The 71,130-nt window shown below is 49.7% G+C and overlaps 1 long non-coding RNA gene, 1 other non-coding gene and 2 pseudogenes across 3 annotated transcripts in view; 3 read left to right on the forward strand and 1 right to left on the reverse strand.

Annotated features, from left to right (window-relative positions):
• The first annotated feature begins 15,203 nt into the window (after nt 1-15,203).
• On the forward strand, nt 15,204-15,967 carry LOC116561979 (annotated as a pseudogene). Its single transcript, XR_004273693.1, has one exon. The product of XR_004273693.1 is annotated as a glutathione S-transferase Mu 2 pseudogene (transcript).
• Nucleotides 15,968-15,977: 10 nt separating this feature from the next.
• On the reverse strand, nt 15,978-16,082 carry LOC116562147. Its single transcript, XR_004273798.1, has one exon. It is a non-coding gene; the product is annotated as a U6 spliceosomal RNA (small nuclear RNA).
• Nucleotides 16,083-30,232: 14,150 nt separating this feature from the next.
• Nucleotides 30,233-33,852, forward strand: LOC116561898 (annotated as a pseudogene).
• Nucleotides 33,853-59,791: 25,939 nt separating this feature from the next.
• The window catches only part of LOC116561980, an 84,809-nt gene continuing 73,470 nt past the window's right edge, over nt 59,792-71,130 (forward strand). The window contains exon 1 of the long non-coding RNA XR_004273694.1: nt 59,792-60,868. This is a non-coding gene — a long non-coding RNA (uncharacterized LOC116561980). The remainder of the gene's footprint in view (nt 60,869-71,130) is intronic.

The raw sequence follows: 71,130 nt of genomic DNA on the forward strand, positions 1-71,130 counted from the left end.
GTCTGCCCAAGAAGGGTCTGGGGAGTGGGAGAGGATAGGCCCCTGCCTCCCGCTGTGTAACCCGACTCCCGCTGTGTCGGGCTCAGCCTGGGGGTGGGGCAGAGGATTAGGTGGCTCTTTCAGCCTTCCTCAGCTAGAGCCTGAGAATCCCAGTAAAACCCTTAATGAAAAACACCTGGGGCTCTGCCCCGAGCCAGGCCTAGAGACGGGGATGGGAAGGGGATTAGGGGATCGGAAGTGAGGGTGGAGAGGGACCTTGCTCCATCCATTCATTTGTTCATTCATGAACTCTTGTTTCAAAATGCAGCTCCCTGCGCCTGGCGCTGGGAGAAGGAGGAACTGAAGAAAGAGGGGCTAAGGAAGCACAGGGGCCACTAGGGATCACTGACCCCGCGCCTGCCTCATGGACTGATGCTTACTCTATGGAAGCTTCCAGGCCAGGTTACAGTGTCAGAGTCATGACTGGGCTAGGTCCCGGGTCTCCCCTTCCACTGCAGAATCCTGTGTGTGTGTGTGTGTGTGTGTGTGTGTGTGTGTGTGTGTGTGTGTGTAAGTACATGCTTGCAGTCAGGAGAGGGGAGGAGTTGATTGGTGAGAATGCAGGGAGGCTGAAGGCTGAAGCTCACCCTCTGGATTGGTGGAACTCAGCCTTTCTCCTTCCTGCCCGAGGCTATTGCAGACAGAGCATGTGAGATCCCAGAAACAGATGTGGCGGATCCACAGCCCACTGGGGTTTGGCCTTGTCCAAGCCTGGCCTCCAGGTCAGAAATGACCTGTGAGCCTTTGAAGCCTGGAGAGTGGGGTGTCTGTGGGAGGGGCTGGGTTCCAGGCCCTAGGCCCACCCTTCCCTGGAGGGAGGCACTGAAGAGACAGAACTTGCCTCGGGTGGGCGGGCACTTCCAGGCAGGCAGCATTGCTCTCTGGCTGCTCAAGATGGCTCAGGACTGGCCTGGAAGCAGCCATGGGCTCCCGGGCACTGTGCTGGCTGGCATCGGACTCAGGCTCCTGGGTGGAAGTGCTAGTGGTCACCAAACAATTGGGTTGGGATTTGGAAAAAGGACATTCTGTCCTGGGGCATGCTTATCTGTGAACTCAGCTCCACCTGTTGTGCACCTTCCGTGCCCTCCTTCCCACCCAAATTCTGCCCAGGCACAGTCTCAGGGCAGGCAGGGGCACAGGGAGCGTCTCTGTGCACATTAGAAACAGCGCTCCCTTGGGGAAGATCCCCTCTGGGCAGACACCTGGCTTGGTGAGTGGGCATGGGCTTTACTGAAATTAGAAAAGAGGACACTGCTTCAAGCAGACACAGCGCAGGTGCAGTGATCAATCTGCACAGACACACCTGGGACCCTCGAGCTCGTCCTCCAGTGGCCGGCGGGGAGGGCTCCATTTGTACAAACACAGCTATTGCTTCCACACCCTGTCTGCCCTTCCTCCACCCATGGGCCGCCCCATTCCCCATTCTTCAGGTAATGGACATCTCTCTCTCTCTCTCTTTTTTTTTTTTTTTGAGACAGAATTTCACTCTGTTGCCCAGGCTGGAGTGCAGTGGCACAATCTGGGCTCACTGCAACCTCTGCCTCCCGGGTTTAAGCGATTCTCCTGCCTCAGCCTCCTGAGTAGCTGGGATCACAGGGGCCCACCACCATGCTCGGCTAATTTTTGTATTTTTAGTAGAGATGGGGCTTCACCATATTGGCCAGGCTGGTCTCAAACTTCTGATCTTGTGATCTGCCCCCCTTGGCCTCTTAAAGTGCTAGGATTACAGGGGTGAGCCACCTCGCCCAGCCCAATGGACATATCTTAAAGGGATTCGAGGGGCTGGGGCCTGGGGTGGGCATACTATGAAAGCAGAAATGCTCCCACTTCAAGGGCTATGGGAGGCGTGCCCCCCTGCTGACAGCAGCTCTCAGCAGAGGAAGCCCCCGAGGGCCTTCTGGGCACCACGTGGGGAGGGAGGCTTGGTATCTGCAGATGAAAGGCACAGGACCAGCTACAACCCCAGCTGCCGCCCAGGAGGAGACCCAGCCAGTCCTCCCAGGGCTTCCCTCCAGGGCCAGGTGGTCCCAGCCTGTCTGCTCCTCTCACTGTGTCTGTGATGTATGCACATATGCTCTGGGGTATAAGAACTTGCCAGCCGGGCTGTGAGACACTACCACCTTCATTTCAGCCCTTGAAAGTGGAGCAGCCTTCCCAGCACCCTGGCTTCTCTTCTGACCAGTGGCCCTCTAGGGCAAGCCCTGGAGAAGCAGTGTAGAGCTGCAGGCCAGCAGGCCCAGGGCCCTGCCTGATATCTTGGGTGCTTTCCTTCCCTCCTGGCGCCTCAGATTTCCTCATCTGGAAATCAAGTTCAGAAAGGTGCAAATTGTACTGGTAAGAGGCAGAGCCAGGACTTGAACCCAGGACTGCCTGACTTCAACGCTTCATCGCCGCATCATGAGTTTCTCTAGGAGTCAGGGCAGACAGATGCTGACCAGTACTCATCTCTCATGGGATCCTTTAGGATGTGGCTGGCCCCGCAGCTGCTTCATGTGTATGAACTTCAAGAGGTCACAAAGCTGTGAGCATTCTTAGGGTTTCTAAGGGCCAACCCCTCAAAATTGAGGTTCAGAGAAGGGGAGTCAGTTGCCAGCCATGGGGAGCCCAGGCTCCCTTGCTCCCAGCCAGTGATCTTTCTGCTGTGCAGAGTGGCTTTCTCTAGCCCATCTAGTTTAGATGCCACAAATATATAGTGACTGGGGGCCTCCCCCACGGGAGGACATTGTCCTCTTGAGGAAGCAGAAGCAGGGACGCCTTCGGCTCCATGGCTGCAGCGAACACATGATATCGGCAGTGAGTCTGTCACCACTCCCTCTGCCCCCAGTTACTGACTCACAGAATAGTCCTTAGTTCCTCAAAAGGGAAGGCACAGCAGCCCATGACTGGCAGAGAGAAGTTACTGGGAGCTCCCCGGTGGGTCAGTCACTAAGACTGGGCCCCGGGTTCGTGCTGGGCTAGAAAGCGCAGCAACAGTGACCTACACAAAGGTGGTCTGTGAGGTCTGGGGCACTGCTGAGTCCTCAGGCAGGAATTCAGGGGCCTCTGGCCTGGTCAGCTCCCTGAGGCCGGTGAGGGGGTGATGGGGGGACAGGGAGTGGGAGCCAGGGAGGAGGAACAAGGGGCTGATCTGGGAAGCAGTCCTGCCTGGAGGCCCTGCTGAGCGCCAACATGGTGACAGCTCGGCTCCCCTCAGGGACCTTGCCCTTGGGGATCCCAGCATCCTGCTGGGAAGACACATATCAGACCTCAGGGACTTGGTGACCTGTGAGCCAGACTCAGATCCCCACCAAAGCCAGCAGGAAATGCTTGGTCAGGTGTCAGGGAGAGGCTTTCTGGCTGGCCTGGAAGGATGGGTGGGATTTCCCCATGGGAAAAGTCTGGAGAACAGAAAAAATAGGAAACTCAGGTCGGGCAGGGAGGTGAGTTGGTGGGAAGGTGGGCGCTGGGGTGGGAGGCTGCAGGCAATGCTGGTTTCCCGTTTCCTGTTCCCCTGCAGCACTGCACAGATGGCTAGAGCAGGCCACCCTTGATGGCCACAATGGGCTCCCACGCGTCAGGGCCAGGCCGAGGAGCACCCCCTGAGCCCCACTTTCCAGATGGCCTTCCCACCATTCCTACCCAGCTCGGGGCCACTTGCTGCAAGAGTTAGTCAGCTCTACTCACACGCCCGGACTGGGGGTGCTCAGTCAGCACAGTGAGACAGCTGTCCTGGGCCCCCTGGACGCTTCCTTCTTGCTGTTCAGGAGACAGCCTGCGGTCTCACCTGCCACCCTTCCCCACAGCTCTAAGTCTGTGGGGCAACCTCCTGGGAAAGGAAGTCCTCGGGCCATTCAGCCTCTCAGCCAGCCTCCTGGAGGAGCCCTGGAGATGAACTGTGGGCTTCTCCATCTCCTCCTCTTCCTCAACCCTGAAGCTCTGGCCTTTGCTTTTCCCAGGTACTTCCTCAGCAGCTGTGCTTTGACTTCAAGGCCATCCGCACTCATAAGAAGGGCTTCTGGGAAGAGGCAGGCCCTGAGCTGGTTCCTGGAGTGCCAGGAGGACCTCTCTAGGACTCTAGAAAATTCCAGGAGTCAGGGAACTTGACAGAGTTCAAGTTCAAGGACAGAGACACTCCTGAAGGCTGTGAATGGGGCAGTTCGGCCTCTCCTTCCCCACCCTCCATCCATTCTGACCCCCACATTGTCTTCAGGCACAGCTGGAAGGGGGGTGAGGATGACAGCAGGAGAAGAAGGCAGGACTAGGTGGAGGAATGCTGTCTGTGGGACAAAGGAGCTGATCTGCCTGGTGGGGTCTCCAGGTGCAGCGAACTGCCCATGAACATGCTGGGGGATTTAGAACCCAGTGGGGGCGGCAGGGCTGGCACAGAGAGGTCGGGCCGCTCTTTCCTCATTGCCTCCACCATCCTGAACACATGGAGTTCGTGAGTCTCACACCAGCCAGGTGCCCCCTCTCGGCTTTTCCCTGGAGCCCCTCGTGATTTTAGGATGTTTTCCCCCCATGCTGGGCTGCAGTGGGGGATGTTGGGGGAGGCAGTCCTGGGGGCCCAGTGCATACAGCTGGGGGTTTAGTCAAATGCACTGGACAGAGGGACACTGGAGACGGGGACTCATGACAATTACACTGCCTGGCCCAGGGTGGAGGCACCCTGCCAGTGAGACTGATGACTTCCTGAAAAGGGGTTACATGGAGGGTTTGCAACATGGAACATTTGATGTGACCTGAGAACTTCCTGTTCCATTGACCCCTGGGGCTCTTGACCTGCTCCCGAAAGTGCCATGTTCGTAGTCAGAATGCATCCGAGGAAGTGGGACTTCTCTGAGCAGAGCTGCTTGCAGGCTGGGCCCGCCCTGGGTACCGGGCACAGGCTCTCCTGCTCCAGAGGCCTCTTCTGAGTTGCTGCCGTGGAACCTGCCCAGTGGTCCGTGGCTCAAAACGTCAAAAGAGGGATGCCAATGGGAAGAAGATCTTCCCAGCAAGAGACCCTTCTGATGCCACCACCCTCCTCAAAGCACTAGGGAAATTGAGTCTTAAAAAGGGCCCTGGGACCCCAGTGCTGAGTCTTTGGGCCCTGAACCTCTCCTGTGTAAATCTCCCCTGGGCTCCTACTCAGGGTTTATTCGGGGCCTCAGAAAATTCTCTGCAAATGACCAAGCAAGGTCCTTCTCTAGTAAGGACCATGGCTGTCATTGACCTTACTTACCTTGAAGGACGGGCCGGGGGCTCAGCCCACTCTCTACCCCCTCCCTGTCCACACCAGGGGCTGTTGTGAAGCCAGGTTGGCCAATTCTCACCCCGAGCGCTCTTGTTCAACACCATCGTCTCTGGGCTGGGCGGTCCATGCCTGGCTTTAAGAAAGTCTCCGCCTGCTGGTATCTAGAGAGACTGCGCAGTCCTCCAACTCTGTAGCCTGGCCATTCTGATACCCGATGCGGGCCCCCGGCTCTCATCTGAGCTCTGAGGGTGCAGTCTGTGGTGCTTATGATGGCTCCCAGTATTTATGCAGAATTCTGTGGTGGGGAGTCCTGCTTCCTGTGTGGAATCTGAGCAGAAAACGCTTTGGAAGAAGCACAGATACCCTAATTTCTTGGGTAGCAACATTAAGTTCCACCTTCCATCCTGATTCCCACAACTGAAACCCTGGAATTATATTTTAATGTCTTCATGCCTAGTATGGTGTGCGTTCCATTGGTGATCCCCTGACTGACAGTCTTTTGGGAGGTCCTAGTCCTTGGCAGACTCCAGTGTGCCCAAGAAGAAAGATCCAGATTGCCACGCCCAACGGCTTCCACACTTGATGCTCTATGCGGAGAGCAGGAGCGATTGCGGGGGCACTAAGGACAGGCCCTGGGCGTGTGCCGGAACCTGGAGCTCCCTGGGAAAAAAGCCTTCCTGAGCTTTTCAAAGTCTCAGCATCACCTGGCAGGTTGGGGCAGGTCAGGGCACTGTTCCATGGGCCCTGACACCGTCTCAGCCCACCAAGGCTAACATCCACTCAGCTGCCCGTTAGCGGCATGACATCTCATGTGACCAACCAGCTGGTCAGACCTGGGCTGCCCACAGCATTAGCTGTCTGCTCGCTGGGCTGCCTACGAAGCATGTGCCTGGCTCAGGCCTTGACAGACACTAATGAATACCAGACTGGGGGTAGAGGTGGTGGGAATGGGGGGCTCAAGGTAGATTGGCCTTTCAGGAGTGAGAGAGAAACATGGTAAGTCATTGTGGGTAGATGGACAGACACGTGGTGCAAACTACCACCTGCTCAGAGGCAGTGAGTATAAGGTAAGCCTCTAAGGCCGCACCTGGCCCATCCCCTCTGGGGACTGACCACAGGGTATTCTGTGGGTGAGAAAGGGCAGAAATGCCTGTGAGGCCGCCCCAGGAGAGGCTCATGCATGACTGTGGTCAGAATGAGGAGGTGAAGTCTGAGAGCGTTTGCTTTCCCGGGAGAAGGCAAACTGAGCAGTGACTCAACTGAGAAATATGCCATCAAGCGTTTGTTTGAAAGGACAGTGTTATCAGAAGGGAGTCCAATTAGGAACAACCGCTGAGGCCTGAAGAGGTAAGCCCCCACCTTCTGCCACATGTGATCCTGCCTCAGCGCCAGGGCCCACCTCCAAGGAAAGCCTAGATCTGGCCAGGTGCGGTGGCTCATGCCTGTAATCCCAGCACTTTGGGAGGCTGAGGTGGACGGATCACGAGGTCAGGAATTTGAGGCCAGCCTGGCCAATATGGTAAAACCCCATCTCTACCAAAAATACAAAAATTAGCCGGGCGTGGTGGCGCACGCCTATAGTCCCAACTACTCGGGAGGCTGAGGAAGAAGAATCACTTGAACCCGGGAGGTGGAGGTTGCAGTGAGCCAAGATTGCGCCACTCTACTCCAGCCTGGGTGACAGAGCGAAAAAAAGAAAGCCCAGCCTAGATCTGACTTCCTGCCTCCTGAAAGCCCCAAGGAATGGGAAGCTAAAGGAAGATCTAAACCCAAAACCTCCCAAATGGAAGTACTTCATCCTGTTCAGCTTCGCTGGCTGATGGGCATAGGTGTTGTTTGGCTGGCAGCTCTGGCTTTGTTTCACCGCTGGCATCTCAGGGGATGGAGGCCTCCCAGACTTCTCCTGTGGGCCCAGCAGGAGATCCAGGAGCTCTGGGCTGAGTTCATGCATCTGAGAGCCTTCTTCCTGCATCTGATGGGGAAAGAAGAGGCCGGCAGCCATCTAGTCACTGACCCCTCTCCACGACTCCCAGGCCATCCCTGACATGGCTTGTCTGGGAGAACTGGACGGGTCTTGGCGAAAGTGGTAGAAAATCAGGGCTTCAGGAAGGCCAGGTACACCTGTGCATTTATCCACCTGCATATCTTGCAGGCACTGCCTCAGAGTTACCATTTCCCTCCCAAACACCAGCCTGTCCCCTGGGTGTCCTCTCTCAGCATCTCCATCCGCTCCGTTGCCTGAGCCAGAGATGCAGCTGCTCCTGGAGCTTCCTCCCTCCCTGGAATGCTCCTGGTTCCACCTGTTCAATGTCTACACATGTCTTGGTTCCAGCTCTTCCTTCACCCTCACCACCACTCTCCTGGCTTAGTGCTTCATTTTCCTTCAAGACGAGAGCAGTAGTCTCTTAACTGAGATCTTTCTTCAGTCTCATGCCCTCTACCAATCAGGCAGGTCAAACTCAGATTTGGGTAATTAGAGAAGAGTGTATAGAGATGCGGGCAAGGGGCAGGAAGGCCCCGCCAAGCACTGAGCTGAGCTGGGGAGAGTGCTGTGACTTTTCTGAAAAGATGCAGCCAGCTGACACACAGCCTGCAGGTGGGGGTCAGGGAGAACCCTGCTCTCCTCCCTCCCCCCGTCTCCTGGTGGGTCTCCCCAGTGGCTGAGTTCATCTGTCCGCAGGAGGGTGAGGGAGCCCATGGATGCCGTCTGCTCAGGTTGGTCTTCCTAGCACAGGGCAGCAGAGAGAAGGGCAGAGGATGGGTCTGGAAGGTGAAGGGAAGGTGTTCAGACAGCTGCAGACCCATTCACCACACAGCACCAGCGAGGTGACTCTAAAACACACACCTGGACATGAGCCTGCTTAACATCCTGAGAATAACCAAGACAACTGTGTGAATGAACAACACACACCTCCGCCACCCCTGTGGGTCTCCAGTGTGGGCTAGGCACCAGCCTCGGCCCCTTTCACAAGATCTAACCCTCTTGTTCCATGTGCATCATGACCTCCAAGCTCAATGCCATTTTACAGCTGAAGCAACTGAAGCTCAGAGGAGCAGCTGCCTGCATCTCACATCCAGGACCTGGTAACACCGGAGTCTGAGCGTGGGGCTGAGTCAGCTGTGACAACACCTCTTCCTGGGGCCTTCGAGGCCCTGTGGGTTTGTCCTCAGCCCTCTTCACTCTTGACCTAGCCCTGCCGCTCCTCGGTCCTGGGGCTCCTGGGCTGCAGCCAATCTGAGTGACTGTTTCTCTGGAGCCTCTCTGCTCTCTCGCCTATCTGAGCCTTCTGGGCAGGGGTGTCCGAGCGACGGCCCGTGGGCCACAGTACTGCCTCCGTGCCTGCTTTTGTATGGCCTGTGAGGGAAAAATGCTTTTTACATTTGCAGTGATTGAAAACTTCAAGAGAAGGATATTTTGTGACATGTGAAACCATGTGACATTTCAATTCCATAAATAAAGTTTTATTAGAATACAGCCCCACCCATTTGTGTGTCTCCTGTCTATGGCGGCTTGTGAGCTGCCATGGTGGAGTTGAGAAGTTGAAAATATTTTCCAGTAGTTACTATCTGGCCCTTTACAGGAAAGGTCTGCCAACTCGTGCTGAGTCGTATGGCTTTGTGACTTACAACTCAGTCTTCGTTGTATTTTTGTGTGTGTTTAAATTTCAGGTGTCATTAATGAATATATGCACATTATGGAAGATTCTAACAAGGCAAGGGTGTGGGGGAAAGAGCAGGAGTCCCCTCTCCCTACCTCCTTCCTGGGGCAGTTGCCATGAACACCTCCGAGCCTTGCAGATACTGCTTCTGCTCCCTCTGTCTGGGTTGCCCCTGAGCTGCTTCTGTTTCACAAAATCCCATCACACCTCAGGGCCAAGCGCTGCTGCCCTCTGGTCCTCACTCTGAAAGCTGCCCCTGGCCCTGCCTTCCTGGAGTGTGTTGCTCCAAAAGTAGCATCTTGCTGAGACTGAGGGCCCGGGTGTGGGACCGGCTGCCTGGGTCTGAACTGGCTGTACATCCTTGGGCAAGTTGCTTAATGTCTCTATGCCTCGGCCTTTCCCTCACCCTTAAAATGGTGGTCATGAAATGATCTATGTGCTTCACAGGCTTGTGAAGCCCATGCAATACATAATTAGACATATGCCGGCCAGGTGCAGTGGCTCACACCTGTAATCCCAGCACTTTGGGAGCCAGAAGCGAGTGGATCACCTGAGGTCGGGAGTTCGAGACCAGCTTGGCCAACATGGTGAAACCCTGTTGCTACAAAAATACAAAAAATTAGTCTGGCGTGGTGGCAGGCATCTGTAACCCTGGCTACTCAGGAGGCTGAGGCAGGAGAATCGCTTAAACCTGGGAGATGGAGGCTGCAGTGAGCCGAGATCCCGCCACTGCACTCTAGCCTGGGTGATAGAGTGAGACTCCATCTCAAAACAAACAAACAAACAAACAAACAAACACGTGTGACCTGCTCAGAACAAGGTGTGGTATACAGACGGTGCTGCTAGGGACCTCATCATTGTTGCTAGCACCCGCGCCGTCCATGTCCACACCTGGCTCCCCAACCGGGGTGCAGGCCCCCGAGGCAGCGAGCTCGTTCTCTCTACTCTCTTCATCCTCAGGGCTTAGCCCAGGGAGGCTGCAAAGAAGCTGCAAAAAGGCCGAGTAGCAGACATCGGGGCCGGGGCCTCATGCGTCCTGAATGAGGGTGCCATGGGAACCAGAACACTCAGCTCTTCTCTGTCCAGGATGCGAGGCTGTCCCAAGCACGTGACCTGGAACCTGGGGTCCCTGAGGCTAGGCAAGTGAATCTAGGACAAAAAAAGGCCCAACTTCTCAATAAGCAGGAGCTCACCCCTTTTTTGATTGTTAAGGGGTCTTTGGAGAGTCTGAGGATCACACTGTCTCTTGGCTGAGAGGAGGGGCCAGCGAGCTCCGGCAGGCCCAGGCCTGGGCACCCAGACTCCTGGGTTCTCTTGTGGGGGGCACCTAGCAAGGCCAACTGAGCCCTCAGATCATCTGGCAGCCCTCATCAGACCAGCAGGGTTCAGACTTTCTGGAACCCTGAGGAGGGGGTGTGGGAGTGGGGTAAAGGCCTACTGTCCACCCTGCGGCCCCTCCACCCCCCCACCCTCACAGAAAATTATCTTTTACCCTCCCCACCCCACCCCCACCCGTAGTGCCGCCCCCTCAAACCCCATACGCACGTCCCAACCTTCTTCAGTCTTCCTAGCTTCTCAGGCAGTGAAGCCGGGCCTGAAATGAACATACAGTTTATTTAGGACAAAGGACTTTAGTGCTCCACTCAACAAGCAAATAAGAGGCTGGAGCCTCGGGCAAGGCTGGGGTGGACAGGTGTGGCAACGTGGGCCAATCTGGAAGCAGATTGGGCTCTGGGTGAGCTGCAAGTTCTCCACCACCACACCACCACCACCGTGTAAGCTCTGGCGCTCAAGACCCCAGACAGTCCCAGGGAACGGGCTGGGGGCCGGTGTGGGCTTGGGCACATGCCTGTGCTTCCCTGAGCAGCCAGGGCCAGAGATCAGACTCCACAAGGCTCAGAGGGTTCATGGAGAAAGGGGAGGAGGAGCCCGAGGCGTGGCTCCCTGTCTGTCCTGGGCCTGGGGTGGGCAGATCCTCCTGCGTCCTCCAGTCCAGTCTGGAGTTGGATGCTCTGTGGCTGGAGCAGCGTGCCTCAGGTGACACCATTTTAGGAACATCTCCCTCGAGGGTGGTCTCAGCCCAGCAATGGATGCCTGGCAAGAGGGCCTAGAGTCAGCATGGGCTGGAGGTTGGGGGTGGCATCACATGTGATTGTAGTCACAGCTCCACATCTGGCAAGGCTGTCCCTTATTTCCCCCCAGCGTCATGCCCCTTGCTTCTGGGAGCCCGCCTGGTCCTGCCCCACTGGGCTGGCCTCTGAGCCGGGTGGTGGGTGCAGGAGGCGGGTGCGGCCACCATTGTGCAAGGGGTGAGCTCACCCGCCATGCCCAGCCCGGCCTGCACTGGCCTGCCCGCTGCTGGTTAATCATTGTTCAAACACCCTTGCAGGCAAGTGGGCTGTGGAGGGAGACGTGACAGGGCAGGGCCGCCTCCCAGGTCTCAGCAGAGCTCAGCCAGCAGGCCCGGGGCCGGAGCCGGAGCCATTCCCCAAGACCCCACAGGGAGCAGCCTGCAGTGAGGCTGAGACCCCTCTCCTAATTCCTTCGGAGGAACTCAGTAAATATTTTTGATGGACTCAAAGAACATCTCTTTGTAGGTTTCCTGTCTTGGGGCAAACTCCCAGTAGTTTAGTGGCATAGCTATGAAGGCAGGCCGCAGAAACCAAATGCCTTGGGTCAAACCACAGCCCCGTCACTTACGGGCCGTGTGAACTTGGTTGAATTTCATAATCTCTCTGTGCCTCAGTTTCCTGGGCTGTACAAAGGTGTTGATAAGGATGATGGTGTCGTCCTCATAGGATTAGGATATATATAAAGTGCTTACTAGGCTCACGACAAAGAAACCCCAGTGCCCGGGACTGAGACTGAAACACTCAGCACTGTGCCCAGCTCATCCCCAAAAGGAAGAGGAGTGGCCCGCAGGGGATGGGCCGGGCTTTTTGTACACCCACATGTTCTCTTGTGAATTAGGTACAACTTTCCCCACTTCTCAGATGAGAACACGTGGGCTCAGGAGAGGGGTGGGGAGGGCTGTCATGTGTGAAGCAGCTGCTGAAGGTCACAAGGTAGAAATGACACAGCCAGGTTTCAAGCCGGGGTCCATCTGCACCCAAATGCTGTGTTCTCCCCATTGCCCACCCCTGCCAGGCTTGCAGATGAAAGATGCAGATCTGAACTTGCCAGGCAATTAAATTCTGCCCATGCTCATTGACATCCTCTGAGCTTGGGGGGTAGGGGGGCGTCAAGGAGGCTCTGGGCTGAGTTTGCCGTGAGAAAGACAGAGATCAACAATGCCCAGCCCAGTCCCTGGGCCCAGAGAGCCCCTGTTGGATGAGGAGAAAGCATGAGCTGTGCACTGCCTAGCAAAAGCCCAGCACCACCATGCCTGAGACATAGGCGGCTCCAGGACCCGCAGAGAGGCAGGGTCTAGGAGGCAGCTGGTGGGAAAGGGGCCTTGAAGCAGCACTCTGGCTTTGATTTTTGTTATTTTTTTCAGTGTGTGTACATTTGGCATGGTTTGGGTAAGGGCAAGCTGCAGAGATCAGAGGCCTAGAATCCCCTCCTCCCTCCTACCCCAGACTTCCCCACGGTGCTGCTCCTAGCTGGGACTGAGTAGAGACGGCCATAGAGACAGGTGCCAGACTCCTGTTAAGGACCCTGGTGGAGGAGCACTCGTCTCCTGGAAAGAGCCTCTTGGGCCTACTTCAGAGCTGTGCCTTGAGGGAGAGTTCCTCGCATCAGGCAGCTTGCCCCGGGGCCTGTGGGGCACTTGTGGGGCCCCGTGGGAGCCTGCACACCATGGGACAGGCAGCTGGGAAAAAAATCCATGTCAGACGTGCAATCTGAGACCTTGTGAAAGAAAGGACCTTGAAGCCAAGGAATGCGGCTCAGGGACCTGTGTGTGTGTACGTGTGTGTATGCACGCATGTGTGTATGTTCGAGTGTGTGTGTTTCTCTGTATCTGTGTGTGCATGAATGTGTACTGGGGGCTGACTAGGGCAGCAATGTTCCTTCTCAGAACAGTGAAATTGGCAACGGCCATCTCACGGCAGCCCTGGGAACCTCTCCCTGCCTTAAGGGCATGCCAGCCTTCTTTCTGGGGGATTCCCACCCACACATGTCCTCGCTCTAATGCTCAGTGCCTCCTGCCTTCTCATGCAAACAGGCTCTCAGAATATCCTCTGAGAAGCTCACTTCTCAGAGCTGTTGGTGACTGAAAATGAGGCCCCCTGTGTGGCCCTCCCAGCCACTCCCACCTTCCAAGGACAGTCCTCCTGTCACTACCTGCATGGCCACAGCTGTGACCAAGGAGGACCCTGGCTTTCTAGGATGCAGAGGCAGTCTGCTCCTGCCTGGCTCCTGCTGGAGATGGAAGACATGCCTGGGTGTAGACAAAAGGCGCTGAAGCCAATCGTGGCCACCATGATGCATTCCAGCCCCTGAGGTCAGACGGAATCAGGGACTCTCCTACCTGCTTGCTGACACACCTGAGAAGCCTCGGGCCCAAGGAGACACTCCCTGGCCATGGTTGAAGCCACAGATATAGGTGTCGGGGGACATAGGTGAGACTCTGGTGGGGCAGGAAAAGTGTGTGCGATACATGGCATTGGTGCCAGACAGGTGTTTGGAAGATATGAGAAATGCTAAAGATGGCGAAAAAGTTGTCATCTCCTCTCCAATCTGTCCTCTACGCACACCTCCAGTATTATCTTCTCTATCTCAGCCAGTCTAGCTGCTCAATGACACATGGTGGTGGTGTTAGGGAGGTATGCGGTGTTCCTGGAAGATACACAGATTATGGAGGAAGTGAAAGTTCTAATATCTTCTTCAATTTGTACTCTACACACACGCAACCATTATCATCTTCCTGATCTCAGCCAACGTGGCCATTCAATGATGATCAGGTTCTTAGGGTAAACATTAGTGTCTCCTAATCCCGAAAGATAAGGTGGGAAAGGGTCTTTGGACCCATACCCTTGCCACAATGAGATATGTTACAATGAAAGCAAATTTCAGACCATATTCTGCCACAAAGACATACTTTTATCAGCAAATAGTCACAAAAATAGTCATTTGGCCTCCTCCACGAAACTTGGGGCATCCCCCTTCTCTATCCCTAGGCATGCTGATAAGCACTCACGTGGCAAGTCCAGGAGCTCAAAGATACAGCAAAGCTCTGTCAGTCGGACCAGCCGAGCTTCTGGTTGAGCCAGGAGACAGAGCCTTCTACCAGAGTTGTCGAGGCCAAGAGGGGACTCAGAATCAAATAGGAATAGACCTAGAGCTACCAGTCCCTGGGTGTCAGACACCCAGGTTTGCTAGATTCTTCTGTCTTATTTAAGCAAAGACATAGGTGCCTAAACCATCTTTCCAGCCAAATATAGTTCTTGAATATCACCCACCTCACCAACAACAAATTATCTGGACATTGTTTATGCTAGTTAATGAATTTTGGGGAGGAGATTTAAATAACTGTATTTGAAGCCCTTGCTAGCCACTTCTAGGGTGTCAGTTTACTTTAAGTGTTAACTCATCATCCCTAGAGAATACGTTACAATGAGCTCACACACAAACACACTATCTCTTCTGTTCATACAGTGGAGCTTTAAAGTCACAGACATTACACTAACCCAGGGCATAACCCTTGGTGCTATTGATATTTTGAGCCAGAGAATTTGTTGTGGGGGGCAGCCTGAGCATTGCAGCCTTTAGCAGTGAAAGCCAGTAAAGCCAATACTTGGCGTTTATATAGTAGATAATAGCAGCAAACCCCGACTCCGCCGCCAACTTGCGATGACCAAAAAGGCCACCATACCTTGCCAGCTGTCCCCTAGGGGCAAAATCTCTCTGGGTTGAGAACCATGGAACTAGAGTGACCATATTTATTGTCCACTCTGGGACACTTTCTTCTTTTCTGGGACACTTCACATACCCAAAAATGTTAACTAAATATAAAAATAGAGAGACTAGTTTCATCAACCCCCCACCGCCCCATGTGTCCACCACTAAACCTCCATAATTGTCAACTCGACCAATTTTATTTCATATCCACTCCTACTCATTTCCTGCCATCACTTCCCCTTGCTACATTGGTTTGATGCAAATTCTAGACAATATTCATCTATAAATATCTGTGTCTAGCTGTGTTTTTAGATTTCTTAGTTGGTACATAATAATTGTACATATTTATGGGGTACATAGTGATATTGATGGGTATACAATGCGTAGTGATCAAATCAGGGTAATTGGCATATTCATCTCTCAAACATTTATCATAAAATATGGAATGCTGCCCGTTGGCAGACTTCACAGCAACCAGCACCATGCCTATGATACTGGGGTCCTGGGACATCCGCGGGCTGGCCCACGCCATCCGCCTGCTCCTGGAATACATAGACTCAAGCTACGAGGAAAAGATGTACACGATGGGGGACGCTCCTGACTATGACAGAAGCCAGTTGCCGAATGAAAAATTCATGCTGGGCCTGGACTTCCCAATCTGCCCTGCTTGATTGATGGGGCTCACAAGATCACCCAGAGCAGCACCATCCCGTGCTACATTGCCCGCAAGCATGACCTGTGTGGGGAGACGGAAAAGGAAAAGATTTGGGAAGACATTTTGGAGAATCGGCTTATGGGCAACTGCATGCAGCTGGCCAGACTCTGCTACGGTCCAGATTTTGAGAGACTGAAGCCAGAATACCTGGAGGGACTTCCTGAAATACTGAAGCTCTACTCACAGTTTCTGGGGAAGCAGCCATGGTTTCTTGGGGGCAAGATCACCTTTGTGGATTTCATCGCTTATGATGTCCTTGAGGGAAACCAAGTATTTGAGCCCACCTGCTTGGACGCCTTCCCAAACCTGAAGGACGTCATCTCCCGATTTGAGGGCTTGGAGAAGATCTCTGCCTACATGAAGTCCAGCCACTTCTTCCCAAGACCTGTGTTCACGAAGATGGCTGTCTGGGGCAACAAGCAGTGCCTTGAAGGCCAGGCGGTGGGCCTACCTGATCCTTGCCTTAGGCCTACCTGATCCAAGTAAAGCCTCAACCACACACACACACAAAAAAAAAACTTGATGCTTCACAAATTTGCATGTGATCCTTTGTGCAGGGGCCATGCTAATCTCTGTATCATTCCAATTTTGGTATATGTGCTGCCAGAATGAGCACTAGGTCTATCTATCTATCTATCTATCTATCTATCTATCTATCTATCTATCTGTTATCTATCTATCTATCATCTATCTTTAAAAGATAAGAACTCTTTTTTTTTAGATGAGGTCTCACTATGTTGTCCAGGCTGGAGTGCAGTGACTCCACTGAATGAAGCAAAGCCTGAATCCCACGGCACTCCAGCCTGGGCAACACAGTCAGAGTAGCAGGATCCAGCCTGGGCAGCATACCCAGAGCAGGTGCAATCCCACTACTGAACAGGACGGGAGTTCCGACCTGCTCCGTTTCCAACCTGGGCCGGTTCACCCCTCCTTAGGCAACCTGGTGGTCCCCTGCTCCCTAGAGGTCACCATATTGATGCTGAACTTAGTGTGTACACCCAACTGGCATAATGCACTACAGCCCAGAATTCCTGGGGTCAACTGATCCTCCTGCCTCAGCCTCCAGAGTAGCTGAGACTACAGGCAAGCGCTATCATGCCCAGCAGAACTCTTTTGTTGTTGTTGTTTTTTTGAGACTGTCTTGCTCTGTTCCCCAGGCTGGAGTACAGTGGCGTGTATTAGGCTCAATGCAACCTCTGCCTCCCAGATTCCTGTCTCAGCCTCCCAGGTAGCTGGGATTACAGGCATGTGCCATCTTGCCTAGCTAATTTTTGTATTTTTTAGTAGAGACAGGGTTTTGCCATGTTGGCCAGGCTGGTCTTGAAGTCCTGGCCTCATGTGATCTGTCCACCTTGGCCTCCCAAAGTGCTGGGATTACAGGCATAAGCCTTCTTGCCCAGCCCAGAATTCTTTTTTTTTTTTTTTAAATGTAACTATAATATTATTATACTTGAAAAATTAAAAATAATTCTTTAATATCATAAAATATCCATTATGTAAAACCAGGATACTCTTGAGAGTATAACGGGCAATCAACTTGCTAGGAGAAGCAGCATAATTGGAACTGTCCAGGCAAACCAGGACTGGGCCAGGCATGGGGAACATTTGTTTTCCTAAATATAACCCTTTCTAATGCACGTGTCTGCAAATTCATTCCTCTGCTCAAAGCCTCCAAAGGCTCCCAGAACTTACATAGTCTCGACTCAGCCCAAGGCTCGAGGCCCTCTGTGGTGTGGCCCCCACTGGCCCCTGCCTTCTCCCCCGACATCCTCCTGCTGCTGATGCGGTTCCAGCTGGTGACTGCATCACCCAAGGAATCTGGTGACAGCAGTGGTAGTGGGCTGCTACCACTCCCTACTGTCAGAGATGCTGCTGCATGGGCATGGCACTGTGCATGCTGGAGACACTGGCAGGCAGCCTGGACATGGTATTTTGTTCATTTAGATTTTAGCTGTCCCTCTAAGGTACCTGAATTTGAATGTTAGCAGAAGTAGGATATTAGGGTTTGCTGTGAAGACAGTTCTGGGCTAGAGGTGCCTCAACCTGGCCTGATTTTTGTTGTGGGGAAGAGGTCGCTTCCTTCTCTCTTTTCTTTTTTCAAACATGTACCCGGAGTGTACTTTGCTCTTAAGAAACTAAAACTACTAACTCCTAAGTGCTGAGGGCTCCTATTCATTCTCAGCCATACCCAGGGCAGGGCATGGAGCTGGGGCTCCACCACGGTGTGCAGAGAGAGCTGTTGGGAGTGTGGGTGCCATCATCCCTGCACAACATACAGACAGACCACAGACACACACACACACAGAGCCCCACCTGTTAGATGAGTGTCAGTTCCGCCGCTTCCCCAGGGGTCTTCTCGGAGCCCAGGGCTCCTGCTCAAGACCAACTGCCTTCTGTGCCTGGAAGAGGCAGAATTTCTTTCCTCTTTACAAACTGAGCTCTAAGTCAGGTTTGCTGGGTGACTTCTGTCTCTGAGTCCCTACAAAGTTCCTGAAGGTTGAATTTGGGGACTTTTGGCAGAGTACAACTCTGAAGAATGAAAGAAAGCCATTCTGCCTGACATGAAGCTAACAAATAACTAGAAAAGTTTTCCTACAAGGATCTAATCCTCGGAGCTGTCTCAGACTGCATGCCCAAGGCCCACTGCAGACTGGCCCGTGTAGTTCCTGGTCATCATCCACCAGGATGCCTGCCAGTCAGACCTCATCCTGGTGCTGTCAGAACCCCTTTATCCCCACATTAGCCAGGCCACCATTCATCCACTCAACAGAGAGGTCTCGTTGGTCTGGGTCTCTACCCAGCCCACAGCAATGCCCAGTACCTGGTGCAGCCTTGTGGTGGCCTGCTGCCTGCCCTGTTCTCTGCTGGGTACTCTTTAGAGCCCTGCAGGTCCTTTCCAGCTGGCACACCTTCATTCATTTACTTACTGAGGTTCTACCACGTGTGCCGGACACAGGAGTAGGTGCTGGGACACGTTAAGACAAATCCCCCTACATCACAGGGCTTACATCCCGGCAGGTCAGGCACCCAGGACACCACAACGAATTTTCTTACTGGGGTTGGCTTCTTCTTTATCCTCAGAGTGCTGGGATCCTTTTGCAAATTATTCTTTTCTTCCTGAGGGACCTGATTTGCAGACCCAGGGGACTTCACAGTGGCTTGCCTACATCAGGCCACAAAAGGTTGCATTGCGACCTCACCCTGGGCAATGTCGCCAGTCCCTCCATCTCCAGAATAGATCTGCCAAGTGGCCATTCTCTGAAGAAAGGAGATGGGGTTCAAAGTGATTTGCTATTTCCAGTGGAGTGCCATGTATGTTATGTTTGTGTGTGTGTGTGCGTGTGTGTGTGTGTGTATGTGTGTGTCATGTGTATGGCAGTGGGGATTTAGGCTTCTATGTGCAATCTGGTGAATTCTATAAGAATTTTATGTGGCATCTAAAAGGATTCTATGAAGCTTCTATATGGAATCCATTAAGATAGCATAAGGATTTTGCGTTCATCCACAAGAAGTAGACATGGGTTCTATAAAGATTCGAAGAGGTCTTAGTGTGTGAGCAGCTGAGGCCCTGAAGTGTGGGTGGAGGAGCAAGGGCTTTGCTTTCAGTTGCACCCACACAGCCAGAAATGAGCTCCCACCCCCACTTCTCTTCCCTTTTAAACTGTGTAGCATTTCTTGTCTGCTGGGCTCTCCTTTTGCCCTGTACAGAACCAATTTAATGAGATGAATTAAAAAAAGGAATAAAAGGAAAAGAGCAAACAGCACATGTGGCCCTTGGCAGAGGACATCCTCCGGCATGAGACTCGAGGCGCATCAAAGATGCCGAGAGACAAACACACAGCGCCCGCCCCTGCCAGCGCCATCACTGTGACGAAGCCCAGTGGCTTCCAAAAGCCATCGAGCCACTTCCAGCTCCAGCGGCTCCCCGGAGCCCTCCTTTTCTGAACCTTAGGGATGCGGGCAAGTGGGCAGCAGCCCTGATGGCCCGGGGAGGTTCAACTGCTCCCACGTCTGCTGGCTCTGGGTAACTCTGCAGGTCCCCACAGGCCCCATTCTCTGCCCTGGGTGGTGGAGGACAGCCACACACACAGGCAGCCAGAAAGAAACCAGAGCGTCCTCAGGCCTGGGGCTGGGGCTGGAGGGGAGAAGAGGGAGGGCCTAGATCTGGGGCTGGGCAGGGCTCTTGTGAGTTAGAACCTCAAGGCCTTCCTCCTCCAAGAACCATTCCTAGGCAACTGGCACCATTCCAGCAGGCGGAATCGTTTTTCATTTTATCTGACTTTCCTCTAGGGCCAGCGCTGTCTGGCAGATTTTTCTGCATTGATGAAAATGTTCTGTATCTGTATCTGCCTTATCTGACACAATCACCTTTAACCAAAGGTGGCTATTGAGCGCTTGAAATGAGGCTATGGTGACGAAGAGACTGAATTTTCCATTGTACTTAATTTTAATGAATTTAACTATAAATCGTCAAATGCGGCTGGCAGCGACTGTGGGAGACAGTGTGACCGTGAGCAGGGCTCCTGTCTGATTCACTGACGCCCTCCTCTCTAAAACTACAGTCCCCCAAGAGGGGCTGGCCCAGGCCGGGCTGCAGCAGCCTTCGTCTTTCTGTCTGTGGGACTTCCTCCCAGCTCAGCTCACACCTGTCTGCAGGTGGCTCTTGTTGGTGGTCCCCACTGGGCACAGGTCACCAGGGCTGAGGGTATGCCTTGGTCTGGGGTGACTGAGGAGACCCGGGATCTAGTCTGAGCATAGCCCCATGCTCTGTATGTGACCCTGGGCAGGTCTGCCCCTCTGCAGTGACGGAGCAATGACTGACTGGGCCCGAGGTTCAACAACAGCCTCACACCGCCTCCCCCACCCCTCCACACCGCCCCCGCCACCCACCCCAGTGGGCTGGGGTCAGGGAACTAAAGCCCACGGGCATTCTGGGTCAGCTTCCTAGCTTCTCCTCTTCTCCCATCAGGCCCACCAGTGGAGATCATTATCCAAATGGTAATGGTTAAGAACTTGGCTTTGGGGCCAGACTAGCTTTAAATCTCAGCCCCACTACTTACTAGCTGTGGAGCTCCAGTACCTTTCACTGTTGAGTGGGAGTTACATCTGGTGTCAGAGGTCCTGGGTTTAAATCGGGGTGTGCTAGAGACAACTTGAAGACACCCATGAGAACAGCTTTGTCCTATTTTCAAGGGATTTTCTGAGCCAATTGATGAACACAACTGTTTAATATAAAAATTAAATTATTTAATTTATTAAATAATAAATTAATAAAATGATCAATAAAAATTAAATACACAAATAATTATTTAAATAATATTTAATTATATATAATTGTTAAACCCCTCTCTGTCGTCTACTATGTGGTTCTCGAGGGCAAGGATCGAGTGGGAATTATTTATGACAGTCACTCCAGGGACTTTTCCAAACCCTCTTCCTCCTGCAGTTCCGATGCGCGCGTTCCTCCTCCAGGTGTGAGCAGAAGGAAAACAGGGCACAGCCCACCACGCCACCCCTCGCTGTGTCAAACGCAGAGACTAAAGGGCCCTAGAAGGCCTCTTGTTCTGCTATGTGGCTGCCCTGGGGTCCTGCCCACCTGTCCCTGCGGCTGTGAGAAGGCTGGGGGCTCCTGTGCAGGGGTCTGGATTCTGGGTCTCTCCATCCAGGACCCTGGAATCTGCCCATGTCAGGAACAGGAAGGAAACATCTCTTTTTTCTGCACATGGTGTATATGGGGAGGAGATGCTGGCTGACACAGCACAGCATGGGATGTCCACAGCAAGCCCCCAGGGCACTGCCCACAGCAAGGCCTTCTCCGAACCCAAGGCTGAGCCTCGCCTCGCACCGGGGCAGGCTGAGCTCACAGTTGGTTAGCCCAGCCTTATATTTTTGGTTATACTGTTCTGCTCCCCGCTACACATATATACACAGATTTTAATCCATGTGCAATTTTTTTTTCCGGGAAAATTGTCTGTGGATTTTATCAGATGCTCTGAGGAATTCTGATGCCTTTATCATTGCGCTAAATGGTGAATAGAAGGCCTTGGCCTTGGAGCTGGGAGATGTGGCTTAGAATTCTCATCACTTCTAAGTTGCTGCATGAACTGGACAAGACACTTTATTTTCTCGACTGCTGTCTAAAATAGGGCAATGACCTTGTCTTGGGTGGTGATTTAAAAACAGGTTCACAGTCGTGTTCACGTATCCTTTGACACTCTTCCTGTGAAAAGATGGAATCTAATTGTCCTTCCTTGAATATGGGCCAGGTTTGATGAGACTCTTCTAATTAGCAGAGGCAGAAATGGTGCTGCGTGATTTCAGAGTCTTGGTTAGAAAAGCGGATGCGGCTTTGGCCTGGCTTGCTCTTGCTCAGGACGCATGCCCCTCAAGCCCTGAGCCCACATAAGTCCAGCCACCCTGAAGCCGCCGCTGGAAGGTCCAGGAAGTGTGGCTGCAAGGAGACAGAGAGAGGTGTGTGAGGCACCTCAGCTGTGCCTGCCCCTGCCGTCGGCTCTTCCCACCCCAGGCGCGGGCATGCAAGTGAATGAGCAGCTTTGGATGATTATAGCCTCCAGCCTCCAAGCTGCCCCAGCTGAAGCCAAGTGGAGCAGAAACAACTGCCCGCCCAGTCCTGCCCACTTTGCATATTCATGGACAAAATCAATATTGCTGTTTTTGTTTGCAACCCCTAAGTGTTGGGGTGGTTTGTTATGCAGTGTTGGGTAATATCCGGGCACCCTGCCTACCTTCAAGGGATGTGGTAAGCATCACTTGATATGTCACCTTTCACATGCTAGGTACTCGGCGACACTGCATGTATGGGACCTGCAAATTGGCCAGGTGAGGGGTAACTGGGACCTAATGGGACTTCTGCTTAGCCCTCTAAGTGACAAGGAGCTTTCTGGAGAAGAGGGTTATTTGCTCCAGCCCCATGGGTCCACAGGTTTCCTGGAGAGGGCAGGTGTCCCCAGATCAGAAGCAGTCCCTGAGGGGGAATAAGAGAAAGGGAGTAGTCTTTTTTTCCCCTGTTGGCTGATGGCCATGACCAGCATCCCAGGAAGAGGTGGGGAGCTTGAGGAGGATCTGGGAGCAGTGGGCTGAGGCTGGGCTGGGCCAGCAGCGGTCCCAGCAGGCTCCGCAGCCTGGCCTCCCTTCAGTCCGCAGCCTCACTCTGTGCTTCATTATCCTTGCGCAGTCACCCGACTATTGCCTGCTCCTGCTCCCGCACAGCCCAGGCACTCCTCCAGGGAAGGGACTGTACTGGCAGATTTTGAAGCCCCAGAACTGAACCTCGCAGTCTAGGGGAGTCAGGTGTCCAATACATGTTTGTTGAACGTCAAACTCGGTGTATCTCGTTGAGTCGCCGATGCTCAGGACCCAGGGCGGGGGTGGCCGGGAGGTGAAGTGGTCCCATCAAAAGTGGCTCTGTGGGCATCACATCAGAGGGGCCCGTGTAGGAGTCCTTCTCCCTGTGGGGAGCGGAGGCCTAGAGGGCAGTACTGTCGCCTCAGGCTGAGTTTGGGGGGGTCCCTCTTTTGGTTTGTGCCCCATATTCTATGGCCAGATCCCTGTGGCAATAACCTCCCCAGTGCTGTGGGTCCTGTGGGATGAGGGTCGCACTCCTAGGCCCTGCTCCTCGGCGCCAGATTCCTGCCCACCACCTGGGCCAGGCCCTATCTCTTGCCCATCACAGCTGACTGGTTGAGGCCCCCCGCCCCTCCCTGGCTGGCCAGACATCTCTGACTGCACATTCTACCCGCTCAGGACTTCTTGCACAAGGAAGTTTGCCTGGGCCCAGAACTCAGAGCCACATGAAGAGGCTGCAGAAGAAAAGGACGAGTTGCCTGAGGCTCTTTGACCCTCAGGAAGCAGCCTGGGCTGCCCTGCGCCCACACCCCAGCCTGGATTTCCTATCAGACACAGAGCTTTACAGCAGGAAGGCCTGCCCGCCAGAGCCTCGGGGCCCGGCCGCTCCATCCGCCTGCCCTTGGTCTGGATGTCTGCCCGAGCAGATGCAATTTAACTTGCTGCAGGAGCAATATCTATAAAAAGTTAACTATCATCATAAAAGCAGCCTGTCCACCCAGGGCGGGGCTGCTGGAGGGAGGCCCAGCAGCTGGGTCAGACCCCACTTTGGAGACCACAACTCTAATGTCCAAATGTCTCTCCCCTTGCCCCCCACTCATCTCAAAAAGATGTCTCGGCCCCTGATGTCAGCGCTCCCCTGAAGGGACACAGGTTGGCTTCATGCTGCATGCTACAGCCATCCCTCAGAACCGTCCACACCATGCAGGGGGGCCCTGCAGCCCTGGCCCTGGAGACAGGACCACATCATGGGAAGGCAGGTGTAGCCCAGCACCCTGCAGCAGAGGTGCAGGCTGAGCTGCCTGAATGCGGCTTCTCTCTGGGGCTTTTGAGTCAGATAAAGCATGAGAGCCAAGAGAGTGGTGTTCCACAGGTGTGTGGACCAGCAGACAGCTTTCCCAGGCCTTTGTTCAAGGGGATATTGGGGGAAACATCTCCCTAGGAGGAGGCCCCATTGGCTCGCCCAAGTCCAGCACTGCCTGGCCCCCCTGTTGCTAGAATTGCCACTAAGCTTTCAGGGAGGGGAGGCTCCAGGGGAGGCAGTCTTGGCTGGGAAGGGTTTATCTCTCAGCAAATGCTGGTCACAGCCATAGTAGAAAAGGTCAAGATGGCAAGGTGAGCTATGACTGGCTCGTGGAGCCTGCTGTGCCCATCTTCAGGCATTGGGAGGGCTTTTTTCTTTCTTCCCACACTGCCCACATCCCCTTTTCTGGGCCTGGCCAACCCCTCTATCCTTGGCACATGGCCACAGATGGGAATTGCACTCCAGGTGAAGAGACAGTCTCAGCCTCATTCCACACTGGCCTTGTGCTGACAGGGGCCGGCTTGGCGCTGTGACGGACAGATTCCTGGGATATCTTCTGTCTGCAAAATCTGAAGCCAGACTCCCTCGTTCTCTGGGCACAGTCAGACAGGGGGTGGATAGGACATAACAGCCAAGGGGCTGCCTGAAGAAGAGGAGCAGAAGGCCTGAGCAGCCCCACCTAGATGCAGAGGGAGGCCTGAGTGGGAGGCTTACTCCCTTGTCATCTCAAGAATGGGTCCCTGTGAGGACACCTGGGGACAGGGGGTGAGAGGATCGGAGTGGAGGAGCCACAGGGGTCCTCCTTCCACTGAGGCTTCCGATGGGCTGGGAGACGTGACCCGGGAATAAAAGACTGTCTGTGGTTGCTTCAGGCTGTCTGCATGTGCCTGAAGGACTGAGAGGAAAGTGTGCAGTGACAGTAACACACTGGCCAGGTGTGGTGGCGCACGCTTGCAGTCCCAGCTGCTTGGGAAGCTGAGGGGGGCATCACTGGAGCCCAGGAGTATGGGGCTGTAGTGAGTTATGATCACACCACTGCACTCCAGCCTGGGTGACAGAGAAAGGCCCTGTCTCAAAACAAAACAAAAAATTAACACCATTAACAGCAGATATGGGAGCTAGACTTCCTTGTACACACACACACACACACACACACACACACACACACACACACAGACATACATACACACGTTGGAATGCTCTGAAGCTCTGAGCAGGGCAGGCAGTAATTATTACGTACCTATTGTATCTCCATGAGGCCACTGAGGAAGGAGAGGCCTCTTTGCTGTAGAGGGATTTCATTCTATCCAGGAAGGACACACACACACACACACACACACACACACACACACACACACACCAGACACCCACACTATAAGGCAGCGCATGAGTAAGCATTAGACAGGGCTGTGTCACCCTGCTCTGTGGCTGTGAGTAACGGGGCTGATCAATACCATGAGGCAGGCAGGGCTCATGAATCTTTCTTCTCGGCGTGGTATGAACCACAGCTGCCCTTTTCCAGACATGAGCATCCACAGATTTTTAAGGCCTTTCTCCCTTGAGATTGTGACAGCCTCCTGCTGTCTAATTTAAATGAGAGTGCATCTCATTTAAACCCTGTTCACCCACGATGTCCCTGGCAGGCAGGGTCAGCCCCTGGAAGATGAGGAGATGTAAGCGTGTTCTAGCGGAGCGCACGGAGACACAGCGGCGTGGCAGGGAGGGAAGCCGAGCACACAGGCCTGCGCAGTTACCACCACGGCTTCCTGCTTGGCCTGTCGGCTCTGAGACTGGGAGCCCTGCTGGAAGTCTTGGGCTAAAGATCCCCAGCCCCTGAAAAGGGCTGAGTTAGCAAGTGGAAGGGATCAGTCACGCTTTGCTGCAGCTGACAATGTGTGTCTGTGTGTATATACATGTGGTGCGTATGTGTGATGCATGTGTGTATGTTGTATGTGCATGTGGTGTGTGTATATAGTGTGAGTATGTGGGTGTAGTATATGTGTGTATGTGTGTGGTATGGTGCATGTGTACGCTTGTGTGGTGTCAATGTAGCTACATGTGTATGTGCATGGTGTGTATGTTGAGTGTGTTGTGTGTAGTAAGTGTGGGTATGTGTAGTGTCTGTGTTGTAAGTATGTGGTTTGTTGTGAGTGGAGTGTGTGTTGTGAATTTGTGTTGTGAGGGAGGTATGTTGCAAGGGAGGTGTTGTGTGTTGTGATTGCGGTATGAATGTGGTGTGTGTGTTGAGTGTGGTGTGTGTGGCGTGAGTGTGGTATGAGTGTCTTGTGTTGTGTGTGAGTGTGGCATGAATGTGTGGTGTGTGTGGTGTGAGTGTGAGCTTGTGTGTGCTGAGTATGGTGACTGTGGTATATGTATGTGGCGTGTGGTATGAGTGTGTGTGGTGTATAGTGTGTATGGTGTATAGTGTGTGTGGTGTGAGTGTGTGTGCTGTATGGTGTGTGTGGTGTGAGTGTGGGTTGTGTGGTATGAGTGTGTGATGTGGGTGTGTTGTGTGTGGTCTGAGTGTGGTGTGTGTGGTGAGTGTGGTATGTATGTTGTCAGTGTGTGTTGTGAGTACAGTATGAATGTGTTGTGTGTTGTAAGTGTGGTGTGTGGTGTGTGTATTGTGAGGCTGATGTGTATATGATGCAAGTGTGTGGTGAGTATGGTGTATACACCGTGTCAGTGTGTGTCGTACGGTATGAGTGTATGAGTGTGTGTTGTGTTGGGAATGTGATGCATATGTGGTGCAAGAGTGGTATGTGTTTTGTGAGTGTGGTGTGTGTATGTGGTATGTGTGTAATGCGAGTGTGTTGTGAGTGTCGTGTGTGTGGTGAGCATGTTGTGTGTGTGGTGTGTATGTTGTGAGTGTGGCATGTGTGGCGCCAGTGTGTGGTGAATGCGGTGTGTTTGTGGTGTGTGTGCTGTGAGTGTGGTGTGTGTGAGTATGTGGGGACGGATCTTTGAGGAAGACCAGGACATCTGCCCACTGTGGCCTGGCAGAAGATTCCTGCTCAGCGTGGCCAGGATGGGTAATGAAAGAAAAAGTGACAAAGCCTGAGTCCCCTTTGCCAGCCAGGCTCCCGCCCTTCTATGGATTCAAGAAGTTTCCTTGGCTGGCTCAGTGCAGACGGAGAGGGAGGTGGAGAGGAGGGCCAGGCTCAGTCTGATATTCGTAAAACCTCTTCCACCAAGCATCTCTGGGCTCAGGTCTCTGTGGAAATTCTTCAACATCACGTAGAGGACTCCTGAGTGTTCCTAGCTCCTCTCTGTCTGTAACACTTCCCTCCTGGGCCACGGTGGTCCCCTCCCCGTCATAGCCAGGTGGAAGACAGGACACAGGAAACCCTGAGCCAGGGTTGTGGGAAGAGTAGGGGTCTAGTGTCCCAGCCGGAGACTGCTCTTGGCATGCTCTGGCCTCCTCAGGAACGTCCACATTCTCTGACCATCTTCTGCCCAAGTCTCTGACAGGGGACAGGCAGCCCTGGTGACATCCCAGGGTCTCTAAGCCATGTCCAGTTCTCCCACATTCCAGGGAAGGCATGACAAATAGGGTTGCCTGATAAGCACAGGTCACTCAGTTCCATTTAAATTGCAATTAAATAATAAATACTTTTTTTTTTAGGGTGAGTTTGTTCCCAATATTGCAAGGAACATACTTACACTTAAAAAATCCTATTGTTTATCTGAAATTCAAATTAAACTGGGAGTGCACTGATTTTATTTGATGAATCTGGCAAGCTTAACTTGAAGGGAATGACAGTTACTGTCATGCATCACTGAGAGGGCCTGTTCTTTGTTCCAGGTACTGGGCTGAGCCTTTGAGTGTCTTATTTCCATTGAAACCTCCCCAAGAGAAATGCCAGATATAGGTGATGGGGAGGAAGGCAGCAAACCACATTGCCATGTATGTACCTATGCAACAATCCTGCATGTTCTTCACATGTACCCCAGAACCTAAAATGCAATAAAAAAATATATATAATAAAAATAAACAAAAAAATTATCCTCCCCACACCACTACCGTGCACCCCAAACTTGGATCCTTTGTTTACCACATTTAAGATTTCTGCCTTGTCTTTTGCACACCACCTGTACAATTTCTTGTTTGATTCTTTTCTCTAAATCAATTACCTTTAGAAAAGTTTAAATCAGCTTCTTCTTATTATTTTTTAGATGGAGTCTCACTCTGTCACCCAGGCTGGAGTGCAGTGGTGCAATGCTGGCTCACCGCCACCTCCTGGGTTCAAGCAATTCTTGTGCCTCAGCCTCCTGAACTGGGATTACAGGCACGCACCACCACGCTTGGCTAATTTTTGTATTTTTAGTATAGATGGGGTTTCGCCATGTTGGTCAGGCTGGTCTCCAACTCCTGACCTCAAATGATCTGCCTGCCTTAGCCTTCCAAAGGGCTGGGATTACAGGCGTAAGTCACCAAGCCCAGCCCAAATCCATTTACCTTTAAAGGAAGTTTTATATTCATTATCATTTGTCATGAATAGCTGCAAAATTCAATACAATGTTATCACTGTATTGCCTTTCGGGTGCCCTTTTTGAGGCTGAGGCATTCTGAGGAGGAGACTTTCTGCTTATGTCATCAAATTTAGGGGGAAAGAAAAAAAGAGATGTATTTCTCACTATGTTATTTATCATTATTAATGGTGGCTCATACCTGTAATCCCAGCACTTTGTGAGGCTGCAGTGGGCAGATCACTGGAGGCCAGGAGTTTGAGACCAGCCTGGCCAACATAGCAAAACCCCGTCTCTACAAGAAATACAAAAAATTAGTTGGGCATGGTGGTGTGTGCCTATAATCCCAGCTACGTGGGAAGCAGAGGTACAAGAATCACTTAAACCCAGGAAGCAGAGGTTGCAGTGAGCTGAGATGGCGCCACTACACTCCAGCCTGGGTGACAGAGCAAGACTCTGTCTCAAAACAACAACCCTATTAAAAAGGTAAACTGAGGTACAACAAAATGTTAATGAGCTTATTTGAACAGACAGGGATTTATGAATTGGGTTCCAAACCAGAAGTAGTTGGGAAGCTTCACTGAGGGAATATAAGAGGGAGGCTTTTATAGGATAAACAGGGAAGTAAAGCAAAGATTTGATTGGTTGTAGTTATACACTTGCCTTATTTGGCTTATCCTGTTGGAAACTGTTCCTAGTTATATCAGTTTGTTGGCTGCTTCTGATTGGTTGAGCTTAAATTCTATTTTTCTTTAACCTAGGCATTTGGGGCCAGGCATACTGGCTGACAACTATAATCCCAGCACTTCAGGAGGCTGAGGGAGGATGATTGCTTGAATCCATGAGATTGAGGGTGCCACGATTGCACTACTGTACTCCAGCCTGGACAACAGAGCAAGACTCTGTCTCAAAAAAAAAAACAAAAAAGCATTTATAAGAAATAGCTTAAATTACACTTCACTCATGTTTACAAATCAAGCAAGGTTAAGGTCACTTATCCTAACTGCCTTTTTCTGTGTAGGGATTTTTCAGGTCTGGTCTCCATTTTAATTTACTTTAACAAAACATTATAAAGTTACAGAATTAAAAACAATATAGGAATAAATAGACAAACCAAAGGAATAGGATAGGGACTGCACAAATAGACCGTGGAATATGTAGAAATTTAGGGTATGATGCAGTTGGTATTTCAGATGAGCGACAAGCCATTCAATTAAAAATTTTAGGAGAAATAACTGCAAAAAATGAAAATCAAGCTTGATTTCTACTTCATACCAGTCATAATAACAAACTCCAGGTTACTTAAAAAACTAAACATATTTTTTTAAACTGCAAAAGAATAAAATGTAGAAGATTGTTTTTTGTGGTTTTGTGATAGATAAAGCATACGAAGTAAATAATATGTATATATTTTTGAAAAGGGAGAATTAAATGTGAATTAGTCTGCTCGATTCCAAGATGTTACAAAGCTATGATAATTAGAACTGTGTGATATTGGTTGCGGGACAGAAGCATAAATCAATAGGACCGGATGGAAAACCCAGAAATAGACCTACACAGATATGCCCAACAAAGTTTTGAAAAAGATGCAAACGCAATTCAATGGATGAAGGATCACCTTGTAAACACATGGTGCTGGAACCACTGAACATCCACAGGCAAAAAAGTGAACCTTGACCTAGACTCCAGGCCGTATGCAAAAATTAACTCAAAATGAATCACAAACATAAATGTGAAACCTAAAACTACAAAACTTTTAGGAAGAAAATACATGGTAGAAAATTTCTGTGTTTGGGGCTAGACAGAGAATTCTCAGCTTGACACCAAAAGTATTATCCATAAAAGGAAACACTGATAAATTGGGCTTCATCAAAACTGAAAACATTTGCTTTGTGAAAGACCCTGTACAGAGCATGAAAAGATAATCTAAAGATTGGGAGAAGATATTTGCAAAACACAAAGGACTAGTGCCTAGGACTACATAAATTTCCCTCAAAACTGAACAATAGAAAGTAAAGAATCAAATTCAAAAATGGGCAAAAGACATGAACAGACACTTTGCCGAAGAGAGTGTACTCCTGGTTATAAGCACAGGAAAAGATGGTCAACATCGTTAGTCATTAGGAAAGTGCCAAGAAAACCACATGATATATCACCACACATCTATGAAAATGGCTAAAATAAAAAACAGTAATGACATCAAATGCTGACCAGGGTATGAAGAAATTGGTTCATTTATACTTTGCAGATGGGAATGTAAAATGGCATAGCCATTGGAAAATCATTTGGAAGTTTCTTAAGAAATTAAGCATGCAACTATCATAAGTCTTAATAATTGTACTTTTCAATATTTATCCCAGAGTTATGAAAACTTATGTTCACACAAAAACTTGTACAAAAACATCTGCAAACTGGAAACAACCAGATATCCTTCAATGAATGAATGGTTAAGCAAATGGAGTGCAACCACACCACAGATTACTTTTTACCAATAAAAGGAAACAAGTGGGCGCTACACAAAACCACCTGAATGAATCTTCAGGGCATTAGGTTGGCTAGAAAAAGCCAGTCTCAAAAAGTCACATACAGTTGATTCTATTTATATAACATTCTTGAAATGACAAAATTATAGAAATGTTGCCAGAGTTAAAGAGGGGGTTGGCAGAGGGTGGGGGAGTGGGGGGAAGAGAAGGCAACACAAGGACTCTTGAGGTGGGGGAATCATTCTGTATCTTGCCTGTATCAATGCCAGCATTCTAGTTGTGATATTCCAAAATGTTACCATTGGGGGAAACTGAGTTAAGGGAACATGGATCTCTCTGCATTTTTTTTTTTTTTTTGAGACGGAGTTTCGCTCTTGTTACCCAGGCTGGAGTGCAATGGTGCGATCTTGGCTCACCGCAACCTCCGCCTCCTGGGTTCAGGCAATTCTCCTGCCTCAGCCTCCTGAGTAGCTGGGATTACAGGCACGCACCACCATGCCCAGCTAATTTTTTGTAGTTTTAGTAGAGACGGGGTTTCACCATGTTGACCAGGATGGTCTCGATCTCTTGACCTCGTGATCCACCGGCCTCGGCCTCCCAAAGTGCTGGGATTACAAGCGTGAGCCACCGCGCCCGGCCTCTATCTCTCTGCATTTTTACACCTGTATATGAATCTACAATTATCTCAAAATTAAATGTTTAATTTTAAAAACTACAAAAGAATTAGAAGAAAGTATAAGATATTATTTTTGTGAATTAGTAATAGGGAAAGCTTGTGCAATAAAGCATTTAATATAAAAGCATTAAGGAAGATATCAATATTCAACTACATCAAAGGATACCGCCAACATGACCCAGCGCAGTGGTTCACACCTGTAATCCAAGCACTTTAGAAGCTGAGTGGGAAGGACTGCTCGAGCCCAGGAGTTGGAGACCATCCTGGTCAATAGAGTGAGACATTGTCTCTACGAACAATAATAATTAAAAAAAAATAGCCAGGTGTGGTGGTGCACATGTGTGGTTCTTGAGAGCTACTTGAGAGGCTGAGGGAGTAGGATCACTTGAGCCCAGGAGTTTGAGGCTACAGTGAACTATGATTGCACCACTGCACTCCAGCCTGGGTGAGTGAGAGTGAGGCCCTGTCACTAAAAAAAAAAAAAGACACCATCCACAAAATTGAGAACTAGCAACCAACTAAAAAATATTTGTAATAATTACAATATACAAATAATGAATATTCAAAATATGTTAAAAATCTGCTATGTCAATATGAAAAAGTAAACAATGCTCAAGAAAATAGGAAAAAAATAGGAAAAACCACAAGAGGAGAAATTCAAATGGCTAAAAACCTATGAGAATCTGCGATATCCCTGATAATAAAGGAAATGTAAATTAAAACAATGAGAGACAATGTTTTATTATGTGCTAACATCAATTTTCCCTCACCCTGCCAATCTCCCAAACTTCCTCCTGTTTCTTTCAAAGGACAATCCCTTCATCTGCTATCACCTTGCTGAGGACTTTGCTCCTGCAATTATCCTCCCTCTCCTGCATCATTAAATTCCCCCTCCCTACTCCATCATTCTCATTAGTACACAAACATGCTCCAGTATTTCTCATATTCAAAAGCAAATCTCCTTTTACACATACCTTTCTTACCATGTCTTTGCTCAATGGGGCAGACAGACAACTGTCCACCAAAAATCCATGACCTCATTGGACAGTGTAGCAGTGCAGCTGGCAGTGGCTGCCCAGCCAGGGACCACACTTCCCAGCTCCTTTTGAATATTCTTGGAAACTGTGACTGAAGCCTGGATAACAGAATGTGGGCAGAAGCAGTGTAAGCCACTTCCAGGTGTGGCCCATACAATTCTTCTATGTGATCCTCCACATTCTCTTTCCTCTTCTGCCAGGTTGATGTTGACATCTAGGGCAACTAAAGGTGCCATATGTTGAAGAAGATGTCAAGTGCTTGGATCCCTGAATGACTGCATGGAGCAGAGCTCTATCCTCACTTCTACTCCTATCACTGATTGGAATTTAAAAAAGAAAGAAATAAACTTCTGTTTAATTAAACTACCTAGATTTTTGTGGTTTATTTGTTATAGCATCTGGTCTTATCTTAATGAATGCACTTTTTATTTGTAACAAGACTTCTCAAAAGAGTTGTCTCGATTCCCTTGAGCCAGACCAACCAGTTTTGTCTGGGTTCAAATTCCAGTTTTGTCATTTCCTAATGTGTGTGATCTGGGGCAAGTTAGTTAAAGATCTATTCCTTATCTGTAAAATAGGATAATAATTGTACCTACCTCAAAGGGCTGTTGCACAGATGAACATATGTAAAGCACTTAGATCAGTGGTAAGTTTTATAGAAATTCAGCTATTATTATCATTTTAAGCCATTCACACCATTCCAGCTCCCTTCTGTCTCCGCCACTCTACCGAAACTACTCTTGTCAAGGTGGCCTCTATGCTGCAAAATGCAAATGTACATTTTTCTTGCCTCACTTAATTTAACTCTCAGCAGCAACTGACACAGGTGTCTGCTGCCTCATTTAAAAAAGTATCATGGAAGATTGCAAACATACACAAATGTATTTTGGTTTTGAAATAAATTTCTTCCTTTTCTGTTGCAGCAATGTGCAGCGAGGAGCTCTAATTTTTGCCTGTAACCATTCTTTGGCTGCAAGAAAAGGGCCACAGACGTGGCACATTGCAAACGCAGTAATGGCCTCATCACAGTGAATAGGTGGCCCCTGGAGATGACCCAGGAGCAATACAAGCTGCTAGAACCAGTTCTGCTTCTGGGCAAAGAGCGATTTGCTGATGTGAACATCTGTGTCCATGTGAAGGCTGGTAGTCATGTGGCCCAGATTTGTGCTGTCCATTAGTCCATCTTCAAAGCCCTGGTGGCCTATTACCAGAAATATATGGACGAGGCTTCCAAGAAGGATATCAAAGATGTCCTCATCCAGAATGACGAGACTCTGCTGGCAGCTGACCCCCTTCACTGAGTCCAAAAGTTTGGAAGCTCTGGTTCCTGTGCTCACTGCTAGAAATCCTACCAATAGGCCGGGCATGGTGGCTCACGCCTGTAATCCCAGCACTTTGGGAGACCAAGGCGGGCAGATCACCTGAGGTCAGGAGTTTGAGACCAGCCTGGCCAACGTGGTGAAACCCTGTCTCTACAAAAGTACAAAAATTAGCCAGGCATGATGGCGGGTGCGTGTAATCCCAGCTCCTCAGGAGGCTGAGGCAGAAGAATCCCTTGAACCTGGGAGGCAGAGGTTGCAGTGAGCCGAGATTGTGCCATTGCACTCCAGCCTGGGCGAAAGAGGGAGACTCCGTCTCAAAAAAAAATAAAAATCCTACCAATAAGCTAATCACAAGAATCAGGAATTCACCTGTATAATAAACAATGCTTAAGTTTAAAAAAAGAAATTCTTCCTGGAGTTAGGATTCTTCACTCTCTTCATTCTCTTTCCCCCACCTCTCTGGCCATCCCTTCTCAAGGTCCTCTGCTGGCTCTTCCTCCTCTTCTCAACCTGTAAATGTTGGTGTGTCCTGGGCTGTATTGAATGTCCTTCTGCAGCTGTATTTCCTTCCTGGATGATCATGAAATATCTATAGCATGAGGACTCCTACCGTTCATATCACATCCCACCTCTCTCTAAGACTCCAAACTTGTGTATCTCAACTCTCTGATGTCACAAATGTAACAGGTCCAAGACAGAACCCTTGGTTTCAGAGCTGCCCTTTCCCACTCCTCCCTTCTTTGCTGTCTCTAAATTGGGCAATTGTACCACTCCACTCAGCTGCTCTGGTCAAAAACTCAAGAATTATTATTGGTCGCTTTATTTCCTTTTTCCTTTCATCACAACCATCACAAGACCCCAAAGTTCAATTTGAAGCCATTCACTTCTCCCCCTCTTCACTCTTGCTTCCCTAATTCAAGGTGCCACCACCCTACTTCGAATACCTTCAACATACTTCAAACTCATCTCTATGTGGAAATCCTAGGAATATTCTAAAAATACAAGCCATTCACATTCACTCTCTTGCTAAAAATCCTCTAATTTTTTTTTTTTTTTCGGAGATGGGGTCTCATTCTGTCACTCATGCTGGAGTGCAGTGGTGGGATCACGGCTCACTGCAGCCTCAACCTCCCAGGCTTCTTGCTCTGTTGCCCAGGCTGGAGTGTAGTGGTATGATCATAGCTTACTGCAACCTCAAACTTCTGGGCTCAAGTGATCCTTCTGCCTCAGTCTTCTGAGTAGCTGGGGTTACAGGTGTGTACCACCATGCCTGGCTAATTTTAAAATCTTTTTGTAGAGATGGGGTCTGGCTATGTCGCCCAGGCTGTTCACAAACTCCCAGCCTCTAGCAATCCACCCACTTTGGCCTCCCAAAGTGTTGGAATTATAAGCATGAGCCACCACATCTGGCTCTAACATCTTTTGATTGCTCTTAAAAGCCAAACACCTTCTGTATTCGTTCATTCTTGCACTGCTATAAAGAAATGCCTGAGACTGTGTAATTTACAAAGTAAAGAGGTTTAATTGTCTCCCAGGTCCACAGGGTGCACTGCAAGCATAGTGGCTTCTGCTTCTGGGGAGGCCACAGGAACCTTACAATCATGGCAGAAGGTGAAGGGGGAGCCAGCACTTCTCATGGCCAGAGCAGGAGGAAGAGAGACGGGGAAGGTGTCACACACTTTTAAACGGTCCAATCTCACGAGAACTCATTCACTATCTGTTCGTTGTTGTGACATAGTACCAAAGGGGGATCCGTCCCCATGATCCAGTCACTTTCCACCAGGCCCCACCTCCAACACTGGAGATTACAATTGAACATGAGATCTGGGTGGAGTACAGCTCCAAACCATATCACTTTCCCTGGTCTCCAGCACTCTGATCTCACTCTACTCTCCTCTTGTGACCACTGCCAGCCAGGCATTCTAGGATTCTTTTTGCCTTCAAACAGGACAAGTATGTTCCTACCCCACTGTTACCTCTGTCTGGACGCTCTTCCTCCAGGTCTTCAGCGGGATGGATGGCTTCGAATCTCAGCTCAAAAATGTCTCCTCCTCAGTATGGCCTTCTCTCCCTTCCCCCACAGATTATTCTATCGTATCATCCTGTTTATTTCCTTTGCAATGCTTTTCAAAATCTAGATTTTCTTATTTACCGTTGCATGCCTCCTCCCCTCCCCCAACTAGAATGTAAATTCCATCAGGGTAAGGACCTTGTCTGTGTTGCTACCTCTGTGTCCCCAGGGCCTATGGCAATGGCTGGCATAGAGTAGACATTCATTAAGTATTTGTTGAATGAATGAAATTTATGCAAATGTATGGGGAAAGATCTGGATGAATAAATACCAAACTGATAAGGCTTTATCTTATGGGATCATGCTGGGATTTGGGAATGGAGCTTAAAGTTGACTTTAGCTTAACTGTATTGCTTGAAAAAAAATTTAATTTAGCCGGGGCCTATATTCATATATTGCTTGTGACATTAAAAATAAAGCAAATACTTGTAAGTATTTTGTAAGCTGGGAAGTATTATATACAAGAGCAAGGAAATTGCATCAAAGGAGACTATCAGGGGAGTGAAAAAACAACCTACGGAATGAAAGAAGGCATTTGCAAATCATGTATCTGATAGAAATTAATATTCAGAACATACAAAGGACTCCTACAACTCAACAACAAAAACAAACACCTTGCTGGGCGTGGTGGCTTACACCTGGAATCCCAGCACTTTGGGAGGCTGAGGTGGGTGGATTGCTTGAGACCAGGAAATTTGAGATCAGCCTGGCCAACATGGCGAAACCCTATCTCTACTAAAAATACAAAAATTAGCCAGACATGGTGACACACATCTGCAATCTCAGCTACTTGGGAGGCTGAGGCACGAGAATCGCTTGAACCCAGGAGGCAGAGTTGCAGTGAGCCAAGATCATGCCACTGCATTCCAGCCTGGGCAACAGAGCGAGACTATCTCAAAAACAAAAACAAAAGCAAACACCTCAATTCAAAAATGCTGAAAGGACTTGGCTAGACATGTATCCAAAGAAGATATACAGATGGAATCAGCACATGAAAAGATGCTCAACATCCTAAGTCATTAGGGAAATGCAAATCAAAACCGCAATGAGCTGTCACTTCACTTCATTAGAATAACTATTATTTTAAAATAAAGGGAAATAACTAGCGTTGATGAGCATGTATAGAAATTAGAATCCTCGAGCATTCCTAGTGGAAATTTAAAATGGTGCTGCCACTGTGGAAAACAATTGGGGAATTCCTCAGTAATTGACACATGGGATTGCCATGTGATCCAGCAATTCAGCTCCCAGTTATACACCCCAAGGAAGTGAAAGCTGTGATTCAAACAGGTGCTTGTACATTAATGTTCATTGCAGCATTATTGATAATAGCTAAAAGGTAGAACAACCCAAATGTTACAGATGAATAGAAAAACAAAATGTGTGTGTGTGTGTGTCTGTGAGTATATATATATATATATATATATGCACACACAATAGAATACTATTCAGCCTTATTATTGAATAAAATAAAATTCTTTCTTAAGACACAAGCTACAACATGGATGAACTTTTAAAAAAGATGCTGAGTGAAATAAACTGAACATGAAAGGACAAAGATGGTATGATTTCACTTATATGAGGTCCCGAGAATAGTCAAATTCATAGAGATGGAAAAGTAGAATAAGGTTACCAGGGGCTGGAAGGAGTTATTGTTTAATGGGCATAGGGTTTCAGTTTGGTATGATGAAAACATTCTGGAAATGGACAGGCTGATGATTGCACAACTTGCCAGTGTACTTAATGACACTGAATTGTACATTTAAAAATAATTAAAATGATACATTTTATGTATTGCATATTTTAGCTCCTCCCCTGCCACCCCCCAACACACACACACACACACACACACACACACACACCTTGAGAGGATTTATTGTTACTCTTTCTCCCTGCTGTGCATCAGGACCCACCTAGCTTACTAGGGCAGATTACATTAAAAAAAAACAAAACTACCTTGTTTTCAAATACATCCCCTCCCCCAGTTAGCACCAAAATAGAGGTGAAAATGACATCTGGCTCTAGGAGTGCATGGGAGTTGGACCCCTGGCTGACTCAGTTCTCAGCAGGCATCAGCCACCAGCCCCCGTACTCTGCCTTCTGAATGCTCTGGGCTCCTGTGGGCTTTGCCCATTTTCAGGAATTCTGGAGCATTTGGAGCCTCAGAGGACTCAGGCTACCTCCTATGCCCATTGGCCTGCCCATGCCCAAGACAGTCCATGTGTAGGCACAGATGACAAAACTTTTGCCAGCAAATAGGAAGTGGCAGGGTGGTCTGTGGGGAATTCATTTGCCAGTTGGCAGCTTGTCCCAGCCCTGTCTCTGGCCTCCACATGTCCAGGTTTTAAACTTGCCCCATGCAGCTGAGGTTTGCCTTGGGATCTCCCAGGCAGTCCCTGCAAACCAAGCCATGAAAACGAAACAGCCTTTGGCTCCCAAGAAGATTTTACACATCCCTCCAGACTTTCGTAGCCCACATCTTCTGCCCGTCACCATATGCTTTAGGAAATGCATGAGCAGTAAATCAAATTAACCTCATGGAGTGTCCCCTCACTTAACAGAGCATGTGTGTTCCATCAAAAATGGCTACAAGGCAATGGACTTTTAAGTGAATCTCATTTCCCCACTGTTTCATTTTAAAATCAGGAATGTGTTCTTTTGGAGAAAAAGTAATTGGCCATCTAGACATGACTTTAAAAAATCATACTTGAGGATATAGAAGATCTTAACATGTTATACACGCAGAAAAGTTTAAATGTTGAATGAAATCTCAATACGATTTGCATATTAACAATGCTACACTATCAAATAGAAGATGAATCACGAGATACCATATTTAAGTAAGTCCCACTCATGTGACAAAAAGAATGGAAGTGAGACGCAGCACAGTGGTAGGAACCCAGGCCCAATACCACTGGTCCCTCTTTATCCCCACTGTAAACTCCAGTAGCCCTAAAGCACCGGGAATGTGGCTAAACTACCTACTAACTGTAAATGCCTTCCTAATCTGTGGATTCCTGACCTGTTTTTTTTTCTCATTTCCTCTAAGTACTTTATTATGAAAATAGCTCCAAATAAATTGACCTCTCTAAGACTTGCTTGGCCATTTCTTCATTCAACCCACATTAATTGCACACCATAATAAGGCCATTCCTGCGAGCATCAAGGTGAGCACAGGTATAGTCCTTGCCCTCATGGAGCTTATAGTCTTGGGTCTATAGACATCAGACAAATAATCACACATACATACATGTACATACATTTAAAATAAAGAAACAAGTAGATAAATAGAAGGAGCATTTCACAAGGAGGATGTGGCCCAGGGAAGGCTGAACTGAGGAAGCAAGGTATGAACTGAAGTCTGAAATAGTCATTCATTCATTCATTCATTCATCTTCTCGACAGATGTTTATTGAGTGTTAACTTTGTTCCAGGCGATGGGGATACTATGTTGGACCAGCCAGACAAAATCCCTGTCCCTATGGAGCCTCCTTCTAATGAAAGTTACTGAGTGGTGACGGGAAGAGATGCCATGGGAAGGACGATTAAAGGGAGAGCAGTAGCCAAGGGTCTGAGACAGGGAGGAACATGGTACCCCTGAGAGACAGTCAGGTGGTACTTGGCTAGAGCCCAGAGAGGAAGGGAAAGGCAACTACAAATTAAGCCGGGTAAACAGGGGCCCGGACCAGAGCCTTGTGACTTAGGATGCCAATAATGCAACCACTAGAATGTGTCTGTATTAACAGTTCTGTTCCCAAACATAATGCTTTGGTTTAATGCCCATTGGTGAATTGTGGCTTGCTGGGCTTCACAAAGCACTGATTACTCTCAGACATTATCTGATGGACTGCGTTTTGCTTTCTCATGCGGCTTGCCTGACAGATGGCAGCAGCCTGGGCAAGCCAGCCACCGCAAGATGGACTCATAGGACACCCGAATTCCTCAACATTTTTTTTTCTGTGATGTTCCTTTGAGGAGATCTTTTACTTGGTTTGCTACTTCCTAACCTTGTGACCATGTGCAAGTTACATAACCACTCTGAGCCTCAGATTCTTTGGTATAATATGGGGGACAATAATACCTCCATTTTGGGGTGGTTGTGATGACTCGTTGAATGAAATGCAAAAATCTATGTGAAATTGCCCAGCACACTACCCAGAACTGAGTAGACATGCCTCACAAACATTATTTCCTTTCACTGACCTCTTCTTTAATTTGAGGTTTTGTTAAGTGGATTTCTGTTAAGCAAGGGATCCCTGTTCTCAAATTACAGTAACTGCTACTTTCCAGGGCAAGAGGTTATATTAGCAAGACTTCCTCTTATAACAGGGAATGGACAGCCAGGGGAGATGGTGGAGAGGGTCCTTTGAGCTGTTGTTGGTCCAACATCCTTTGAGATGTTGGAGTGAGACTCCATCCTGAAACAAAGAAACAACAATGAGAAAACCCAGGCTTTTGTCTTCCTTCTTTTGTGGGGACCAAAGTCATGTGCGTGTATGTGTGTGTGAGAGCCCACCATGTGACCAAGCCAGCACTTTAAAGTCGGTGCCTCTGAACCCTGGCCTCAAAACAAAATAATTGCATACAGACATTCCTTTTGATCACATTCTAATACCGATTTACAACTCTGCTTCCTTGTAACCCCAAAGAAAGCCCTAATCATGGAGCACATACCAAAGCTTAGAATTTTGAGTGTGTAGGAGCGGGTGTCTGTAAGTATGTATTTGTTTCGGGGGGGCAGCAAGTAGTGGTTAACTAATGTCTAGTTCCCCTGCCCCAAATTAAGCTCTCGATGTGGCTAGTGGGATATTTTCATCTGAATGGCTCAGTTGAGCACTGGAGGCAGAAGACAATTTTTTGTGTGTGTGGTTTTCTCCAGGCCAGGCAGTTTTTCCATTCTGTTCTTTTATTATGATCAAGATTACTTCATTACCTACCCCTGATGGGGTTTCTTTGGGTTTCAGTCTGTTTTTAATAAGAAGCAGACTAAAAACAAAGTTTCAGTTGTGTTTGAAATCTTCAGCTTTTTTTCTAAAATAATAGGTTAAAGAATTTTATTTGTCTTCTGAGGTTCTGAGGTTGGCTCAGAAATTCTCTGACCCAAGCCTTTGGGAAACAGGGAAATGGCACTTAGAATACAACCATCAAATGCAGATTCCTGGGCTCTGCCCCAATCTGCTGTAGCTGAAGCTAAAAGGTGAAGTCCAGAAACCAATGTTTTTAGCAGTGATATCAGTTGATTCCTGTGAATAAGAATAAAAGTTTAAGGTTTGAGAACAGAGTATAGAAAGGTAAATCCATCAATCAATATTTCTTTTTAATTATAATATAATTCAAATACCATAGAATTCACCACTTAAGTGTACAATCAGTGGTTTTTAGTATAGTCACAAGGTTGTACAACCATCACTACTATCCAATTTCAGAACATCTCTATCCTCCCCGAGAGAAATCCTGTGTCTATTAACAGTCCTGGCAGGAAGCTGGAGTGTAATCCAGCACTTTGGGAGACTGAGGTGGGCGGATCACTTGAGATCAGGAGTTCGAGACCAGCCTGACCAACATGGTGAAACCCTGTCTTTACTAAAAATACAAAAAAATTAGTGAAGCATGGTGGCACACACCTGTAACCCCAGCTACTCGGCGGTGCTGAGGCAGGAGAATTGCTTGAACCTGGGAGGCAGAGGCTGCAGTGATGCGAGATCATGCCACTGCACTCCAGCTTGGGCAACAGAGCAAGACTCCGTCGCAAACAAAACAAAACAAAAAGCAGGTAGTCTTAATTTCCCCCTTCTAGCCCTTGGCAATCACTAATCTACTTTTTGTCTCTATGGATTTGCCTATTCTGTACGTTGCATATAAATGATAGCATACAATTCATGGCCTTTTGTTCCTGGCTTCTTTCACTTAGCATAATGTTTTTAGGTTTATCCATATTATAGCATGTACCAGTACTTCATTTCCTTTTCATGGCTGAATGATATTTCCTGTAGGGACATACCACTTTTGTTTATCCATCCATTAGTTGATTATAAATCAATACTGAGTATCATTTATATGCAAGACAGTCTGCAGAGCTGCCCAGGGTATAGGCATGAGTCAGACAAGGACAGTTCTTCAATAGTGCAGGAAATCAAGGAGAGGTGATGGAGAACAGGGCATCTGGCACAAAGCAGAATGAGTGAATGAATGAATGAATGAGTGAATGAATGAATGAAAGCCCACACACAGGAAAAGAAACTTAACTTGTAGAGGCAGCATGTGCTGATGCCCATTGTAGGGTGGATGGCTCTTTCCAAGTTCAGGACCAGTAGTAGCAGTCACTCAGGTGTGACAGGCTTTACTGTAAGTTGAGTCTGGGCCCTGCGGTCTCCAGAGATGAATCAGACACGACCCACCCCATGGAGCTCATAGACTATGAAGGAGGCAAAACATGGTGTGGATTATAGATGACATACAATAGTGAAGGGAGAGGGGAAGTGGTGGGTAGAAAGGAAGACCCCTTCTGGCTCAGAGGTCAGGAAAGATGGAGGAGGAGGCAGCATTGGAGCTGGGCTTAGCAGCTTGGGTAGGACTTAAAGAAGGAATGAGGCTGCGTGTGGTGGCTCACACCTGTAATCTCAGCATTTTGGGAGGCTGAGGTGGGCAGATCATGAGGTCAAGAGATCAAGACCATCCTGGCCAACCTGGTGAAATCCTGTCTCTAGTAAAACTATAAAAATTGGCTGGGCATGGTGGGTGGCACAAGCCTGTAATCCCAGTTACTCAGGCGGCTGAGACAGGAGAATTGCTTGAACCCGGGAGGTGGAGGTTGCAGTGAGCTGAGATCGTACCACTGCACTCCAGCCTGGGCGACAGCGAGACGCTGTCTCAAAAAAAAAAAAAAAAAAAAAAGAATGAATGAAAGACCACACACATAGGAAAAGAAAATGTTAAATGTCAGAGAGGCGAGTTACCAAAACCAGGGACAGAACTGCGTGAAATGGGCTCAGGGATAGAGTTCCAGGACACCTGTTTTACTGAGGTCAGTCGCTCTCCACCCTGGCTGTGCATCAGAGTCACCTGGGTGCTTTAAAAAATACCAAAGCCTGGGTCCTGGCCCTAGAGATTCTGTTTTATTTGACCTGCTTTGGGGGTGAGTATAAGTGGTGATATTGAGTAAAACCACCCCAGGTGATTCTAATGAGCAACCAGAGTTCAAAACCACTGACGCAGAGGATTCAAAGAGACAGCTGGCCATTAGCCTGGAGCGTGGGGTTGGGAGTGGACGGTACACAGGTTGACCACATCATTTATTCTCTAAACTAGGATACATTTTTGCATGAAACAGGGTGCTATGAATCATTATGCCAGGACAGCAGGCATAAACTAGATCATCCCAGACAATGTGGGTTGTATGTCCACCCTAACTATGGAAGCACGTGAATGCAGGCTATGGGATTTGGACTTCATATCATCACACGTGGGAGCTACGGAAGGTTTGGAGCAGACCACTGACACCTAATAAATGGGAGGCAGGAAGGCAGAGGAATGTAGCGAGGACTCAGCTGGGGAAATGACGAGACAGAAAAAGTGTGTTCATGAGAAGAACTCCCCCAAGACCACTCCAAAGAGACCTTCAATTTAAATAAATACCATGTGTTTGCTGGGCAGTGGCAGCTTCCAGACAAGTCATTGTCTCCTCCTTCTCCTATGTGAAAAGTGAAGCGGGGTGTTTGGGGCTTCCCCTAGCACCCCAGATACCTCCCTGGGAGATCCCCTGAGGGCTGTTCGCATGGACGATTTTCTCTGCTCATTTGTGAACTGGGAACACTCCAGGCAGCCTCCCTGGAGAAGCCCAAGGGAAGGACTCCTCCAGGTTCTCTGGGGCCCTTGCCCTGCGCCGTGGCCACCCCAGCTCTGCAATGTCCAGGCCACTCCCCGGTGTTTCTGCCTCTCGGAGAGGCCCCGTGTCCTCTTGCTCCTCCTCCAGCTTCCGGATCATTGGGATGGCTGCTGTCGTGGCTTTTTCCTTCCATTTGTCAGGCTCACAGAGCTTGTCAGGTGAGATATACATCTGTCCCACCCAACCTGAGGCCAGAAAACTGGGTGTGTTTGGCTGTAAGCCCAGTGAGAGTGGGCCCGTCTCTGAGCATGGTTGCTCCTCTTCCCAGAGCCTGGCACCTGCAGGCAGTGTTAGCCAGGCCTGCCTACAGTGTTGACTGGCATTTGGACTGGCACCCTCAATGTTCCCGACCCCCCAGTGCAGAAAGCACTGGCCTCCGGACTGGAGCAGGGGAAGGGAAGATGTAGGCCATCCGTCCTCTCGCTCCACACACTGGGCTGTGCTCCTAGCAGAATCCAGCAAAGCACAGAGGAGCGCCCTCATGCCAATCACAGGCCCACAGTTGGGGTGGGATGGCAGGAAAAGGGAGAAGCTGGAGAGGACAATGAACAGCTCCCATACTCAACAACCCCTTCCTTTTCCTTTTCTTTCCATCTGAGAAAATATATATTTAATTCTCTCAGATGATCTCACAACATCAACACTTAAGCATGGACCAAACTGCCCACCCCTTGCATTCCTGGTGTCAGTGGTCCAGGAGCGGACTGACTGCAGAGACTATTCCAGCCCAGCTCCTGCCATGCCCCTGAGTTGACAGGGACAGGTCTCCCTAACGGCAGCAGAAGACAAAATGTGGCAGTCTCTGGCCTGAACCCAGTAAGTATTGCTCAATCCAGCCACCCCTAGGCTGCATGGCCTCAGGGCTGGGGACTGGGGACAGGAAGTCTCAGTTCCTCTTAGCAAGAAAAGAATGCCTAGTTCAGGGAGGAAATACTTTGTGATAAAGCTTCAGTGCTAGAGGCTGGGCTCTTTCAAGAAGTGAGTAATCTCAAGATTGTCATCTGGTCAATGGGTGTATGACAAGTTTCCTGGTTCAGAACTTTTCTTTCTTTTTACTAAAAGTTGCCATCAGCTCCTTCTTTATGCAGCTGGTTAAGAACAGACCTTCTTTGTTCGGGGAGGTGTCCTTTGAGTGGACCCTCCTGGCTATTCACACATTAGGCTAGTCAGGGAAGGGGAAGCAGGTTCCTGAGTGGTCTGAGGAGTGCAGGATCCTCTAGTCCACGCATGGAAGAGCAGGGAGATAATTTGCTTGGGGCCAAGGAACATCTGGAAAGACAGGGACCTTTTCCATGTTACAGCTGGAATTTTCCTGATGAAGTCTGAGATGAAGTGCCCCAGGGATAGAATCCCCACAGTCCCCAAGGGAATGGCACCAGGAAGAAAGGGGGGTCAGAATTGGTGACCAGGCTCAACCCAGGGCCTCCAATGGGAAACATTTTTGCATTACATTTTGGAGTGTGGCGGAGGACAGAAACCCTCCTGTGCTCATCTCTGCCGGGGCTGTGAGCTGTTTGGGAGCCTGGCTAACCTTGGCAGTGTGAGCTTACCAGAGCAGTAGTCATGGAGCCTAAGGTTGGCCCACCTTTGTGGACGACATAAGGGTCAGGACCAGTGAGGCAGGATCTCATCAGATTTTGCAAGACCATTTTCCATAGAGACACACAGAGCTGTACAAGAAGCGATGGAAACCAGGACCTCCTCATTCTCCAGTTTCTCTCTGATTGCCACTTGCAATCAGAATTACTGGTAGGACCAAATTTGCCCCCAGTGTCCTTAGGGGAGTGGGTGAGGAATAAGGGGTAAGAAGGGGTAAAGAGGCATGACTTCCTGTTAATATGGGCCTATGGGAGCTCAAACAATTATTGAATAAATAAGAGGGATTCTATTTGCACCCCAAAATGGTGAACTGTGGTTGCTCAGGAAAACATCCAGAAAGTTATACAATGACAAGCTATTAGTCATTGCCTCCAGCTGGTGAGATGTCAAGGATGCCATTCTTCTTCCTTTCTGTATATCGGTATTTTCTATTTTTTCCCCACAGCGATCATGGAATGATTTGAGTTATTAAAAACACTTTACAGTGGCTCAAAAAACTATTATTATGTAGAGGCCCCAAGAAAGGGCACATTATATCTGCTTTAATTTATTCCAAGAGGTAGAGAAGAATATATTATGTTTTGGAAAGATTTTTCTTAATCCAAATGGTGAAGTGAGAAAAGTTTGGTGCCTATTGATGTGTGTTCAACTGTCTGGAAAGAAATCAATTACATGGTAGTTTAACCTGTAGTGATGGGATAGACCAATCCACACATGCACTAACTCAGGTTGCTGGAAGACAAGATTCGGGTGGGGCAAGTCGTGGGCAGGCTTTTCACGTCTCTGTGGGGTTGCCCTAGGGTAGAGGGAGCCCAGGGTCTATCACGTGACCAAAGCAAGCAGGCCATAAAAGGAAAGCATTTCCAGCAGCCTGGCAGGCACCTCCCTGAATGGAATGTCTTAGGAGATGCTGTAATGAAATGACCCCAAACTTCTATCAACAAAGATGTTTTGTCTGCTGGTTATTATGTCATTGTCAACATGATGGGAACATCTGTGAGGATGAGGAAGAAGGAGAGAAAAGTGGGGCAGCTGATCCAGCCAAGAGTCCCAAAGAGAGAAGATGAGGAGGGCACAGCCCATTTGAAAGGGTGGGTGCCCAGATGGCACAGACAGGAGGAGTTAGGGAGGTCTCACTGGTGTAGGAACGGGAAGGCAGGAAGAGGGTCAGCTTCGAAACAGGAGCTTTGGGAAAGGGAGCGTGACATTGAAGCACTAGCCCCTCTAATGCATACGTGCCTATTACTGCCACCTTGCACCTTGCATTAGCAGATGTGGGTGAGTGGAAAGCGAGCTGGATTTCACTCTTACAATTGTTTCCTTGGCCACCTGCCCTTGTTCAGTAGACAATCCACACATATGTACCTGGTGGCCCAGGGCAGTCACGGCACAGTAATAAATGTGTTGTCTGTCTGCAAATAACCTCAGCCAGCGGCTGGGGTACAGGAGCAGGATGAGACCTTGGTAAGCAGACCAGCACCATGCATGGCATGGTAACGGTGCCAGGGAAGCAGGCTGAGGTCCAGCGCAGAGTTCTAAGGCCTATGGGGTGGGTTGGAATGCAAAGCAGGGAAACTGAGGCAGAATTCCTTTTGTATGGCGGAGGCAAATGGAGGGGGTGGGTGACTTTGAGGCTTTCCATGTTCCCAGAGCACATCTCAGGCCACAAGACTCATTCCAGGCCCTTCTGGAATAAGCTACCTGCAGAAGTCCTGCCTGTTTTGGCCGGGAGGGGTCCATAACACCGGTAAGCAGAGCAGGCAGTGGAGCCTCGGTGAGCCCACAGCAGGCCAGGACCATCGGGGAGACCAGCTACAAGACCTGCTAACGGCTTTGGCTCTTCTTTGTGGCAGTGGTGTTCAAATTGGAGCGTGTATTAGAATCATCTGGAGGGCCTGAGGGACCCCAACACCAAGTGTGCGATTCAGTAGGTCTCAGGTGAGGCCTGAGGATCCGCATTTTGTATTTCTCCCAAGTTATCAGGTGCTGCTTTAGAAACCATGCTCCAGGGACACTCCTATTTCTGAAGCCCAAGGCTGCTGTGAGAACCTTGACCGCCTATTCCTCCTTGATTTTCTTGTCAGCCCCTGGGCCTTGGAGGGTTCCGGTTATCAATACCCCTCCGGGCTTTCTGAGGTTGCAGCTTGATCTCATTTTCCTGGCAGGAATTTACACGTGTTTCTTCCCTTCTACTCTGGACTTTAAAGCAATGGATCTCTTAGAGGAAGAATTAGCCATGCCCTGACTTGGGTAATGGGAGGGGCTGGGGCCACCCCAGACCTCCTGTTGCCCCCAGGGTCTCAGCACCCACAAGACAGCCCTGGACCCCGGGAAACTGGAGATTGATTTCCAGGACCCTGCTGGGCAGGTGGAAGGGTAAGAGCTTAGTTACTGGCAGAGCAGCATTGATTTACCCTAAGGTCCTAACTGAGCCCTAAATCCTTCCCTTAAAGTTCTAAATGAATCACAGCCTCTGAACTAGTACAAGCTCTGGCAGGGCACCTCTCAGGTCTCAGTTTCCCCAGCTATAAAGTGAGGCTGCTCCAGATGTTTCCTGAGACAGTTTTCAGCTCTAGAATTCTTGATTTCGAGGAGGACGATGGGTCAGAGGAAGGAGAGGGCTCGCTGGGAAAGGGCTGGAGGTGAAGGTGATGTCAGCTGTGGAGAGCAGGGCCTGGAAAAGCAGCATTGAGTCACTGGGCATGACGAGGGGCAGGATGGAGAGCCAGGGAAAGGCTTTAACAGGGAGTCATGTGGTCAAACCTTCGACTGGGAGGCTGAGGCTGGCAGCAGGCTGGGGTTTGGAGCCCGAGAGGTTCCCCCGTGTGCCATTTAGTCTCTGACTCACGGGACTGGGGCCAATGCATCCTTGCATGGCTCCGGCCTGGATCTGCTCAGGCTCTGGGCTCTGGAGAGCCGGAAGCCCTTGTTGGGAGGGGCTACGCTAGAGGGATGGCTGCCAGAGCCCTGACCTAGCCCTCTGGGGATGGGACTTAGGCCTCTGTGTAACCCACAAAGTGTAACACAGCCCTGCTGCAAAGTCCCTAACTGCAAACGCCTACCCAGCCTGACCCCCTCGGCCTGGCTTTGCTCATGTCCCTGTACCTTGGACTGACGTTGGTACTGCGGCTGCCTTGCTCATGTCCCTGTACCTCTGCTTGTCTCTCAGCCCCTGCACAGCCCAGCTCAGCACCGTGCTGGACTCCCTGTAGGGTTGGGGGGAACTATCCACCTCAATCCAAAACCTACTTTGGAAAGAGACAGGGGTGGAGCTGAGGTCTGACCAGTCTTTCCCACCCTCGTGCCTGCTTCTCTCTTCTCTGTCCTCTCTGGCTTTTGCCAAGACCCTTGGCACCTCGTGCTGGTGGTCACCATGCCAAGATGGGCGGCCCAAACTGAGGCTCATGATGCAGGGGAGACGCACCAATGCCAGCAGCCCTTTGCTGACCTCTCTTCCTGGAGGGCACCGGGCTCTGGGCTGACACACCTCGGTTATGGTCTGGCTCGGCCACAACCAGCTGTGTGTGCATGAAGTCCCTCTTCTCCAGAGCCGGCTTCCTCATCTGTAAATTAGGAGCAATTATTCCTGAGCTATCGGGTCACCTGACACAGAGAAGAGGCTCCACTCATGTTTCCACAATCGTTGTTATTAAAAATCACAGCAGCCATGGAGGTTGGCACCTGGATGCCTGCCATCCCTGGTGTCCTGAGAGCAGCCTCCGCTGGGTCCTGGGAAGATGCTGGTGGGGGGATGGGCATGCAGGCATCTTTGGGGTAACAGAGTGGGATATGGGGAGGGGGCCAGAGCCCAGGGGGACTCCCAGCCCAGCTTGGGCATGGTTGCAGGGAGGCAGTGCCCACTCTGCAGGGGCTCTGATCAGGTGGGGGTGGGCTTGGAGGTGATTTGAGGGCACAGGAAATATCTGGAATCTATGGGAATGGGAACGCAGGTCAGAGGTCACCTCAAATTAAAATTGAAAAAGCCCTCTGTGTGAAGGGAATCAAAGGAGGTGAAGACGTTTGCTCTTCCGGAGTCTCCTGAACCCAGATGTTAGCGGTTAAAATTCCTGTGGGGCTAAACGGTGGGCACGGGGAGCCGTCTTGGGGCCCGGCAGGGCAGGAGTGCAGGAAACAGTGAGCATTCTCCTGTACCCTCTAGGACATTGCTCCTGGGATTCTGAGCAGAGCCGGGCTGTCCCTGCTAAGCCGGGGGCTGTAGGGGGACGGGCACTCTGGGGTCTAGGGCCTCCCTTGTCTCTTCACTCTGGGCTGGCTGCCCCCTGAAATGAAACAGGATCTGGCATTCCTGCTCTAGTCTGAGCCAGGACAGCTCATTAGCTGGAGGGTCGCGCTCCTTCAGATTTATGGTCAGGAGCCCCTCATCTGAGGGCCCAGGTCTTTTGATCTGAGCCCAGGGTTAGGGGCAGGGGATTCCTGGGTCTTAATTGGCATCAGCCAGGCTGATGCTGACCAGGACTCTGTCCCAGGTCTCAGCCCAAAGCCGCAGCCCCCCAGGCTGATGCTTATTGGAGGTGGAGGGCTCTGCGAGGAAGACAGGCACATGTGGAGTTTGTTCCCACTCTGCAGGGCCTCATGGACAGAAATACCAGGAGGGAATCAACAGCTCAAAAGGATCTTCCCATCACCTGGGGTCAGGAGTTCGAAACCAGCCTGGCCAACATGGCGAAACCCTGCCTCTACTAAAAATACAAAAATTAGCCAGGTGTGGTGGTGGGCTCCTGTAATCCCAGCTGCTTGGGAGGCGGAGGCAGGAGAATCACTTGGACCCAGGAGGCGGAGGTTGCAGCGAGCCGAGATTACGCCGTTGCACTCCAGCCTGGGTGACACAGTGAGACTCCATCTCATAAAAGGATCCTCCCCTCAGCCCCTCCCCAGGCTTGACCCATCCCTGACCCTAATTCTTCCCCTCCCCACTCTGACCTCACTCCAATCAAGCGTCACATCCTATCTGGGGTGGGGCTGGGGGCTGTCATGTACCTGGGCCTGTGCCGGGCACCTTGAGGACACAAGGCAAGTCTAGCAGAAAAGTCAGCTATATACACTGGAAAGAACAGGTAAAATGATAGGCTGTGCTTTGGATGTCTTGGACTTCCTCAGTCAGGGATGTCCATTTGCATGAGGGATTTCTTATGCCTTGTTCTTTTGTTTTCAGGCTAAAGGAAGAGTGAGGAAGTGTACTCAGGGGATACTTAGAGATAGAAAGACATTAGGGAGAAGGGGAAGGGAGGAGAGGGAGGGAAGAAGACATTGAGACAGAGGAGAGACAGAGAGAGAAAGAGAGAGAGAGAGAGAGAGGCAGGAAAAGAGATTGTCAATCCTGAATCCAGCTGTGTCTCAACCTAGCTGACACGTCCTGGGCTTCTCAGGAACGTGGCCCAGTAAATTCCCTTTGGGGTCCACTATAAATTCCCTTTGAGCTGGGCCTCTCTCTTGAAGAGTGTGAGTGAGCCACAGAGTGAGTGGCTGCATTTGTGAATGTGCGCGTTTATCCTAAAACACCGGGAGAGGACCCCACACTGGGCTTCTAAGAGAGAGGGCAGAGGGAAGGGAAGAAAATGGGACAAGCCTTCTGCCCTCAGAAGCTGACCTGGAATTGAGTAGCCAGCACTCCAAAGCAAAAGCTGCTGGGAGATGCTGTCATTCTGGAGACGGAGGAGGGTCAGGGACAGAGAGGGCAGCAGCAGAGAGCAGAAGGCCCAGGCCCAGAGGAATGTGAGAAAGCTGTCTTGGTAGCCTGCAGAAGGCTCTGGAAGCAAGCAGAGGAGAGAAACTCCACTGCAGAAGAGCCTGGTGGCTCAAGAGGGGCTGGGCGCCTTCCGAATTCTGCGCCAGGAAAAAGAAAATGTCATCTCATTAAAGGATAGCCTTTTTACGATTTATGAAAGATGAGTGAGCTTCTTTTCAGGTAGAGCCAGGGACAAAGAGGATATCAGACAAGGGACCAAGGTCAGGTAGTTCAGGCAGCATACAAATACACCAAGACTTGAGTCCACTCTCTGGTCTATTTCAAGCCGGCTCTTCTATGATGCCCTGGTACCGTTTCTCTTCAAATGCTCCCTCATTTTCTCTGGTCACTCAATTTCTCATTTCTTTTAAGAACTGAGCATTTCTTAAAAGTTTCCCAGGGAGATAACTCTTCTCTTGTGTACATGGCCAGTCAATATCAGTCACTTTCCAGATCATAATTTCCAAATGGGAAGGTCTTTACCCTGCCAGCTTCATTACAGTGTAGTTTGTGTACTATCGAATTTGCTTATTTTAAGCATACAGCTTGATAAGCTCTGCCAAATGGAAATAGCTACCTACCTACCTACCAGCAAACGAGTCATTGATTTTTTTTATCCCCCCCATAAAACACCCTCATTCCCCGTTGCAATCAATCCCTGCTCCCACTTCCCACCGCAGGCAAGCCCTGACCTGCTTTCCAGCTACTGCGTGGCCCTCCCTGGAGTTCAGGCACATGGAGCGGCAGAGCCTGCAGCCTTTTGAGTTAGTCTGCTTTCATTTTGCTGCTGAACTTCAGCACAGTGCTTTGCGGGTCGTCTATGTCGTTCACTGTACTACTATTTTGTTCTTCTTATCGCTGAGGTCATTCCATCACACGGGTGCCCTGCAGTTTGTCCATCCACCAGTGTGATCAATGTTTTGGGAGAAAATGAATCAGCCAAGAGTTTCGCTCTTGTTGCCCAGGCTGGAGTGCAATAGCGCAATCTCGCCTGACTGCAACTTCTGCTTCCCAGGTTCAATCAATTCTCCTGCCTCAGCCTCCCAACTTGGGATTACAGGCATGTGCCACCATGCCCAGCTAATTTTCTATTTTCAGTAGAGATGGGGTTTCTTCATGTTTGGTCAGGCTGGTCTCGAACTCCTGACCTCAAGTGATCCGCCCACCTTGGCCTCCCAGAGTGCTGGGATTACAAGCGTGAGCCACCCTGCCCAGAAGGGGTTGGCAGGGAGGCTGGCCAGAGCCTGACCCCATACACAGGACTGTGATAGCTACAAGGCACAGCTCTATGGGAACTGGAGGGGTGAGGGTCAGAAGGGACATCCTGGCCAGCTTTAATAGTAACAGCCACCAAGAATTGATAGCCTCATCTCCAGCCCGCACTAAAACCATACAGGGGAGAAGCTTGGGAACACTCCCTCAGGAAGACCAGGCCACTCGCTCAAGGTCACAAAGCTATGAGGTGGCCAGTTAGGAGTCAGGCCCTGGTTTATGGGTCTCCAGAGCCTCCCCTTCCCCCACCTTCTTCTGGAGGAGGTGGGTGAATCTTGGGATTCTGAAGGTCAAAGGCCTTGAGGGAACCCAGTTGGGCAGGCCTGGTGAATTCCTTTGAGGGAAGCGGAGCCCTTCTCAGAGTACCCAGTTAACCTGCCCACAACCTCCAGGGCCTGAGGACGAGGGCTGAAAGCTCTCCCATAGCCTGGAGAGGGTGGATCTCTCTCCAGTTGAATTGAAAGCGCTCTCCTCAGCTGCCCTGGTGCGTCTAATGTGAGCTCCCGCTGGAGGAGGGGCAGCTGGAGGAACTGAGGCACTCACTGGACCTTGGGGAGGGTTGGGAGGGAAGACCCCCGGCAGCACAGACTGGGAGCGTCAGGAGCAGGTGTGTGTGGGCCTGGAGAGCCGCAGCCTGAGGCACTGCACCTAGTGTTCGCTCACAGCGGCCCAGAGCTGCCCGGGAGTCCTCTGCCTGTTTTTGATTCCTTCCATGCTGCTCCATAAAAGGCAGAGGGACAAGGATGGGAGCTGAGAATCCAGAAGTGGGAGTGAAGCCCCAGCTCTGTCACCGGCTGACTCGGCGACTGCTCCCTTCAATTTGGGTCTCAGTTTCCCCATCTGTAAAATGAAGTGGTGTTAGTGATGAGCAGACTCGAAGGGTCCTGCCTGCTCCGAGTCTAGATCTTTGTGGAGTAAACTCAAGGGGGCTGCGAGCAGGAGGTGGGTTCTGGGTGCTGGGTGCTGGGTTCTGGGTGCTGGCCCCTCTCTAGGTACCTAGGCCTCTCCGCAGAGCCTCTCTCTGGAGAAGGGACTTTTTCTGGGATACCTCTGAGAGCACCCCTTTGCAGTCTTGCTGAGCCTCTTTCAGGCTTTGATAAAGGCCCGGCCCTCCTAAAGGGGGTGGGGGGGGGGAAGTGTGGAGGCAGCGGAGCCACGTCGCGCCCAGAGTGGGAACTGCTCCACCGAAACCAGGTCAGCCTCTTGCAGTTCCTGACTAGTATCCTAGCGAAACTGGGAGAGCACACACCTGGGGCCATTTGCTCAGCGTCCACAGTTTTACGATCAGAGCAGCCTGAGCCGAGGAAGGAATGAGTTCATCCATCCCCACTGCCCCCGCCTCCCTGCAGGGCCAGTTTCACGGGGCTCCTGCCAGGCTCTGCAGCCTCTCCAGCCTGGCCCAAGGCACCATGTCCCTGAAATGCAGGGAAGGAGTGTCTCCTCAGCCCCTAGCCTGCCTGCCTCAGCATGCAGGGTGTGGTTAATGGGGAGAGGCTGCCAGCACCCCTGTCCTGGCCCTGGTGGGCTGGGGAAGTTGGGGCACACAGGAGAACAGAAGCTGGTTCTCTCCTCTCCTGCTTCCCCCCAGGACCGTCTGCACTGGGACCAGGAAGACGCTTTATTTCACAGGTGAGACTTAGAGCTAGAAGTGACCACAGGGAATTCCTGCCTCTCCTTGTTTTCTGGAGGTTCCTTCAAGAGTCCTTGAACATTTCTGCTTCCTGGAAGGCTGCATCTCCTTCCTCCTCCCCTCTACCAAGTCTCTTTCTCTGGGCCTGAAGCATCAAAGCCCCAGCCCAGTGAGATGGTGATGCCCCAGGTTCAGACAGACTTCAGGGGAGGCAGAGCGCAGTTCCTAAGAGCCTTGTGCACATCTGGCTCTGCAATGCCTGCAATGCCCTTCAGCTGTCATTGAGAGCTGCCCCCTGCTGGAACCGGCGGCCAATGCTTCTGTGATCCGGAGACCAGCTTCTCTGTGGCATAGAAAAAGCCTTTCCGGGGCCAGGTGGGTGGCTCAGGTCTGCAATCACAGCACTTGGGGAGGCCAAGGTGGGAGAAACACTTGAGGTCGGAAGTTCAAGACCAGCCTGGCCAACGTGGTGAAACCCTGCCTCTACCAAAAAATACAAAAATTAGCCAGGCGTGTTGGCACCCACCTGTAGTCCCACCTACCTGAGGGGGCTGAGGCACGAGAATCACTTGAACCTGGGAGGCGGAGGTTGCATTGGGCCGAGGTCGAGCGACCCTGTCTCAAAGAAAAAGAAAGAAAAAGAAAAAGAAAAGGCCTTTCTTCTGAACTGCCCCCAGAGCCTCCATCAGCTGCTCCAGGTGTCACTGTCCTCCACCTGTGGTCCCTTGGCTAGGACTTGGGTGAGGCTTTCTGGGCCCTAAGGACTCAGGCAGTGAGGAAAGGGGCAACAGGTGAGACGGGGTATGTGGACCACATGGTCCTGGTTCCTGGGGATGAGGAGTGGATGATTTAGTGAAGGGGGCAGGGCTGCCAGCACATGGATTATTCAGGGTGGTCTTAGAGCCACGGCCCAGGGTGGGAGCTGGCATCCAGGCAGGATGTATGGGTGGGACAGGGGTCAGGCCCCATCCACTGCACCCTAACCCAGCTGGGCCCCCTCCAGTCCTGCTTTTCTGGCAGCCGCCTCAGGCTTGAGAATGAACTCCACCCAGTTCTTCCCCTCGATCCTCTCCACAGCAAATATCTGGCCTCCCTGCATCTTTTGCTCACAATTCCTAAACGGGAGAATTTTCCACATTTTGAGTCCGTCCCAGTCAAGGTAGAAGCCAGAACTCACTCCCCAGCCTCAGGGGGCAATCATTGCGACCAAGCTCTGCTGTTCAGATGTCCCTGCGTAAGACTTGTAGGGGGTCCTCTGCAGAGACTGGGGTGGCAGAGGCCTCTGGCCCTTCAGGACAAGGGTGGCAGAGTTCTGGGGTCACACTGGAGCAGGGCTTTCTGTGGTGAGGGGTGCCACCCTGTCTTCAAGGGCTGCCTCTGCTGTGCGGCTTGGGTATCATTCTTAGCTCCATGGCATCCCAGTCTGACTCTTTGGCCTCCTGGGAAATCTATAAGCTTCAAAATGTCTTTTCTTAACTTGCTTTTCTGTGCAAACTATATGGAGTGAATTGTGTTGTTTGCGATTTACCTCCCCTCCCCCCAAGGCCCTACCACTCTTAGAAAAACTCACTGGGCAGAGGGGATGGGAAAAGGAATCATAGCAAAGAGTGGCAGTTCTTAACCCTTCACGCCACCTGGGCACTTATAAATGTGCCCACACCCAGCATCCTGCTCGCTCTGGGCATAACCCACATCTGAGCTGTTAGGGTGGCTTCAAATTCTGCAACATCACGGGATTATACTTTTGTGTAGTATTTGCAGGAATTCCTTGGGTCCCTATCTCATATGAGGTGAAGACTCCAGGATGTTTTCCTTTCCCATGTCTTCAGGGGGTCTAGGGGACAGTGACTTTTATTCAGGTCTCTTCTCTGTTCATTGCTGTGCTTCTGCTTGAAGTTTCTCTTCTCTTCTCCTTGATTTCTGTACTAGACCACCCTCCCCAGACAACCCCGAGGTCCTTTCTTCCCTAAGGGACACCAGTGCAAGGCTGTGTGTTGAAATCTGGGAATCAGAAAGTGTAGTGAATGATACTCTAGAATAGCACAGTAGACAATCTCTTTTTTCTTTTAAAATTTTTATTGTAGAATATATCACACAGAAAAGTGCATGAAACAGAAATGTACACTTTAGCAAATCGTTATAAAGTGAATACCTATGTAACAGTCACCCAACTCCAGAACTAGGCTGCTGCCAGCACTCCAGGAGCCTCCGTGTGCCCCGCTGTAAACAGTCTTTACAGTGACACATTTCATATGTTCAGAAGAGTGTATAAAACAAGTACAACAGAGTGAATCATCTGAAAAGGAACACCATGTGCCCATTAAATATGGTAGTACTAATATCTAACAAGCCTTTTTTTTTTTCTTTATATGGAGTCTCACTCTGTCACCAAGGCTGGAGTGCAGTATTGCAATCTTAGCTCACTGTAGCCTCTGCCTCCAGGGTTCAAGCGATCCTCCCACCTTAACCCCCCAAGTAGTTAGGATTACAGGTGTGCAACACCACGTCTGGCTAATTTTTCTGTATTTTTAGTAGAGATGAGGGTTTCACCATCTTGGCCAGGCTGGTTTCGAACTCCTGACCTCAAGTGATCCGCCTGCCTCGGCCTCCCAAAGTGCTGGGATTACAGGCATGAACCACTGTGCCCGGCCATAAGAAGCCTTCATTGTGCCTCCCCCCATCCTATCGTCCTCCTTTTCCCCAGCTTGCCTTCCTCTTCCTTAGCTTTTCCACCCGTCTACGCCCCCCCAGATAGCATACCCTGCAGCATTTGTATCTGTCAGCACTCTTGCAGGAAGCAGCTCGCACAAACAGGGAACTGAGGAGAGTTTGGGGAAGGAACTATTTACAAGGGTGTGAGCAGAGTTAAGGGAAACCAAAGGGAGGATGGTGAGGACGCCTAGGGCTGGTAACAGTGGGAATCACTGCTACCCTTAGACCTGAAGGGAGAGCCGTAGCCCTAGGAGAGGGCCCACACTGGCCTTGAATAGAGGGTGAGATGGGCCAGGCAGGGGCCAGCAGATGTGGGATCTCACTGCTCTCCTTCCTCCCATAGCCTGTGAGTACTTCCCATTGGCTGAGCCAATGGGTTTCAGGAGAACCCAATGCACAGGTGTCTATAAAGTCAGCCTCCTGGGTGCAGTACAGGGTGGACAAGGGTGAGGAGGAGCTCTGCATTTGGGTGCAGAGAAGGGGACAGTCAGAGGTAATATTGAAAAACTGAGTAGCCAGCACAGTGGCTCATGCCTGTAATCCCAGGACCTTGGAAAGCTGATGAGGGCAGATTCCTTGAGCCCAGGAATTCAAGAAGAGCCTGGGCAACACAGCAAGATCCTGTCTCTCTTGCAAATACAAAAATTAGCCAGGCATGGTGGTGTGTGCCTGTAGACCTAGCTACTCAGGAGGCTGAGGTGGGAGAATCGCTTGGGCCCAGGAGATTGAGGCTGCAGTGAGCTGAGATTGCACTCTCACTCCAGCCTGGGCAACAGAGCAAGACCCTGTCTCAAAAAAAAAAAAAGAAAAGGAAAAGAAAAATTGAGAAGCAAACCTTTCACAAAAGGAAAAGGCTACTCCTGTCAGTTGAAGACTTAGAGAAGGTAAGCTGAGCAGAGCCCCTGGGCAATAGTCCAGCTTTAGCATCCCTCAGTTTACAAAAGTCCTTTCTGGGGACATTCCTGGACCAGGCCACGTGTGAACCTGGGGAAACAGGCTCCCTGTAGCTGAGGCATCGGGCAGGGCTGTGATGTGGGCCAGAGACCGGACACCTGGCAAGAGGAGAGAGCTGCTTGGCATTTTTTCCTTCTAAGCTCACTGTGGCCCACATCCAGTTCTCAGGAGCAGGCAGATCACACTGCCGTGGGGGTGGCAGCAGGCAAGGAGGCGTGGGCACCGACTGCACAGCACATGGTCGAGACAAGGCAAGGGCAAATCAAAACCGGGGCTGGCTCACCACAGCCTCCTGTCCTCGGGTTGGAAAGACTGTCTAGTGGCAGTGACCCAGTGACAGCCCTCCATGCGCCTCTTGCTGGTGTTGTGCCACTCCCACCGGGACCAACTGCCCTCCCTGTCTGGTGCAGCCCTGTCCTCCCACACCACCCTCCTGGGGCCTGCCCCTTGCCTCTTGTCTGTGCTGGCTGTCCCTGTTCCTATGTCCTGTGTCTTCCCTTCCGTTAACTCTCAGTTTGAAGGAGCACATTCTTCAGGAGCTTGAGAAATGCTGCGTAGGAGGACATTTTCTTGCAATATTGCACGCCTAAAAGTGTCTTTAGTTGCATATGTAATTGGTATTTGACTGGACAGAAGAGTCAGCTTGGAAAGCATGTCCCTCCATCATTTCGGGTTTGCCTTTGCTGTCTTCCTGTGTGCCAGCACTGCGGAAGAGTGATCAGAACCAATCGGAATGCCCATCCTTTGCCCCTGACCTGTTTTCTGCCCCATCTTAAAGCTTGTGGAATTCCGTTGTCCCCAGCTGTCTGAAATTTCACAAATATATGCTTGGCATGGGCCTGTTTGCATCCCTTGCCTGGCTCTTTCTTCTCTGTAATTTCTGTTATTTCCATATTAGATCTCCTAGGCTAATCCTCCAATATTTTAAATCTTTTCTCTCCCACTTTCCATCTGTTTTTCTTTTCTTCTTCATGATTTCTAGGAGATTTCTTCAACTTTATCTTGCAAACCTTCTGATATGGTTTGGGTCTGTGTCTCCGTCCAAATCTCATGTTGAATTTTGATCCCAGTTTTGGAGGTAGGGCCTGGTGAGAGGTGATTAGATCATGGGGGCGGATTTCTCATGGATGGCTTAGCGCCAGCCTCTTGGTGCTATTCTTACAACAGTGAGTGAGTTCTCGCGAGATCTGGTTGTTTAAAGTGTGTGGCACCTCCTCCTTCTCGCTCTTGCTCCTGCTCTGGCTCTGTGATCTAGAGCTGGCTCCAACTTTACCTTCCTCCATGATTGGGAGCTTCCTGGGGCCTCCCCAGAAGCAGATCCTGCAGCTCTGCCTCCTGTACAGCCTGCAGAACCATGAGCCAATTAAACCTCTTTTCTTATAAATTGCCTAGTCTCAGACATTTCTTTTTTCTTTTTTTTTTTTTTTTTTTGTGACAGAGTCTTGCTCTGTCGCCAGGTGCTAGGCTGGAGTGCAGTGGTGCAATATCGGCTCACTGCAACCTCCACCTCCCAGATTCAAGCAATTCTCCTGCCTCAGCCTCCTGAGTAGCTGGGACTATAGGTGCAGGCCACCATGCCCAGCTAATTTTTGTATTTCTTTTAGTAGAGACGGAGTTTCACCATGTTGGCCAGGATGGTCTCGATCTCTTGACCTCGTGATCCACCCACCTCGGCCTCCCAGGTGTTTCTTTATAGCAATGTGAGGATGGCCTAATACACCTTCTACTGTGGCTGCCGCGTTTTTTACTTCCAAGAGTGTTTCACTTTTACTTTCAACCCATCCTTATTTTAACTTCCTTCTTTACCCAGCTTGTAGAGGTTCCCTCTAGAGCCAGCTCCTAAGCCTTCCAAGCATCCTGCTTCTAAATGGTTTTAATTCTCAACTCTCCCCACTGCTGGCCTAGGAAATGGCTTTCTCCATCTACGCTGGGGAATGCTCGTCTGCTGGCTTCCCAGGTTTTGCTGCTGTTTTCTCCTCTTTCCCTCATTTTTGTGGTTTTATGTCTTCCTTTTAAAGCTCTCTATTGTTGTTCTAGTGAGATTTGGGGAAAAATGCAATTAGATGTGTATTTAAGCTGCCACTTTAACTTGAAAACCTCAAATATTCCTTTTCTGAAAGTCCCCCAGCCACTTCCTGAGAGCAGGAATTTCTCGCCAGCCCCCTCTTCTCAAATGCCAGCTTCCCTCCGTGTGGCTTGGATGCCTCAAACTCAACACCCTCATCGCCTTCATTTCTGTCTTCCTCACAGAAGCCACATGGCTCCGTGTGAGGCCTACACACAGCAGAGACAGACATGAACTGGAAGACTCCAGAGGAGGTGTCTGCCTGGGAGCAGAGATGGTAGGACCTGGGGCTGCTGCCTCACTGGGGAAGAGCTGGGTCCCAGGTGAGGACGTCTGGGCCCGGTTCTGATCTGGCCCAGGCTGGCTCACAGACAGACAATATCAATGTTCTGCGGTTCAGGCCAGGATACAGAAAGCATGGGATAGAGCGGGAGCCTAGAGGAATGTGACTCACCCAGCTGGGGGTGTTCAGAGAAAACAGGGAAAGGTAAAGTGTCCTGGACTCAGCTGGGGCTTGAAGAATGAGAAGCTCTTGGCCAGGTGGAGGAAGGGAAGAAAGGAGTGTTTCAGGCAGGTAGTCCACTGGCCTACGTCTGGTACCTCTGCAAATTAGACAGAGGTGCCCCCTCTGGGCAAATGTAGACAGTGACAGAGAGGCCTGCACATGTGAAGCTTGGCGTGCTCTGTGGCAGCAGAGAATGGTCTTGATGTCTAAGCCCTAATCCCCGGACCCTGAGCATCGGCTTGTGGCTGTGATGAAGGACCTTGAGACGGAGCGCGTCTCCTGGATGATCTAAGCTAGCCCTGAGTGATCACCATGACCCTTCTAAGAGGGAGGCGGAGAGAGAGGTCAGTGTCAGAGAGAGATGTGATGACAGGAGCAGAGGTCAGGAAGATTCGAAGATGCTCCTCGGTGGCTTTGCAGATGCAGGGAGGGCCAGGAACCAAGGAATCAGGAGGCTTTTTGAAGCTGGGAAAGGCAAGCCAGTGGATTCTTTCTCGGAAGCTCCAGAAGGAATGCAGCCCTGCTGCCACCTTGGCTTTCATCCTTTAAGACCCATGTTTGGACTCCTGACCTCCAGAACTGTGAAGTAATAAATCTATGTTTCGGACCCCTAATTCTGAGGCAGCTTGCTGCAGCAACAACAGGAATTAATACCCAGGCCCTGGTGCTTTCAGGGAAGGGCTGTGGCCAATGTGTCTGGGGCCTGGGGTCGGGAAGGAAGTGGGGACAGATGGGGGTAGACAGGTAGGCAGAGGATGCACAGGGCCTTCCAAGTCACAGAAAAGAATGTGCCCTAGCCCAAGGCAGCCCAGGTGAGACAGGAGTAATAGGAGAGCAGCATTTCGGGGGATCCCTGCTGTGGAAGATGTTGTAGTGGGAAGTGGCTGGGGCACAGTGACATTAAGGAGCAATATCAATGTAGGTGCAGCAGAAAGTGACATGGCCTGGACCTGGCTAGTAGCAGTGTGGGAAGGCACATGACTGAGAGCCCAGACACAGCAGAGGGCAAATTCCTCTTCTCCCCTGCCCTTGTTTTTTCCTTCCGGCCTCACCCAGCTATGGTGCCAAAGGCTGCAAGGGCCACCTGAGATAAGGTAATGACTTGGGAGAATAGTAAATTCTGGGGAATGTTTCCAATGGCTCGGCTAGGAAAGGGCAATTGACTTCCTATGTGTGCACAGCTATGCATGTGCACTCGCACCGACCACACACACACACACACATATGCGCGCACACACACACACACACACACGAGGGGTTCTAGCATGCCTGTGGCCTTTCTCCGCACACACACACGCGCACACACACACACACGCACAAGGGGTTCTAGCATGCCTGTGGCCTTTCTCCGCACACACACACGCACACACACACACACACACACACGCACAAGGGGTTCTAGCATGCCTGTGGCCTTTCTCCACACACACGCACACATGCACACGCACACACACACGCACACACACACGCGTGCACACACACACACAAGGGGTTCTAGCATGCCTGTGGCCTTTCTCCTCATTGGCCTTCTCCTTCCTCATGGGGCCGGGGAGAGGCTTCTCACCTTGGCTGTCCCAGGAGCCCGAGGTGTGGCCCAGGGGCATTGCTGATGTCAGTCTCCAACAGTGACCCCACTTTGGGGCAACCAGGCGAGGGAGACAGGGGTTGGGGCTTGGAGGACTGAACCCTGGGTGGGGAGGCACAGGGCACGCTGCCAACCAAATTCTCAGTCACACCTGTGATCACAGCCGAGGCAAAACCCTGGTCACTTCATCCGAAAGATGAAGATTGCAAACCACAGCACCTGTTGTGTGCACCCTGCATCCTTCATGCAATCTCCAGCCACTCTGAATCCCCTCCGGCCGCTCTGAATCACCAGCAGCTCTGAACACCACCCATTTCACCTGGATCTTTCTCTGTCTGGGCATCTTCTCTCCCTTCTAGTCTGCCTTGTTGTCTCCTCCTGATCCTTCAGGTCTGACATCAATAAATTCTTCTTCAGCTGCACAGACCCTGGTGCTAGTCAGCCCTGCAGTGAGTGCAGCCCTGCTGCCCGCCAGCTGGGTGGGGCAGTCAGGGCTCCTCCCTAGGCAAGAGACAAAAAACCTAGCCCACACTGGCTTAAGCAAAAACAGTATATATTGGCTTATGAACCTGAACAACCCTAGGGTAGACTTCAGGCAATGGTTTATCCAGGACTCAAACAAACCCGGGCCAGGTTTCCTACCCTCCGTTTTTCAGCCCCATACCAGGGAGCTTACACTCATTCTCAGATATACTTTATCCAAAGCCCCAGGCCACATGCTCCCCTGGCCAATTTTATATTCAAATTTAAATTTTCTGAGACAGATATAAACTATATAAATCCATAATATGTAAATATACTTTATATAAAATATGATACACAGGTTATATTAAATAAATTTAAATTTATATAAATAGTAAATTATTAAATTTATATTTGTATTTAAAAGATAAAGGAGGAAAATAAAAGCATTTTAAAATGAAGTATTGTTTTCCTTCTTTTCTGCTGGCCTGGGTCTTTATGTCAGGGCAGAAGTCTCTGCTGATAGATGAGAGAAAGCGTTCTAAAGTTGAGCCATGTGTTTTTGAGAGCTGAATGTTACATGCAAGGCAGTTAAAAATTAAAATATACCTTTGGCCAGGCGCAGTAGCTCATGCATATAATAGCAGCAACTTGAGAGGCTGAGGTGGGTGGATCATTTGAAGCCAGGAATTTGAAGCCAGCTTGGGCAACATAGTGAGACCCCATCTCTTCAAAGATAAAAATAAAATTAAAAATGTTTTAAAAATTAAAAAAAATTAAATGCAACTTTTCTTGACCCGTGCCTATTCTAGTAATTCTGCTTTATGCATTTATTCTATAAACATATGTCACTTGTTCAAAATAATTTATGCACAAGATTATTTACTGTGGCATTATTTGTATTAGTAGCGGACAGTTAGAAAAAGCATAAATACTCATTAATAGGCAATTGGTTAAACAAATTACAGGACATTCCTATAATGGAACACTGCGATACTATAAAGTCATAGTATCGTTAACCAAGAATAAAATCTCTCTCTCTCTCTCTTTTTTTTTTTTTGCGAGACAGAGTCTCGCTCTGCTGCACAGGCTGAAGTGCAGACGCGTGATCCCAGCCACTGTAACCGCTGCCTCCCAGGTTCAAGCAATTCTCATGTCTCAGCCTCTTGAGTAGCTGGGATTACAGGCATGCACCATCATGCTGGGCTAATTTTTATTTTTGTTTTTGTATTTTAATACAGATGGAGTTTCACAGTGTTGCCCAGGCTGGCCTCGAACTCCTGATCTCAGACAATTCACCAGTGTTGGCCTCCAAAGTGCTGGGATTATAGATATGAGCTACTATGCCCAGCCTAAGAATGAAATATCTTTATAGTTACATGGTATGAACTGCATGATATATTAAATTTAAAAAATACAGAATATCATATAACCATTTATATAAAATGTCTGGAAGGCAGAAATTTTGGAAAAGGGCATGCTCCTCTGGAAATGCTCATAGAGTGACATTAGCACCCTCTGAATTTTGTATAATTTGTCTACATTTACCTATTTGAAAATAATTATTTTTATAAAGCACCTCAAAATAATGAAAATATGAATAAATGAATAATGAATAAATGCAATGCTTAGACCAGAGTCCAGCCTAGAATGGTCACTGAGGAATTTTGCCTGTCGCCCCCTCCCAGGGCTGACTTGGCACTCTCTGTGCCCTCACCACCTTGCGTACACACCTCCATCCTAGCAATGATATTACTGTGTCATCATTGCTGAGTTCCAAGCCTGTCCATCTGGACCAAATATGACTGCACTGCAGGGGCATTAGTTTTTAGCTTTATGTCCTCCACCCCTAACATAGAACCTGGCATGGAGTACGCTGTTGAGTGAATGAAGGCCTGAATAAATTTATGAATGAATGTATTAGAATGAGGCCTGAGTCTGCTCTCTAGAAGCTCATGGCCCAGTAGTGGGACAATCATTTCAGTGACTACAGGCTGCATATGACAGTTGTCCTGTGACCCTGGGGATCTGGGAGAAAGAGAAGGGAATGTTCCCCAGAGCAGAGAAGAAGTGATTACAGTTGGAGGGGTGGGTTCAGGCCTGCCAACAGATGAGAGTCAGGATTGTGGGAATCTAGACTTGGCCACAAGGGCAGAGCTATGCTCAGTTGACCTGCTTCTCCCATGAGCCATGCTGGGAGCTGGATGAACTATTCTGTTATAACACAGGTTTCAATCTCAGGGCCATGCAAGGATACTTGAAAGACAGCGTAGCCTAACCAGGTGCTGCTTGGGGTCAGCACTCAGAGATGGAGCTGGGTACCCAGTCAGCCCCTCTGCCTTCATCTCCAGCCCTGTGGGAACTGGGTTTTTGTGTCTTCTGGAATCTCAGGACTAGGATTAGACAGGAAGTATGTACCCTTCCTGTATTTGTCCTAAAAACTGGCCTGCCTGTTTTCACAATATTGATCCTTCCTAACCATGAGCATGGAATGTTTTTCCATCTGTTTGTGTCCTCTCTTATTTCGTTGAGCAGTGGTTTGTAGTTCTCCTTGAAGAGGTCCTTTACATCCTTTGTTAGTTGTATTCCTAGGTATTTTATTCTCTTTGTAGCAATTGTGAATGGGAGTTAACTCTTGATTTGGCTCTCTGTTTGTCTGTTATTGGTGTACGGCAATGCTTGTGATTTCTGCACATTGATTTTGTATCCTGAGACTTTGCTGAAGTTGCTTATCAGTTTGAGAAGATTTTGGGCTGAGACAATGGGGTCTTCTAGATATACAATCATGTCATTTGCAAATAGAGACAGCTTGACTTTCTCCTTTCCTATTGGAATATCCTTTATTTCTTTTTCTTGCCTGATTGCTCTGGCTAGAACTTCTAGTACTATGTTGAATAGGAGTGGTGAGAGAGGGCATCCTTGTCTAGTGCCTGATTTCAAAGGGAATGCTTCCAGCTTTTTCCTGTTCAGTATGATATTGGCTGTAGGTTTGTCATAAATAGCTTTTATCATTTTATGATATGTTCCATCAATACCTAGTTTATTGAGAGTTTTTAGTATTAAGGCTGTTGAATTTTGTTGAAGGCCATCTCTGTATCTATTGAGATAATCATGTGGTTTTTGTATTTGGTTCCATTTACGTAATGGATTACATTTATGGATTTGCATATGTTGAACCAGCCTTGCATCCCCGGGATGAAGCTGACTTGACCATGATGGCTAAGCTTCTTGATGTGCTGTTGCAATCTGTTTGCCAGTATTTTATTGAAGACTTTTACGTCGATGTTCATCATGGATATTGGCCTGAAGTTTTCTTTTTTATTTGAGTCTCTGCCTGTTTTTGGTATCAGAATCATCAACCATTGTGGAAGACAGTGTGGCGATTTCTCAAGGTTCTAGAAATAGAAATTTCATTTGACCCAGCAATCCCTTTACTGGGTATATACCCAAAGAACTATAAATCATTCTGCTATAGAGACACATGCACACATATGTTCATTGCAGCCCTGTGTACAATAGCAAAGACCTAGAACCAACCCAAATGCCCATCAATGATAGACTGAACAAAGAAAATGTGGTACATATACATCATGGAATACTATGCAGCCATAAAAAACGATGAGTTCATGTCCCTTGTAGGAACTAGGATGAATCTGGAAACCATCATTCTCAGCAAACTGACACAAGAACAGAAAGCCAAACACCGCATGTTCTCACTCATAGGTGGGTGTTGAACAATGAGAACATGTGGACTCAGGGAGAGGAGTGTCACACACTGGGGGCAGTTGGCAGGGGTAGGGGAGAGAGAGCAGGGGGTGGGGAAGGAGGGGAGGGTGGGGAGGGATAACATGGGGAGAAATGCCAGATATAGTACGCACCTAAAGTAGCGAAAAAAAAATTGGCCTGCCTCTTTGGAATGGTTATTAACTTGATTATTAACTTGGCCATTAGCCAAGACCTGACTTAACAGTGTCAATTCTTGGGGGCTGGGAGGAAGGTGGCACAAGGCTCAGGAATGCCAGCCAGCCTCACCAGCAGGGAGATTGCTTTTGTTATCTATCATTGTATTACAAACCATTCCAAAGCTCAGTGGCTTTAAAACAACCACCATTTTATTGTCTCTCTCATGGTTCTGTGGGTTGACTGGGATCAGCTGGGTGGTTCTTCTGCTGGTCTTGCTTAGGAGACTGTCATGTAGGTGCATCCAGATAAAGCCTGAGGCTGGAGTCTGCTGGAAGCTCAACTAAAATGCTGAATCAGTGGACCTCTTCTCCTCTTTATGTGGCCTCTCTTCAGCAGGGTGGACAGAAAGCTTTCACAGTGACTTAGGGTTCTCCAAGTGAAAGAAAGAAGAAGCATTAATAGAAGCTCCCATTTTGCTTTGTTTGTTTGTTTTTTTAGAGACAGGGTCTCACTTTGTCATCCAGGCTGGAGTGCAGTGGCATGATTATGACTTATTGCCACCTTGATCTCCTGGGCTCAAGTGATCCCCCAACCTCAGCCTCCAGAGTAGCTGGGACCACAGGTATGTACCACTATGCCTGGAAAATTTTTAAATTTTTTGTAGAGATAGGGTCTCACTATGTTTTCCAGGCTGTTCTCAAATTCCTGGCCTTGAGCAATCCTTCTACCGCAGCCTCCCAGAATACTGTGATTACAACAACCCATCACGCCCAGCCTACCTTTCCTCTTAAAGGCTAAACCTGAACAGTGGGGCTTTGGCTCCACTGTTCTTTGAATGGACGCACCTTGACAGGCCACTTTAACGCACAGAGTGAAAGCAGCTCTCAGCATGGCGGTGGTGGTGTGGCCGTCGTGAGAGGGAAACTCCAGTCTACTATACAGAACAGCCTCCTGGGATGCTCCAACTTGCTCCTCCCAAAAGCACCTCATCAGTACATCCAGAGCTAATTCCCACCTCCCACCCCAATACTCTCTAGAGGAGACTTTACCCAGGAGCTCCAAGGTCATGTGTCCTTGAATAGATGGCTCAAAGACAGCCCCTATTATAGTAGATCAGAAAAATCAAGTTTAGTATCTGGAAGTGCCCTTTCCCTATAGTGAAATGCAGGCAGTAACCATGCCTGACTCAAGATTATTTCTTGATAAGTAAGCTGGATAAATTATGTGGAAGCAGGAAAAAGTGTGGAGTGCTATAACCAGGGGAAGGACTATTATTTAAAGCAGGGGCATTTAACTTCTATTGATTATCTGTCTAGTACTCATTACCCACTTCTGACCACAGAGCCCTTTCTCTTAGGAAAACCATTCCGTGTGGTTTGGATGGGGCTAGCCTGCTGAGAAGTGGTTTACACTGCCTTAGGCCTAGCCAGTCAGAGACTCCGTATCTCCAACCATATGGATTGGTTCAGAAGTGGGCATGTGACCTCAGACTAGGCCAATCATAGTCCTTCAAGACTTTTCTGCTGGAGCTCTCAGGAAAGTCACTTTCTGTCACTTGAATTGCTAAGGTCAGTCTGGCCTCCCATCTGGTGAGAACCCACTAAATATATGTGTGTGTGTGTGTGTGTGTGTGTGTGTATGAGAGACAGAGAGAGAGAGAGAGAGAGAGAGAGACAGAGAGAGAGAGACAGAGAGAGAGAGAGACAGAGAGACAGAGACAGCGAGAGGAAGAACCCTGTTCACATTATTCTAGCCTCTGGATCCAACATTGCCTGAAGTCAGACCAACCCTGTCTTTTCAGTTCCATGAACCAGTAGGTTATCTTTTTTGTAGCCTGAGGATCCTAGCTAATTGTCTTAAAAAAATCTCGGCTGGGCATAGTGGCTCATGCCTGTAATCCCAGCACTTTGGAAGGCCCAGGCAGGAGGATTGCTTGAGCCCAGAAGTTCAAGAACAGCATAGTAAGACCCTGTTTCTACAAAAACTTAAAAAATTAGCCAGGTGTGGTGGTGTATACCTTTAGTCCCAGCTACTCAGGTGACTGAGGTAGGAGAATTGCCTGAGCCCAGGAGTTCGAGGCTGCAGTGAGCCATGCTTGTGCTACTGCACTCCAGCCTGAGTGACAGAGTAAGACCCTGTCTCTAAAAAAATAAGAATAAAAAATCTCTTTTCTCTTCATCTTCACTATTCTACGACTCTCTTCAAGACTCAGCTCAGGCTGGGCGCAGCAGTGGTTCGTGGCTATAATCTCAGCACTTGGGGAGATTGAAGCAGGAGGATCACTGGAGCTCAGGAGTTCAAGACCAGCTTGGGCAACATAGCAAGACCTTGTCTCTGTTACAATTAAAAACAATTAGCTGCACGTGGTGGTGTGCGCCTGTAGTCCCAGATACTTGGAGGCTTTGGTGGAAGATTGCTTGAGTCCAGAAACTAGAGGCTACAGTGAATTATGGTTGTACCACTGTCCTCCAGGCCTAGGTGACAGAGCAAGAAAAAAAAAGAAAGATCCAGCTCAAATTCTCCTTTTCTAAGAAGCCTGTTCACACCAACCCCATCATGTAGTGTATATAGTTCAGATTACATTTTCTGGTACAGGTTTGTCTGTAATATTATAAATTGGGGGTTGGGGATGGTTTCTGGAAATTCTGTGGTCTTCCTGCGTAGCTCAGGAGCTTCCCAGAGCAGAAGTGCATCAGGCTAGCTGTGAGGACCAGCACACTGGGTTAATCACCTGGGGTGGAGTGTGTGAGTGTGTGAGGATACAGGCACCCACCTGAGATCCTGAGGGGAGGTATAGGTGTGCACATGTGAGCAGAGCAGAGGTGATGTGCATGGCTGCGTGTGTGGTGAGTGAATGAGGGATGAGTGAGCAGAAAGACAGGCCCTTCACAAGTCAGGACTAGCTCAGGGACAAGTCTCTGCAGGGCTGGCAGGAGCCCCACAGCCCAGGCTTGTATGTGATGGATGGACCTGGCCGTGCCCGCTGTGCTGGGTGCCGTGGTCTCGCAGTATGGTCTTGGGCTGGGACTTCCTTTACTTCCATAGTTCAGCTTTGTCTGTTCAACCACAGAAACCTGGGTCTTTTTGTTTCTGCCTCTCCAGCCCAGGCAAGATGGCCTGGGCAGAGTCCCCTCCGCTCTTCTAAGTGGCTCCAGAAGGAAGTGGGATGCGCCTTCCCCGTCGGGCAGGCTGGGTGGTTTGTAAACACTGTTTTCTGAATCCCAACTGTGCTGTCACTTCTGCTGGCTCTTTGTTCATTCAAGTGTCCCTGCCTGGGACGTGACCCTCTCCTTGCCCTGCACCTGCCTCCTTATCCTTTAGGTCTCAACTTGGACACAACTTCCCCAGGAACCTTCCCCTGCACAGGCTCCCAGGCATGCGCGGTAGAGTCACGTCAAGGCTCCTGCAGCCTCGTCTGTCATGTAGCAAAGTATCTCTGGAGCTGCTTATTGTAGATACCAGTTTGTCTCCATCACTTCTCTAGACTGGGAGCCACTGGGGCTGTCCCCACTACCTGTCTCGGTTTGCTCATTTTTTCAGCAGCGCTTTATTAAGCCCCAGCTAATGTGCCAGGCACGGCCCTCAGTTCAGGAAATACAGCAGGCAACATGACAGAGAAGGTCTCTGCTCTCATGGAGCTTCCAGCGCAGTAGCGGGAGAAACAACAAGCAAGTAAACAAATGCTCAGGACACATTTCACTGACAATCAGACAAATATGGGTGAGGCCGCCAAGAGCGCCTGGAGGGTGAGAGAGAGACTCTTCGTTAAGAGTTGGTGTTTGAGCCGAGATGTGTGCATATTGGAGCAGGAATATTCTAGGCAGAAGGACAAGCTGGAGAGCTCCCCCTAAGGTGGAAGTATCTCCCGCTTCCCAAGTTTGAGCAAGAGGATAAAGGCAGATAAAGAGGAAGAGGGGGAGAAGTTGAAGTTAGAGAGGCAGGTACCTGGTACTGAATTGCAGGCCATGGCAAGGACTTGTGGCTTTATTCAAATAAGAGTAGGAAAGTGATCCAGCTTCTTTAACATTTTAAAAGATCAGCCAGGCATGGTGGCTCACGCCTGTAATCCCAGCACTTTGGGAGGCTGAGGTGGGTGGATAGCCCGAAGTCAGGAGTTCGAGACCAGCCTGGCCAGCATGGCAAAACCCCATCTCTACTAAAATACAAAAATTAGGTGGGTGTGGTGGTGCATGCCTGTAATCCCAGCTACTTGGGTGCCTGAGGCAGGAGAATTGCTTGAACCCAGGAGGCAGAGGTTGCAGGGAGCCAAGACTGCTCCATTGCACTCCAGCCTGAGTGACATAACAAGACTCTGTCTCAAAAAAAAATTTTTTTTAAAGGTCATCCTGACTGTTATGGGTAGAATGGACTTTAGGGAACAAGCAGGGGACAACTGGGAGGCTCCAACAGCCCTGTGGATGTGACAGGTGATGGCTCAAACTAACACGGCAGTGATTGAGATGGAGAAGAAAAAGGGGTTTGGGACATACTGAATTGAGTTTGCAGGACCTGGTGATGAATCTCAGGTGGCTAAGAAGAGAAGGGGAACTCCAGGAGGCCTTCTAGTCTTGAGAGACAGAGTGTGTGCTGGTGTCAGTTACCAAGGCAGGAAAGGCTGAGGTGGAGACAGAAATGGAAAGTTCTGTCTTATCTATGTTAATATGGAAATACCTGGTAGACATCCAGAGGGAGATGACAAGTAGGTGTGAGCCTGTAGCTCAGTGGAAAGGTCAGAGTCGAAGATGCATGTGCAGGAGGCCTGAGTAGGTGGATGGTTTTCAAAGCCTCTGTGAGCTCATCTAGGTCAAAAGGGTCTAGAAAATAGTAGAAGGCCCGTAACCAAGCTGGACACACACAAGGACATATAAAGGTTGATGGAAACCAACAGAGGAGACTGA

This window comes from Sapajus apella, unplaced genomic scaffold (assembly GCF_009761245.1).
Source record: "Sapajus apella isolate SASKATOON/1434 unplaced genomic scaffold, GSC_monkey_1.0 scaffold31, whole genome shotgun sequence".
Taxonomy (NCBI): Eukaryota; Metazoa; Chordata; class Mammalia; order Primates; family Cebidae; genus Sapajus; species Sapajus apella.